This window comes from Plectropomus leopardus, chromosome 3 (assembly GCF_008729295.1).
Source record: "Plectropomus leopardus isolate mb chromosome 3, YSFRI_Pleo_2.0, whole genome shotgun sequence".
NCBI lineage: Eukaryota > Metazoa > Chordata > Actinopteri > Perciformes > Serranidae > Plectropomus > Plectropomus leopardus.
The window spans coordinates 22,550,022-22,621,399 of NC_056465.1; the positions used below are offsets into that span (position 1 = coordinate 22,550,022).

Here is a 71,378-nt window from a genome sequence, read left to right on the forward strand (position 1 = left end):
GATTTCCTCTCCCCCGCATCCGCCCACCTCATTTTGAAGTATAGTAAAAGTATGTATGTATGGAAGCAGATTCAAAACAATACAATACTACAATATATACTGTAAAAATTTGATATTTGTTCCTCATATCTGATAGCCAAATACTGTATCTCAGCCTAGTACAAGATCCTGTCAAATTGTTGCCAGATTTTGCAAGAGTGTGTTGCTGAGACAAAGAAAGGTCTCGAACAAAGTTCATTTTCTCCTGATTTGTCAATCTCAAAAACATCATTTTAGTGTCAGAATGTTCAGGAGGTATGTAGCTTATAAAAATGGGGCCAATATTTACTTCAATGACTTGAAGGATGGCCGCTTTTTTAACTAAAGACGCGAGGCTGGTTGTAAAACTAATGTGAAACGGATACAAGAAATGACTCCAGACTGAATCTTCTCAGTTTATCAATGTTCCTTTTTCACTTTAGTTAAACATCATATGTCATCAAAGGAGGAAAAAGCAAAATGGAAATGCAATATGTCAAAATGCAGGACAAATCAGCAATGACAATCTAATTTTACCTGATTAGCAAGCTACTGATACAGTAGCATACTACTAGCGCTGTTTTGTTATGCGTGTTATAAAGAAAAGTACCATAAAACACTGAAACAACAGAAATATGATGGCGATCATAATTTAAAGTCTTTATTAATGGAGAAACTACATTTGTGGGTTTCTTTTGTTACTTGTGTAGCCGTCATGCCGATGATTGGTCAATACACTCACTAGTTTGGCTGAAAAACCTCTGTTTGGAGGACCATGCAGCCCTTACACTTCGCCCTACCTCTCAACCCCAACAAGAACCAGGACGCCTTTCCCTAAACGTGAACGTGCAAAACAGAAACTTTAGACACTAAATCAATGCAAGACAGATCTGTTTATCTTTTATTTAGCCTTTGCTTTAGGCCCGCGTTGTGTGCAGAGCGACTGTGCTGTTTAAATAAAGTTGAACTTGAGTGAACCATTATTTCAAAGTGAAATTCTGTTTGAAATCCTCATTATATAAAACCCTTTCAACATTAACATACACACACAGATAGATATACATTCAGAGTTAAATCTTTAATGCTAAGCCATCACTGCACAGAAGCAGACGTTGGGTTTGCGCACCAGCATTTCGTGAGGAAAGAGAAGGATTAGTAGTAGCCGCTCTATCACTTCCACCCCTCATTGTTTTTATATCCAGACTAGTGGTCATTACTGGCTGACAGCAGTCTGTCGACATGTAGGCAAAAATCTTCTTAGCCTGCAGATTACACCAAGCCTGTGTCTGTTTCCTCTCCCCCCACGTACCTGTATAGTAGATCATGTCAGTGAATGAAGTCATATTTTAACAGGGCACTACCAGAGGGATAGATTGCTATGCTGACTAACAGAATGACAGATGCTTTGAGCGCCTCACTGCTGAGTGACAGCAAACTGTCAGGGCTTTTGTGTGGCTGTGCTGCCGTCTTTTCATTTCGGATGCTGCCAGAGAGGGAGGGACCCATCCATGCAGCCGCAGTTGAGTAAAAAGGCACCTAGGAGGCATCTCTGGGCTTGTCAGACACAAGAAATCTAATCCAGACAGCCAAGAATGGGAATTTGGAAGAGAAACCCGAAAATAGCAGCTGTCTCTGCATAATTGGAACAAATGGAAGTTGGATATGCGGCAGAAAATAAAACAAGAAAACAACTGGGATGTAACGCGACACTATTTGCTGACAGTTACAATAATCTAGGGGGGAGCCATGCCACAGGCAGGCTGTTATTTGTAGCCGGGCAGCTTATAGTTTCTGTTAAACTGGTGCTGATCTCTGATCTGGGAGGGTCGCAATTATGTGCCCCCCTACTATTCCTCCTCCATCCCTTCCTGCTGTCATCCTCCCCTACTCCTTTAAACCCCCTCTAAGCAGCATTTAATTGTGAAGGGCTGAGCTGGGGAAGGAGTAATCAGATGAGAACAGAGGCAGGGGCAATCACGTGGGTACACACTGGCTAACGGGGGATTAATAACAGTGGCGTCTTGATTGAAGTTCAGCTGCTCTCCCTGGCAAATGGGAGGTGGGGAGAGAGAGAAAGGGGAGTAAAAGAGAGTTGCAAAGACAGAGGACGCAGAGAGTAACAGGGAGACAGAAATGGGGAGAGAAGAGGGAAACAGAGAAAGGGAGTTAGAGCAGTGAGAGGGAGTGGGAGGAAGAAAGAGCGAGGATAGGAGGCAGCGCAGCGCAGTGTGGAGAGAGAGAGAGAGAGAGATGTAGAGACAGGAAGCCTCCACCGCTACTGAGCCAGTGAGACGCAGGCAGGCAGAGAGAGAAGACGGAGAGAGAGAGGCCCTCGGCATCTCCGAGGCCGGCCCAATGAGGGGGTGACGGGCTCAAGAGCAATACAACAGGGAGGACGGTGGGAGGAGAGGAAGAAACAGAGGGGAAAGAAGAAGGGGGTGATAAAATCAGAACCAGCAGGGAAAGGGGAGTGGGTGGGATCTGGGATGAGGAAGGAAAAAAGCAGATAAAAGTTTTGGAGTCGGGGAGAAGAGACTAAAGATAGAGCAGACCGGGTCTAATGGCAAAGGTAGGAGGGGATTCATGGAAAAAGAGGAGGAAGCTCAGTGTCTCAGGAGTCTTCCTCTTCCTCTTCTGCTTCTTCTTCCTCCTGTGAGGTGGCTGGACATCATCCATCACCATGTTCTCTGACAGCAGAGCTCCAGCGCCTGGGGAGCAGAAAGGCTTCAAGCCCCACACCCCTCACTTCATCCCCTGGCTGCGCAGTAGTCTGAAGCCCCACCACAGCAGTGACCTGGGACTCAACGGACCGTACAAATCCAGCTCCGAGGCCCACAATAATCTGGAGAAAGCCAAAGGGATAGGCTTCTTCTCCATCAAGGACCGGGCAAAGAAAGGGGAAGTTCGGTGTAATGGGATGGCGAGGATGCTGCCAGTGGTGCTGCGGGGGCACCACATCCTGCCAGGGAGTCTGGGGAAACAGAGGGAGGACAGTCCTGCCAGGTGGAACCAGTCTCCAGAGGTGGATCCCAATACGCAGAACAGTGCAGGGGACCGGCCGCAGGATCAGAGCGCCACATCGGCCCAGGACAACCACACCTTTGTTAGCAGCCACCTTCAGAGTGACGGGACCTCGGTCAGGAAGTACGGGCCGCTTGTGAGACCCCCTCCTGTTCCGACGCTGCTCAATGAGGAGCCAAACTGTAAGGTGCCTATTGTGGTAGAGCACAGGAAGGGGAAGGTGTGGGACTACGCCAGCAGCACCACCTACCGCAAAAGGGACCTCCATTCATCCAGCTGGGTGAGCTCAGACACTCAGGGACTAATAGAAAGACAGCATGCCTTCACCTCCAGCGTCAGCTACATCAAACAGCAGAGCAGGAGCCAGAGAGACCTGAGGGAGCCACCTGTGGATTTCAACGGGCCCCTCAATGGAGTCATCTTCTCCACCGAGGTTCCTCAGAGAGGCCTGGGCTGCACCACAACACTACGAGGACCCAGGAAAAGTAGACCGAGCTTGGAGCGAATCGCATCTCTGGGCCAGAACCAGACGTGGGTCCAATATGAAGGGAAGTCACAGAGGAGGGATTCAGGCTGCAGCAGGAAGGTGGTTCGAAACCAGATTAAACGGGTCGTGAACAACCTGGAGCAGGTTCTTACAGCGCTGAGGGATGTTCACCAGGAAATGAAGGAGGTAACGTGTTGTTTTTGATGATTCTGTGTAACATTTCACCTACACAATCATCCCTGCACTCACAAGGAAAACAAATGAGAAGCAGAAAAAGTTATTGCATCCTATCACAGGGGCCTTTGAAACCTGGATCAGTTTTCTTGTGCTGCGTTTAGACACCTTTCACAAGCTGTTTGACCGTTTTGAAACCAAGGCAAATAGGTTTGATTCTCTTGAAAACAATGGGAAAAAGTAATCACCAACTTGGCAAGACATGCCCCACAAATGATAAGAAATTAGTAAAATGACAAAAATTACCTTAAAATTGTTTGAAAATTATTATTTAAAAAAAAAGGGAATCGGTCCAGAAAATCCTTCTTATGATTACAATAACTTAATATTTAAATTTAGTCACAGAAAATAAATAAATAATAATTCAGCACTTTTTTTTGTCATTTTCTTGTTTATTTATTAATTTATTGTTCATTTTCAGGTAATTTTCTCGTTTTTTTTACTATATTTTTTTTGCTTTTTTTTTTAGCCACGTCTTAAGTTGGTATTGCCTTCACCCCATGTTTTTAGGAAATAACAAACTAGTTTGCTCAGGTTTTAAATGGTTAATCTCATGCAGAAAATGTTCATGCTTATGCTATAAAACCTGGAGGGCTCGTACAGATAACAATGCAGCCTCCAAATGCACATCCTCAGCAGAATTTAACATGCATTAAAAAGTCAGCAGCAGGGTTGGATGAATCCACCACAGTCTGCAAACTGTTTCTGCAACTCTTCCCTGTCATCTGTCTGCAAACATGCACACCCCTCGTGCTCAATTCATGCGTACGTTTTTATAGAGGTGAATGAGACAATAGTTATGCTCCATTTGCATGATGCATTCAGAGACTGCTGAGATGTGACATCAGGCAGAGCAGTCGCCTTCCTCTCTGCATCTCCCGCTCTGTCTTTCCTCTTCTAACATCCCCTCTCATCTCTTCCACCACTCTCCCTCCTCATGGACAGATGCTGCTCCAGGCACAGCTGGATAGCATTTTATAATCCATTTATGTCTGAGTATCTCTGCCTCGTATTCCTCATCCAGTAAAAGTGACACGTAAATCTCGCCTCTTGGCATTTGATCTGCATCTGCGAGGTCGCGGCTAAACCCGAGGTACTAACCTCATCATCCTAGCTGTGAGGTTTTAGTGTGACAGTATTAATATAACACTGATGAAAGAGCATATACACTATGCACGAAAAGGAGTGGAAAGGAGAAGAGGGTGAGAAAGAAGACTGTGATAGAAAAATCCCAAATTTTCACAACAGAGACGACAGATCAAAGGAAGATAAGGCACCAGAGAAGACTTTGGTCGCATATTTATTTCAAAGCCCTGTTTTATCATTCTGTTGCATGAGAAGCAACCCTCAGATTTATTTAATAATCGATGCTGCTATAAAAAGGAACTGGAGTGAGCCTTTAAAGCATTTTAGACACAAATATTAAAGCAACAATAAAGACCTTTGTCTCAGAGAAAAAAAACATCACTAAAGCAAGCTGACGCATGAATAAGGCAGTGATCTTCTGCTGAGGCGTTTTGACAGATCAAAAACTGAACCGTGACTCAGGACTTGGAGCAAACCAATAGTAGAGTTTAACTGAAAGAGTTTAATGCAACTTACACGACTGATCTCTACAACAAATGTCTCTCGGCACCATATGTGAGAACCTGAGAGGTCAAAAACACTGTTTTTAATAAACACTCTTGGGAGGAGCAGATGAGAACCAGGGTCCTCCTCGGCTCTTTTATCTCCTCTGATTTCTGACATTAACAAGCAGCACCTGCCCACAGTCACTTGATGTGCATATACACTTCAAAGTAATATGAGGTTTTGCCTCACCCAAAAAGCTTCAGCATTAAAAAAAAGACAAACCAGGTCATCTTTTGACATCAGCAAGGATGTTGTTGAATACAGAGAACAAAACAATAATTCATCTGTTCCAGCAGGGGCCGAGGATTTATCCGTGCACATAGAGCAGGTGGAGAGATAGGTCAAACATTTTCCCCAGTGTAATTTTCTACAATCTCTCCTGTCTCCATCACTGTACGTGTGTGTGTGTGTCTTTGCGTTAAGCATTTCTGTGTACATGTTTGTCGTGCATACACTCGCGTGCTTCCATCTCTGCACGCATTTAAATATATGCATGTATTCCTGTGTATAATATACTGCACAGTGTGCTTTTCACTCCAAGTATTACATGTAGAAGGGAAACCCACCTAATTTTAGCTTACACATCTCCCATAATATAACCATTTCTGGGCCAAGGTAAACCTTTTTTTGCAGTAGGTTGTAGCTCGTGTGACATACTTACAGATTAGAGCTGTACACCTGGTGAGAGTCCACTTCTGTATGAGTCAAAAATGCTCCAAAACTATAGATGCAGACATGCAAATGCAGGAAAAAAAAAGAGTTACACTGACTTTTAATATTGCAATTACTATACGCAGGTTACAGTGTAAGGTTGGTTTTGTATGTTATCATTTTATTAGAAGTGACCAGTGGTAGAGGAGGTACTCATATCAATTACTTAAACAAGCATCACACTGTAAAAATACTCCATTACAAGTAAAAGATTGGAAATATTACTTGAGTAGTAGGTATAATTGTAAAATTATACTTAAAGTATTAAAACTACTCATGAAGACGCCCACTTCAACTGTTGTGCCATTATATTTTAGATATTAGATTATTGTTACTTGTGCATTAATGTAAAAGCAGGGTGTTAGTCCCTAGTTGTTAGTTGTAGATTAATATGTTGATTATTTCCTCCATTTATTGACTGTTTAGTTTATATAAATTTAGGGAAAAAATGTCACAAAAGCCATCACAATTACCCAGAGCCCAATGTCTGTTGTCTGTCCAAACCTCAAAATTATAAAAAAAAAAAAATTAGCAAGGGAACTATAAAATGATTAAAACAGGTGCCAGTTAATTTTTTTCATTCATTTTCTGTGAATAAACTAAATACTACAGCTGTACTAAACTGTTGGTTAGTTTAATTTATAACAAAGCATCAGATTTTATAAACTCTACATGTGCTTTGTATGTAAAAGCTGTAAAGTAACTGAAGCTGTCAGACAAAATTGTGCTTTCTTAAATTCCACCCCTAAGGAAAAGTCTTTATTTAATTTATTTTTTTTAAATTGATTTTTCTCTAATTCTATTTATTTATTTATCTATTTTTTTTATAATGCTTAGCTCTGATCCAGCAATTTGATTGGTCGAGAGGCATTCCACAAGCGCTTTGAACCTTTTATTATCCATGTATCACTCCGCCTCGCAGGTGGTCTGAACCCTTAATGACGTTAACCCCAAATTAGCCTACATTTAACGGTCGTCGTGACGCGCTTTACCCCGCAAAGAGGAACATATTTTCACAAATAATTTGAGTTAAATTATAAATGGTCGTCATTATGGTCGCTGGAAAAGGACGAAGAGAAGGTCTGAAGCCCGGACACATCACCGCAAATCTCTAGGTATGCTCATATGACACTGGAAGACGAGGCAAAGTAGGTTAACGTTACCCGTTACTAATTAAGGGGTTAACTCGTCGGCATCGCTTGTAGGCTGCCAATGCGACTATCAACAGACTTTTACTTTACTGGTCAAACAATAATGGAGACACACAAATAAATGTGCATGAATGTATCCCAGCTGGCCTGCAGCAACACGTAGACCTAGCTTACACATAATAGCTAGCTAGTGTGCTTGTTTAGCTTGGCGAGGGTCCAGTTCATAGACATAGACTTATAGATAAAGTAGAGCCGCATTGACTGCGTTTGCATGTGGCAGATGCTTTTTGTTTTATTTTACACAGCTTTATTTTACAAAAATATGACAAAATATGTCAGGTAAGCAAGAACACAAACATACATGAGAGCACAAATAACTTACACTCTACACAGGACATAATAAATAATCATAATATCAATACATAAATCAATACAAATCTTTTAAAAAAGAATGGACACAGAAACAGAATTTTCCTCTTGGCTGATTTTATTTTTTGTTTTGAAATATTTGATGAATATGTCTGTTATTACATTTCTTGTCAAATGCAAGTAGACGTAAAACCTGTGGGTTTTCTGAATAAAAAGTACTAACATTTACAATTATCTGATTTTGATTAATCGTTTTTATACTCAATTATTTAAATTCATTTAAGTACTAATAAAGACAATCATTGAGACAAAAAAGTACAGGTATAATTAATACTAAACACACAAGACTGATTCAAGATTCAAGATTACTTTATTTGTCCCTATTAAGTGGACAAAGAGAGACATACACAACATTTGTTGCATATAGGTAGAAAGCTCTGCTAATGGTAATAAGTCCAAATTAGACTGATATGGCTCTTTAACAACATGCAATTTACCAGAAAATAACGTTGGTAGTAGATAAGTTATCTATTAGATTATTACAAAAGTCTTAAAGTATTCTGTATGTACTGTGCTATTTAGTTACCTGCTTTTAGTCACCATAGCCTCCTGTGTTTGCATCTTGTTTCTGCTGCATTTTAATATATTACTATTGTTTTAATGTATTTATGTCATATGTTGCTGCTATGACAATGCAGTGTCCCTTCGGGGATTAATATCCTGATAAATGGAGCCCAGGTTCAAATCTGACTGGTATCTTCATGGCATGTTGGATCCCTTCTCTCCTCTCATTTCCTGTCACCTCTGTGCTGCAATATCAAAAATGGCCAAAAAATACTTGAAATGTTGAAATGATTGCTATATTGAGTAATAAAAACATTTGCAAATATTCTGTAGTTGCAGCTTTTCAGTTGTAAATTAATAAGTAACACAAATTTTCGTCAAATTATCAATTATCAAATTTAATTTAATTTGCAATCATGTAAGAGGGAGAAAAGTGGCAGGTCTTCTTAATTTGTGCACTTAGTGACCTCACTCAAGGAAATGTGTATATTTAATATGTTTTAGAGCTTTGGAAGGACAAAAGAAAGCAATTTCCAGATATCACCTTGAGCTCAATGAAAATGTGACCAACGTTTTTCACTAGTTTCTAACACTTTATTTCATATAAGGATTAATGGGATGTAAAATCAGCAGATTAAACAATGAAAATAATCATAGGTGTCTGGTTTTCATTACAACAGCAATTAAGTACTGCACTTTGCAGCAGAGGTAAAGATATCCAGACTTTTAGTACCAAAAACACTGGATCCCACATTTCCCATAATGCATCTCAGTATGGTATTTTGTGTTGGTCATCGTCTGATGTTCATCAGACCTTCCCTGCCTGATAACCATCTCCATCTTTCAAACTGCACACATCAAGTTTCTAGCACAGGCTTTCTGTTACAAGTCTCGGGCCCTTAGCTAAAACAGTCTTGATGCCATCACTATGACATCATCTAGGCTATTTCCTTAAACTGGAGAGCTTCATTTATAGCACCCAGAGACATTATGCAACTGTTTACACAAAGCAAAAGTACTCCCCTTGAAAAGTTTACAGATCGTCATGTGTAAAGTCAGTGTGCCCCTTTTCCAGTTACTTCTATTCTCTTTATTCTTAACTGTCCTGGTGATTTGTCCTCAAACACAGAAAACCAAATACAAAATCAAACGGCCACTCAGTCACCTACAGAACATATCCTATGCAGGCAGAATAAGTGTATTGTCTGTAGGCAAGCATGGTGTTTTGTACAGTTTATTTGATTGTTTAAGCAAGCAAAGTAAAGAATGACATTTGCAGGGAGGTAAAAGTTTTTTGTTCACCTGCCACTGCAGCCTGTGGATTTCAAAATCTACCATTCACTGATAGATTACCATTGTTTTTTGTCTGGCAAGTAAAGCAAATCTGGCACCCACTTGCATATTTTACTTGCATTTGGCTGGTGGCCTGTACTTATTTCTATCCCTGGTCTGCAGCCTCTCTTGCCCTGGTAAAAAATCATGAACCTGTCTTGGTGCTGCCCAGGACCTTAAAAACAAAAGCATCAAGTACTCACATAAACTAAAATTATGATACTAATATTGCAAACATAAAGAATGTAGCTGTATTCTTAAATCTAAGCAGAAACCCCCATCACCAAAACTAAGACATAATTTATCATAGCCATAAATTGAAAAAACAGAAATTATTGTTGGATTTTCAATTTTGTGACAGCCTGTGGAAATTATGTGTAATGAACACTTTCATCAAAAAAAAAACCCATAACCAAATCTAAACTAAAGATAGTGACATTAGAGGGAGGGTCATGCATTTTCACTCAGTCACTCAGAGAGGCTCGAGGAAAAATAATTGTTGCCTCGGGAAGGGTAAAAAAATAAAAAAAAGACATTACACAACAGATACCCCCCTTCTCTGATAAATCAAGTACAGTCCCTAATTGTCAAATATTACAAAACAATGATTGGCTCCAGTAATCACCACAATGTATGTATTTATCCATCATAGGTGGTACAGCAGATCGACTATCTAACCTCAACCATTGATCTGAATGCGGAGGAGCAGCAGAGAACTGAAAGAGGCAACAGCAGCTCCAGTTCAGGTTCGAGTTCCAGCGACGTGACGGTGGGCAGCACCCATCGGAGGCCCTCAGAGCCTGCAGACCAACGAGGGGCCACGGACTCATCTGGCAGCCTCAGGAGAGATCACCACGGCAGGAGTCAGTCTCCACCAAATGTGCTGCTGTGCCCGGTGACATCTGGGAGTCGAACTCTTCGGTTCACCAGCAGTCTGGGGTCTTCTCCCCGACAAAGTGGGCTGTTGCAGTGCAATAATCTCCCTTTACCCAGTCCCTCTCAAAATCTAACCTCCCATGACGTTACTCTATCTCCCCAAAGAAGCCTACCTGTGCGACCTCCCACTCCAGGTGTCTCCCCTCTAACAGTAAACCTCCATCACCCCAGCAGCCCTGGTTCTCAACCTCACTCCCCTGGGCCCTCCTCCTCCATCAGCCCTGTCTCCCCTCTGTCTCCAAAGCCTCCCCCAACTCTTAGCCCTTCTGTCATCATAGAGACCAAAGTTGCATCTTATCAGACCCCACAGAGTGACCACCCATCTGCTGGTCTGCCCTCTCCATCATCGACCCAGCCTCCGTCTGCCGGCTGCCCACCCACCAAATCCGAAACTCAAACTGCGTCCAACACCGACAAAGAGAGGCGAGCATCCTCAGCAGGACCTTCACAGGTGTGCTCTGCCCCTGCAGCCACAGCTAAACCACCAACAGCACAAGGCCGCAGAGGTCGCAAGCCTCCTCCGTACCCGCACCACAGAACCTCCGAGCACACAAAGAAAGTGAAGGAGCCCCGCAAAGCTCCTCCGTACCCCGAGAAAAGAAGGCTGCTCTCGACCACTGTGTGAGACAATGCAGCAGGAGGGGGAGGCCGATCAAAACAGAGCCACATTCACAGCACCAGCCGCGAGAGTGGAGAGCCATTTAAGGCTCGCCAAGTTGAGCTGAGACCAAGTTTCCAAGGTGACGGGACGCAAATGCAACTTGGGGTGAGTATGTCAGGCATAACAGCTTGGCTCTGCGGACGTCCTTTTCCCGTCACTTCTCCTACACCATTCTCATGAGTATATACGCTGAACATACACAGGGCATCATAACATCTGTCTGGGTTACAGCTTTGGTAACAAGAGCCTCTGTACAGATGCTCAGTTTGCACCCCGGCTCTCAGACTCCCACAGATTGCACAGTTAAAGGGCAAAGGAGAAGGCCTAATTAGATAGAAATATGAAGGAAATTGTAATTACTGCAAGATGGCAAGACAAAGTAAGAACTGATTGCTTTAGTGCACTTCAACCCAAGCAGCCAGACACATCCACTCACATGTATCAGCATTGTCTGGGTTAGATAATTGCTGTCAAGAGTCGTGATGGTATAACGAGAGCTCAGCGCTGCTCGGGGTACTTTGGCTCAGCGGTGTGAAAAGCACACGCTGGGGAAGAGAGGCTGGAAATCTGTGATATATATGGAGGCTGAAAAGGTCTCATGATATGAGGAACTTAGCGGGGGCAGATAAGGAGTGAACAGGCCGAGAAGCTCGGAGCTGACTGGGTCAGCGGCCCAGCGCCTGGGTGCGCATCAGGGGGAGACAGGGGGCAGCTGGCCATTCGTTGTACCCTTCACCGGGCCCCTGGTGTTACAAAAATCCCATCTCCTTTGCTGCCTCTGGCTTGACCGACCCAGCCACAATCTCCATCTGTTCCCCTCCAAATGTCAGGAGAAGCAAAGGGAGAGAAATAGGGGGCAGGTGTGTGTGAGAGGAAATGGAGAAAAACAGACACTGGAATGTCTGCTGGACGCAGCAAATCGATGGGTTATTCATTTAGGTCATCTGAGGCTGTCCTCTGAAACTATTTCAATGCCTTCTTGTGGCTCTTTTTTAAAGACTAAACTGGTGTTTTTTCGTATTTCTCTTATCGTCAACAAATCAAATCAAAAGACCAAACCGTCAGTGCTTTGGTCCATCTCTCCTTTATCTGTCTGTGGCACTCATCACCAAGCCCATCTGAAGAAGTAAATCTTAAAAAAGATGCACCAATATGTAGCTGCATCAGGGCTCAGTAATTTCCTAAAATAGCTGGGCACTGTAGTTATTTAGCAAACGTTACTCAAACAGGAGCCGAGGATTATCACACATTTGGCGCTCTAGTGAGTACTTACAGCAGCAGGACGGTGTTTGTGGGACTGGCTCAAAATAAACTACAGTGCCCACATTCATGCTAATGAAGGAAAATGTCACTCTGTGCAGCGGTGTGCCTCACTGATGTGTTTTTGATAGTTTTTTGGTCTGTGGTACAGAGGAATAAGTGGGTTGTGTTTAGATGGTAACCCCAATTTGCAAAAACTCCAGCAAGATTTCATGTTCCACGTTTCAAGCGATCATTTTACCCCAAACCATTATCTTCCCTATCAAAGTGCCTTTTCTGTCTAAACAGACCTTCACCACAGTATTGTGACACCATAAAACAGCAAAACAAGAATACTTTGAAGTGAGTTGTCAGACCTTCACAAATCTACAAATACCACCTAGCCTTGACCAAATAAGTGATATCAGGCTTTAGATACACAGGAAATAGTAGTAGGACAAATTCATTATTGGTTTTGGTCTTGTCATGGGTTCTGTTCACAGAAAAATACAGAATCTTAGCAGACTTATAATTAACAAGACTAGTCTACAACCACGTTAGCAGCTCAGTGAGGCTATAATTAGGTGCTTTCAGCTAAATGCTAACAGCAGCATGGTACTCCCCTCTCTATATTTAGAACATGTGCATTTTTCATGTGAGCTTCTGACCAAGTTGTTGACTAACGCCATAAATCGATGCAGAAAAAATACAAATTGCTGCAAAAAAAATCACCAAACCAGACCATTCACCAGACTGCAGAAAAAAGAAAAGAAGTGTTTGTTGCTCAAAATTCTTTTGGCAGAGGACACCCAAAGTCCCTGTTTCATGTGCTAGCATGCTAGCAACGTATTAGCACAAAACACAAATTACACCTGAGTCTGGTGTGAAAGTCATTAGTTTTGCATGTATTTGGTCAAAAAACAAAGTATTGGACAAACTGTAAGTCTTACCTAACGATGCTACCGCAGTGGTTACCAAACTGAAGGTCAGGACCCCCCCCAAAGGGATTGCAAGATTAATTTATGGGTTTGTAAGATGAACAGAAAAGAAAGGCAGAGGACAAGATTTTGTTGTTGCACAAAGCTGTGCTTATTTTGCAGACTTCAAACTTAGCTCTCCCATTGCAAATGACCTTTTCAGGACTTTTACCAAAAAAAAGTCTTTGAATAACTGGTAGGCTAAATATTAATGAGGGGTTTTCGAGTAGACATGGCCTTTTTCTAAGGGTCACAAACCAAAAGAATTCAGGAACCACTGCAGTTAATAACATTCATTTTGAGGAGAACATGAATTTCTGTACCACATTTTATGGCTATCCATGCAACAGTTTTACCACAAAAAATGTGATTGATTTGCTGGTGGCGCTTGTTGTAAAACCCAGGGGGGACACCAGAGTCAGTAAGATTCATCCTCTGGAGGCCATGAATGTTTATATAATATTTCATTGCAATCCATTAAGTAGTATTTAAGATATTTTAATCTAGATTAAAATCTTGGGCTGACCAACCCCTGGAGCCACTTTGCTTGCGTGGCTGAAAATGTTTCTGATTTCTCTTTAATGCACGCCATCATACTCAAGGACAGTTCTTGGCAGCATCAAGTGTATACATTTTGCTGATGGTCGTACTGTAGGAGGGGAGAAGTTGAAAATAAACATCTCTGCTGGTACCAGATGGTAAACAGTAGTGAGATGTGTTTAGGGTTTAGATGACAGCATAGCTGTAACTCTGAGTCTCAGAGACACAGTGAACTGGCAGTAAACAAACACATATTGTGCGACAGAGACTTATTATTCAGTGAAACGGCCATCTTGAGAACAAAGTATCATTTATTTATTTATTTTTTTATCCAGGGCCACGAAACTGGAAATCAGAATCTGCAATGGTCACGTCTTTGCTATAAGATGCTTTAATTACAAGTAGGAGACTCTGTGGGAGTTTCTTGGCAAAGTGCTACAACACTATATACTTGAGTTCATGAACTTCAGATGTCTCAGTAACAGTAACAGTCATAGTTAGATTTTACATTGAAGCAGTGGCAAACTGCACAGCTGCAGTTTAAATTCTTGTATCACAGGATTCAAACTCACTGATGCCAATTTGAGTACAATCAAGATGACTGATTTTCTCTTGGCTTAACATAAAATGAATAAATCCCTCCTGACTCGATATCTCTATAAGCCCACAAAGATCAACGTTCTATACTTTCCCATATGTGCCTCTGGATTTAGTAGATCCGTCCTGCAAAGCCGTTCTCCCCAGAAATTAAGAAGAAACAATGGAAAGCTCTTTATCTTGTGGAAACATTTATCCGAGGACAATATATGTTAATTGAGCATGCTTACAGAATACATTTTTCATAATGCTTAGTTTAATATAAAGTTTCATATTAAGTCTAATTTGTATGCTGAAAAACCTGGCTGTTTTCTGCAGCACACAAACTGAGTTTAAATTAGGAATACATTAGTGCTGGTACTAAAATTACCGTTATTTTAGATGGATACGACGGGGGCATAAAAACGCTGTCTGCCACGTTCACGGTGGCCCGGCTCTGACAGCGCTCAGAATATTTAATGCCTCTACGCTGGCACTCAAATTTCTCCTCTCTTTTCATGTTTACCCTATAACGAGGCTGTGGGAGGTTCAATCAGATCATGACTGACATAACAAGACAAAAAACATTGAATTATCTCCAGAGCAGTGACAACATGTCTTTATTCAAACATCCATCACATTTCATCATAAATCAGAACAATCAAGGAGTAGAAAAAAGAAAACATGTACAAAATAAGTAACATCTTGTGTGGTTTTTTTTCTCAGCATCTGGTTACTTCCTGTTGTGACCCCAGAGGGAGCCTTGATGGTGACACACAAACGTCCCCCAGCTGTTTCCTCAACTCCGGAGGATCCAGATGAGAGGATCCAAACAAGGTAAGGATCTTAGTTAGTAATCCGACCACAGAGTCAAATCAGCACAATCCTTCAATCTGAAATCAATCCTTTAGAACTCATCTTGTGGACTCTTGTGTGGATCTAAGAAGATTGGATCAATGTGAGGAAGATAAAGGCAATCCGACTCACTACATAAGGGAGCATGTACTTCTGAAACCTGCACAATACTCTCGCTGATCCACACATGTGCCACTGAAGGATGAAAGCCAAAGGTTCAAGAGGGGCTCAGGCATGTGAAGGCATCTCTTTGCCATATATACTATGATCCATGTCTGTGCACACATTATATTTGAGTATTTTGGGTTCAATCTCAAACTGTACTTGACAAGTCACCAGAATATAGAGAAATGGTTGCAGGCGTTTAATAAAAATTATCAAGAGTAAGTTCAAATAAAAACTATCAGAATTCATAAACTGTGTGCAAGATTTAGGGGATTTTGTGGCTTTTCGCAGTGAAAATTGCAGATCACAACTAGCGATCTAACTAAACTAAACTAAAATTCACTCAGTCAGAATTTCTCCAGTGTACATTGCTTAGTGGGTTTTTACTCTGAGCCAAATTATTTGTTAATGTCTCTTCCTTTCAAAACAAATGGACCAAGTGATTTAAACTAGTAAAAACACTGATCAATGCAGTTTTAGATATAAACAGCTCTATCTAAGGTCACAAACACGAATCCAATCTTATTTTCAGGGGATTTTATACTAAAGAAAACATATCTGCCAGTATATCTCCCTAAATCCTACACAGTAAACCTGTAATACTAATAACATATTTTCAAAACAATGAATTCACACTGACACTGTTCAAGATTTATAAAAAAAAATGCACTGATCTCAGTCTATTCTGTATATCTTTATCCTTCTATCATTTAATGATGCTGCTATCTGCTCCATTACAAGTATCCCTTCTGGCCAAAAACAAACAAAAATAGCAAAAACTGATCACAAGAGGTACTGATGGGTGATTTAGGGGATAAAATGTGTGCTCACAGTTATCTACAACAGATGAATATAAACAGACCAAGCAGGGAGCTCAGCTCAGAAACAGAGCAAGAAAGAGGAAAATGTAATTGTTTATGTGTGTGTGATGACGCTGCTGGAGATTATTCACTTTCCTCTCAGGATTACACCAGATGGATAAATCCCTCTCTACTCTAAATGTGTTATCTATACTCTACAAGCCCCCAGACACCAATCCTCTATACATTCACATACAGCCCCACTGGATCAGAACAGATTTGCTCTCTGTAAATCTTATAGCCTCAGAAACTAAGAAACAACTATGGAAGCACTTTATCTCATAGCAGAATTTTAACTGGGACATTATGTAGTAAGAAAAAATATGAATACTTAACTAACACCTCGCTGTATTTTTCTTTATCTCAAGCAGCATTTTCAAATTCTTTCTTTAAACGCATCAGGTAATTAATGTACTGACAGTATCAGCATAATCCCTCTTCAATTTTTGCTAGTTACCCCACTAATCCATCGTTCATTGACTACTGAGCTGAAACACTGAGGCCCGACTCAGAGTTCAAAACATGACCGAAGCTGAGTCATGCTTCTGACCATTTACAGCTCATCATGTCGTGTCCGTCCAATGGCGGTCAGTTTGGAGAGTTGAGCGCTGAACTTTCCATCTCTGTGGGTCACTGGAGGTAAAAGAGGAGAGCAAATTACTGTCACAGACAATATTAAAGCAACAACAAGGACACAGGGTCATTAATGCAAAACCTGAAACCAGCCAGTATCATCTAACTGCAGAGGCAGCAGTTTGAGAGCTGCAGGTCCAGTCCAACCTGCACTGCCTGTTGGCAAAGAAAGTACCAGCAACAGCATTAGATCTGCAGATGTAGATGTGCGCCATCTACAAGTAATGCAAGAAATAGCTGCTGTAATTCAGACACTAGCGCCACCTGCAGGCAATGAGTGTTACAACTGCAATTTCGTTTTCCTTTGAACTGTAGCTGCTGCGTGTGGCTTTACATTTGATGCATCAAACCTACAAAAATGTACGTTTTTTTTCACGTGAGCATAGCTTCTGCTTCCTGCTAACAGTGATCTACTGTCTTTCAGAGTGCTCTAGTGGACAGGGATGGTCCATTGTTTATTGCTCATAATCAACACTAAACTTGTCTAGCGATAGCTCTGCATAGACAGGTACTCTATGCCTGTTTATTTTTGTAAACTGAAAACCACTTCCCTTAGTGGAATTGAAGCTTTGATATATTTTTATTTCACAGATAATTAACAATAAATATCTGGGTTCATATAAGTGGAAGAAAACGCTGCTACCTCCTAAGCTAATTTATGTATTGTAAAATGTCACAGGCTTATGCTAATAATGTTAGGATGTTGTATTTGTAAGGAAAATGTGTCTAGCAGAAGACAAGTGTTTTGGCTACAGTGCAGGCTCTGTGTAGAGCTATAAATCATAACCTTTAGTGCGCAGTTGAATTGAATTGAATTCCATTCTTGCAACCAAAGATGCTAATCGGACAATAAATGATAAAAACAATAACTGTTTCACAGAAGAACTCTTGGCCCCAGAAATCCATTATCTGGAAGTCCACTGGCTACACTGAAACTCCCAAAACATTGGCTGCTGTACCTAGTGGCAAAATCATTGTCAGACTGATCAGAGATCAGTGTTCATAGGCCATGGTTTCTTTGCAAAAAAATTCCAGATAATTAAATTTAAAAAACTGACAGCCCCAAGCTGAATTGTAATTTATTTAATAATAAAAATACATAATTTTATTTTTTATTTGTTATTGGAGTAAGTAGCAAAATCCTTATAACACATACATGATAAAAACTTTGACCAGATCTATAAGCAGCTCATTGCCTGTGGGTGGCACAAATGTTAAATTTGTGAAAACTATCATTATTTGGCCTGTAGGTGGTAACATCCACAGATGTCTGCAGGGACTTTTCTCTGCTGCAGGTGGAGCAGGTTGGCATGTGAGGAACTGGTCTGATAATGACTGAAAGATTCCTCCTTGTGGAGAGTCTTCAGTCTGCTCAGTGTGAACAATAAATAACAGTGAACTGGCCTGTAATTCACTCAAAATATTATTTTGCATCTAAAACGGTAATTTACCTCCCGCACTTCTGTTAAGGATTTTATCCCCTTGAATCATGACTGGAAGTGTTTCCCAGAGGTCTCACCGGGACGGGATTATCCTAAAGTCTGTGATAGTTGCTGGAAATTGAGTCTATAAGCCTCTGTACTGTCGTGTCTAATCTGCTGTTACAGTAAATTGCTGTGTGACTTGTCAAATCCTGCTAATCACAGTCCGGAACTGGAGCCACAGTGGGGATTTGTGCAGAAAATGAATAACAACAAATAATGCAACAGGGACAAATGGCAACCCACTCACAGCTGGAGCATATGCTTCTGAGGGAAACCAGCAGGGAACTCGCAACGTGACGGAGAGGAGGGAGAGAGCGAGAGATTGACGTGACAAGCTGAGGGAGTTGATTGAACACTTGGAAATACAATCAATTTCTCACCTGTTGAGTCTCCTATAATAAATTCCTCCGGCTTCAAAGGCACGTCACTCTGTCCTGCAGGCGACGTCTGAGACTGGAGACACATACAGAAGCAGTGATGAAGAGGAGGAGGAGGGAAAGAAAGGAGGAGGAAAAGAGAAAAATAAACAAAAACAGGATGAGAGGCGGCACAAGAGACAATTTTTGTTGCAACAGACGGGCCGGGAGAGTAGGAGGATGTGGCGACAAGGTCAAGGAGATTCTGTGTGGGGGTGGCAGGTGTGTTTGTTTGTGTATGTGAGGTTATTTTCATCCCATCATTTAGTGAAGTTTTTTTCTCTCTCTCTCTCTCTGTGTGTGTGTGTGTGTGTGTGTGTGTGTGTGTGTGTGTGTGCGCGCGTCTTCTGCTTGCAGGGCACGGAGCCAGAGCAGGAGGAGGAAACATGTGCTCTCACTAATGACAGTGTGTCAGGACTGCCCTTGCTGGGGGAAGGAGGCGTGTCAAGGTGTGTGCTTCACTTCGCCAATGACCACATCAGACACGGCAGACCTCGGCTAAGTGACTGAGCTCTGTAAGAGTCCAGACATTAACCTTCCATGAGACATTATGTGCAAAGACACGTCGGCGAATTTGACTTCCACGGGAAATAAAGCTTTTCTGTTACTTTGACCGTCTCCGCCTGTGTTCGTTTGTCAAAGTCGGTACAAGCTGGAATGTAGCTCGAACCATCATTAGAGGACAATGGATCTAAAAATGTGCAGGTGCTTGTGAAGCATATGATGGGTTTCCACGGATACACATGCATTAGTAGAGGGGATGTGCAGTAAAGCTACAGTCAGGTCCAAAGAGCAAGTGGCAGCATGTTCATTTGGCAATGCTCTGACTCTCACATGACACTAGGTGACATTTAATCTTGTGTAGCCAGACCTTTTCATCCAATAGAGGTCTGAAGAAAACCTCGCTAAAGACAGACACTGCAGGTGAAGAGGGTTGAAATTTTAACAAACAGATATCACCTCGAAACTTCTAATATTGATTATTACATTAAGACAATTATTTTTTGTATTACAAGTTTTCAGAAATGTTACTTTAGGTATGAAAATGATGCATCATCTAATTTAATATGCACTAATTTGCAGACATTTCCAGAACTAAGCGGCGCGAAAAGGAGATAAGTGGCTTATAGAAACATCACCTCTGGTTGATTTTTGGTAAGTGAAAATAAGCTGTCCTTAGCATTTATTTTGTTGATTTAAAATGTTAGAACAGCAAACTGTCACTGATTTTTTTTCTTATTGTCTATTGCATATGCTGCTTTTCCTCTGCATTAAATCAATATAAATTGAATATTTTTGGGCGCTGGACTGTCGGTCAGACAAAACAAGCAATTTAAGACCCCAGCTTTGGCTCTGGGAAGCTAATGGACATTTTTGCAACTTTTGGTGATTTTATAAACATAACAAATAATATGTGATGCTGATCTTCTCACAGAAGATCAAAGTACAGGTGTTGACAGCTACTGGCTTTGTGGTCAAGCAAACTAAAACTAAAAAACTGCAAGACAGAAAAATCCTGCCTGATTCTCATCCCTGAGCCTGACAAATGCATTGCTGTGTTGCTGGTGCAAAGGTTGATGGTTTGTTATTTGCAGGCTACGCAAAAATGTTCATCAGCTGTGTTTTGCCTTGATTTTCTGATATTTGTGCAGACACTGTAAATTCAACACTCTAAACTTGTTTTGGGGCGAAGGAGAGAGACGCTTTAATCTCAGCCCTGACAGGGCGCATTAAAAATGTGCAGTAACATCAAGGAAAAACTTTTTACTACAGTTTGTCTTTGTTAGGCAGTAAAGTCCTGAGAGCTTCTTGCTGCCCAACATAAGCTCCACAACATATTACTCAGTGGGGGGAAAAGCTGAAGAGCTGAAACTGAAGAGGTGTTGCACCTACAGCATTGTAACCACACTGCAATGTGGCTCCAAACAAATTACAACACTGAGGACAAGGAGTGCAAAAATCATTTTTTAAGATAAAATATGTTACATTTGTGGTTTACTAAAGATGCTAATGTAAGTTTGTGGACCTACATTGAAATTAAGGTTTTTAGTATGAGGCAGCACAACTTTGAGTTCCTTTAGTTAGAAAAGGAGTCAAACACGAATGAAAAACAAACAGGGATGTCATGGGTAACCGCTTAAATCGATTAACCTCCGAGAATCTTTTTGACCTGTTACGCATGCTGGTCTAGAGGTTAATTTTGGTGGTCTTCAGTTAACTGTGTTGCACACCACCTGGGTCTGGAGGGTTCTGGCAAGCAGAGCTGCTCAGCTGGTGATTACAGGTACTAACACTGTCTTTGTTTTTGTCATTTACATTTTTTTTATTGATTTTCTTTAATCAGACATTCTACACAAAAAGACATATGACTACAGAAAACTGAACAAAACAAATAACAACAAAAAAGACAGTCTGTAACTACACTTCATACCTGCATCCATATACACCCAAGCGGCTAAGTTTTAACTCCCTTTAGCATCATTAATTATTTGAAAATACTAGCTGGCTCTCACCAAAGCCTACAGAAAATAAAATAAAAGTTAACATCACTTTTATCTCATTTACATCACAGATAGGGCTTTGAAATGTGGTGTTAAAGCTCACTGAGTTAATGGAACGCCAGACTAAAAGTTAACACCTCTTGTATTTCTCGTCTTTTTGTTGTTGTTTTTTTACCGGATAATGGGGTGTTGGGCTATCAAAAGCAAAATTAATCAAAACTGACAATGTTGCACAAATATCAAGATTTAACTGACTGATATACGAGCCATGCTGTATGTGGTCAACTTAACTCGTATATCAGATGGCTGAATGTCAAAAGTATTACATTAAACTCCACGGTAATTAAAAGTATTAAGCTGCTGAATAGAGAGCTGTCTGTCCCTGGTAAGGACCAGTGTACAACATCAAAAACAAGTTCATGAACAGGACAGCCACAGTTAAATTTGCATCTACCAGTTGAGGGAATTGTGCTCCTTTTATACTTACATATGCATTGGCATATTCAATTTTGGTTCCCTTTAGTTCAGCTTTGAACTGAGTGAAAAACAGGTACGACTTCCCCTGGGGCCTGGCAGGAATGAAAAACAAATATTTGTCACCAACATTAAGTCATTTGCATACATTCAGTCGCTTATTAAGTCAGAGCTGGACATGAATACATCAAAAGCGCGAGGTTAGAAACTCTGTTGTATTGTTTCTCCTCTCTGCTGGGGCTGTCACGATTAACTACAATCAAAGAGTGACTCTGTGGAAACAGACACAGACGAGACAAATTCTCACTGAGGACACACTGAACATCAGGGTCACTGAGCCAGTGTGTGTGTGTGTGTGTGTGTGTGTGTGTGTGTGTGTGTGTGTGTGTGTGTGTGTGTGTGTGTGTGTGTGTGTGTGTGTGTGTGTGTGTGTGTGTGTGTGTCTCACCTCCACACGGAGCAGGAAAACAGTCTGTCGTCGTCACTCAGACCCACGCTCATCATCCATTGCTGTTTGGCACAAAACCAAGAGTATTTATCCATAAAACTGCTGTAACTTCAAATCAAAAATCAACAGTATGATGTTGGAGACTGACAGCAAGAGATAAGACACTCACCTCATTGGTTCCCCCTTGTGAAGCATAAGTGAAAGAGCATTCATAATCCCTCTAGAACAAGAGAGTTGTGTGTCATTAAATCTGCATATTTTCATTACTGAGCTTTCAATTAGCTCAACATGCTATTAATTAACACTTTCCACGAGTCTGCTTATTACAGTCAAACATGCATTTCCAACAGGAGCAAAATTATCAAATTGCTGCTCAGTTTTAACACTGTGTGCACCAATGTTAAATAAATTCAGTCTGTATCGAGCAAACATACAAAAACATTCATCCCCGCAGCCTCACAGAGGCAAAGATTAGCTTGCTTGTCGATGCTTCCTATCATTATAAATTCAAAGGTCTGTCCTGGCTGCTGTTGTGATAACAATGTTTTGTAGACATCAATTCATTCCTCTGGTGAAGACGTTTCTCTCAGCAGATGGTTTGACATGTTAAACACGAAAATGTTGCACCTGATGTGCTTGAGGAGTCAATATTTAAGCGAAAGCAGAGCAATAATTCACTGCTATTGCATCTTGTCTTTCAGCAAAATCACAACACAATTGAAACATTTCTACCAGCCAAAGCACTGACATTTACAAAAGTGTTATTAGAAATTTAATTAAGTAGTTAACGACTACACATATAATTAGTTTAGCCAGTTAACGCTTTGAACCCTGGATCGACATCACTGTTGTTGTGCTGCATTCAGACACCTTTCACAAGTATTTAATACTGTGAAGCCTGAGCAAATCGATTTGATATCTCTCAAAAACATGGGGAAAAAAGGCAAAGAGCAACCTGGCAAGAAATATCAACAAACAGCAAGTAAGTAGATTTGGAAAATTATTTGTCAAACAAAAAAAAATAAAAATAAAAATGTAGAGAAAGCTGGATTTATAATTGTAATAACATGTTTTAAATTATTTTATTATTATGATTTAACACAGTTTTTAAGGTCATTTCCTTGTGTGTGTGTGTGTGTGTGTGTGTGTGTGTGTGTGTGTTTTTACAGTATGACTCTGGGTTGTGGGTTTAGCCCAGTTGGAGCTCATTGGATGGACAAATGTGTTGTAGGCTATGTTGATACAATGATTGTGCCGAAGCAATATTTATTTGATATATTTATAGAATTACAATATGGTAACAGTCTTTAGACTGTGCACACCAAAAAGTGGCAGCCCATTTTAAAAAATCAAATAAGGAGAAACAATTTTGACACAATTGTATACATTTGAATATGTGCCAAGGCTTCAAGAAGCCAAAGCATACACAAAGAATATTTTTCCAGCAGTGTTTTTAATATATCACACCGGTTTTTAGCTGTGTGTATCATTTTGGTGGGAACAATCCGTTTTAGGTGGAGTTTGAGTGCTAGTGTTACATTTTGCAAGCAGTCTTTTGACAAGGAAAGAGCTGTAGTTTCAGGAAATGCGTATAAGAGACTGGTGGAAAGACTGTAGTAAAACCTGCCTTTCCTGCTATGTCAGGTCAAAATATGTGCTATTAAAAAAAGTCCACTGTGGTGGGAATTTGTTATTATTTTAGCCGTTTATATGGACAAATAATTAAGACAATAAGTAAATAAATAATAATAATAATTGGCGATATAAAGGCAATTAATCGCAGTATTTATGTTCACACATTATATTAAAACTTTACTTTCAAAGGACATAAAGAAATTGTCCGTATTGATTAAAACTGTCAGCCAATCAAAGGAGCCATTGTGTCGCCGAGGCAGCGACGTGTCAGCCTCTCACAGGCTGTGTCGTCATCACGCCGCGACTGTAGTTTTTTTTAGTTATGTCCTTATAAACACCAAATAAATCGTCTGTGACACATTTTAATGAAATACTTACACAGATTTAACATGTGATATAAATCCTAATATGCTTTATTTTGTAATTATTCCTCCGAATACTTAAAAATCAATAACAACGGAGCTACGATAAACTACACGGTGATTTAGCATAACGTTACAGCCAAACTTGCACGTTTAGATTAATCCTCACCGCAGCTCTGTGTCCCGGTAACGTTACTGTTTATAACCGTCAGCTGAGTGTTTAAAATAAAGACAATAACGGCCATACGGTCACTTACAACCGCCTCAGAGAAAGTGTGCACCACTCCTCCCGGTTTAACGTTGAACTCCACCGTCTTCGTCCGGTCAGGAGACGCATCCACGGGGACAAATGCCGCGATCAACACGCATACAAGCAGAAAAGCCAAGTTAACAGCACAGAAGTTATTTTGGGTGGCCATCTCTTCCTCCTCCTCAGTGTGGTGGTGTGTCGCTGTAAGTGGCTCCCCGGGTCGCCCGGTATCCCGTCCACTGTGAATGTCGTCACATCAGACGTCACATATCAAACCAAAGAAACAAAATATAAAAAGACAAACATTTAAAAAACGATTAATATTTCAAAAGCACTGTACTTAGGAATTCGCTCTTTATTGATGTACTTTGTGGATTAATTTATTTTAATAATGACAAATTAAAGAAGTGGTGTTGAATTTATTGTCGCGCGGCCATGCATGACCACACGATGTCGCCCTCGTTCAAACATTTATTTTTAACGCAGGCAGCGTAGCTTCAATAAAATGTCACTTTGGATTAGTATGACCGCATTTAATCACAGTCTGTGGTGTATTTTATTTGCACTTTAGTTAATTCTCTAAAGTCTTCACCAGGTAAAAAGTAATTCATTTTTTTTTCAATAAATTTAAAAATCAAATGATAGCTCTTGACAAACCTTTTCTATTACCAAAAGGTTACTTGTGAATTCTCAACCAATCCAAAGTTACTTATCAAAAACCAAAAGTTAACACTTCACACTGAAGTATAAAGCATTAAAAATGGCATAAGCGCAATTAGACGCACTCATTAAAGATATTTTTCAATAAATGTCAAATTATTATACATTAATTACATTATCATCCACATGTTTATGACATTGTAGTATTAAAGATTAATACAATACACAACATCAAGACAAAGTATGGTCATTTTTTGTTCTGGTTGGCTGGTTTGTTCTGGCTGTATAAAATTGGTCACATGTCACCAAGGCCCCTCTGGTTCTCACCCCACATTAGTTACAGTACGCATAAAGTAGCATAAAATAGGAGATCAAAATAATTTCTACTTCAGGTCAGTTGAGCTCAAATTAACTCATCAATTACCATGACAACTGAAGAAAACTCATCCACTCATGATAACATTATGACAGTGAACCTTGAGTTGGGATTATCTGGACAAACTAAGTCAGAGTAGTAGCTATACAAACTAGAGGTATCATCATCTGACATCAAAACTGTTGCTTTTTTGTACGCACAAGAGGGAAAACTCTCTCAAACCCAATCACACCTCTGTGTGGTTGTCCATACATACTGTATGTCTCTTTTTTTACTGCCTGGCTGCAGCCCAGGATGTGGTACGCAGGTGTGAAGGAGAGAGTGCAGAGTGCACATCTCGTTTTTACAAATTGATGAGATGCATTAACATGTCGCTGAAGTTTCTTGTCTTATTATAAGGGCTCATTTCTTTTTATCTTAATTAATGTTTCTTCATTGCATCTACACATGGTTTACATGGAAACATAAAAACTACTCAATGTCCTTGATGTCTGTCTACAAAGTATTACATTTTTCTGTCTGTACGTAACTATTGTCTGATTTTAATGATTCAATGAGCTATTTATTTATTTATAATCACAGCTGTTAGACTGTCAAACAAGCTGCCTGGGCACAAGATATACTGGGACAGGAAGTGATAGTGTGGTAGAGAAAATAATAGATGATAACTGTTTTCTTTAGTTTTTTTTTTCAAGTTTCATGTAATCTTAGTGAAACTTTACCAGAATCACAAACAACTTTATTGGCGATGCATGTTGAGAACTGACTACAGAGTATTAATATATAACTACAACAAGAAAATAATGCTATACAAATATATGCAGGAAAAAAATGTAACTATCACATAAAGGTGGGTTGGTGTGAAATAAAAATATGAATGTGCATTATAACAATTGGACACAAACATTCACCCTGTATATACAGGTAAAAATGTTACTAAAAATCATATATGGGATAAAGGTTTGTGGCCTACTGTGCTGTTCCAGTTGTAGAAGAGTGCATTGCAATAACGGAATATGATGTGAATGCCATTAAACAATAAGTATAGTAGGCTATGCATGCCAAGCGAGATGATTTTATTGCTCACATGCTGATTCTAAACTACTATAATTCGGTAAAATAATTTCAGTGGGTTTAGTGAAATTGTCCAATGCTTGTGTTTTGTTTTTAATAATATTTTGGAAGAAATAAACAATTAAACACCTCAACAACTGAGACAAAAACATCTTTGGCAATACATTTGAAGCACTTGTAATGTCTTTAACTGCACTTAACACTAGCGCTATGAAAGTATTATGCTTTGCATCATCTGATCCATCAAATAATCCTGTGATAAATACTAATGAATACTTGCCCCTTGTAGTCAGTTCTGCTGCACAAAATATAATAAATTGCGAGTATGAGTGTCTTTTTCTCACAAGATATCTGCAAAAAGTAAACAGCAAGGGGTCAAAACACCAAGTCTCTCAATACTGCACATTCCTCTCTTTTTCACAGTAGAACATTTCATGTTACAGGAGACAGAAACAGTCTCACGTCTGCTCCTACATGTCTGCATGCATATGTGTGTTTTTATATGTATGTCTCTGGAGCCGTAAGACGTCCTCCTCCTGAGAGATGAACAGATGTTTGGTACGAGAGGAGACACGTTGACGTCTGACACTCATGTGTAAAACCTCTAAAACAATACGAGCATTTAGAGAGCAAATTCAGGCCAAAAATAAGTGGAGGGTTTCAGCTGAATAACCTGTCCGCCCTCTTCACCCTTCTCCTCACCCTCCTCTCCTCCTCCTCCTCCTCTGTTTGCAGTTCCATCCGGGTCGACAGTCCCACTTCTCAGTCCAAAAATAATACAATAACAGGATTAATCACAGCGTGTGTTCACTCAGACAGCCTGTTGAGTGTTTGGATATTTACACAGCGGCTCCGGGAGGAAAAGTACAGGGGTCATTAGGCACATTCTTCTGTTTCAAAGCTGTTAAATCTGTAATGATGTGTAAATGGTCAGAGTCAGGGAGTCCTCGTCCTGCCCAGGTAAACATTGTTTCCGTCCTTCAGGATGTCAGACACACGGCGGTGTAACACCAGGAGGAGACTCATTTCCACTGTGCTCACACAAACAGCTTCTAGTCTTTGCTATAAACAAACAATAGTCAACAAAGGTAAACATACTGACCACGGATCCAGACAGAGAAACATGACATTAGTACAGAGCTGGCGTCAAGTTATTTCTCTAATGATGGAAGCTCATTCTGCAGACTTTACACACACAGCAGGGGGAGTTAAAACCAACACTTCAGTGTGTCAGTGGTTTTGTGTATGAGCAGATTTATAGTTCATTTAGCACTTTTAATAGTTTTTAAGCAGCTAAAGGCCCAACTAGAAATTTTGGTTCTAAAAACTTGAAAATGGTACAGTGAAACCAATGCAGTGTTTTGGTAATGTTTTCAGCGGCAAGTTTTCTTGTAGTTCGTTCTTCTTAAAGTTCAAGACAACATTCTTCATAAACAACAAAAAATGTTAGAAATGTTTTTTTATTGTTAACATATCACGTTACATTTTCATTAAAAAAAAGTTCTGTAATCTCAGTCTTCAATAACATTTCTGAATGTTGCTTTGAAAATGTTATGTCTTTGTTCTCATGTAACATTGTGGGAACATTTTACAAAAAGAACATTATATGATCTGTAACCTCTCAACATCACCAAAACAAAACAACACATTTAACCTTAAAGATACATTATTTGAAAAGACAAACTTCCTTAAAAAAATCTTTGAACATTAGATTAAAATGTTTTCTTTAAAACATTATTACAGCTTGCAGGTAACGTTAGTCAATGTTGTGGGGACATTTCCTGCTAGCTGGGGAGCTGAATCAGATCTGTTCATTACCACCATAAACAGATCACTGAATGATCAGCAGAGGGAGGACCAAGTCATTGTTTTGCAAGTCACAAGAAAGTCTTAAATCCTTGTGCTCAAATCCCAAGTCAAGACTGAAATATAATGCATCATAGTAGACGCTAAATATATTTAATTTACAAAAATCATGATTTTTTAAAAATGTATATTTATTTGTTGAAACATGTTTGTTGGAAGCTGCTGTGTCTCTGTTATTTTTAAGCCATTTTACTGCAATTCATTTAAATTCATTTTTTGTTGACTTCCACACAACCTGTTTCTTTCCTCGAACAAAATGATCTTTGGTATCATCCTTTTTCAAATGGTGCTTAGTAATGTAATGTTAATGTTAATATGTTAATGTTTGTCTCTTCTGAAACTTGATTGGATGTTGGCTTGGTTCAAACAAAGTGGAGTTAAATGTCAACTTGCTGGGAAAAAATAATGTTAATGTTAGCTGATTTAGGGAATGACTGGAAATTCATTGATTTGTGGCACAATTTTTTAAATAAAATTCTTCTCAATCTTCAGGTATCGGGGAAGTTATCAAGTCAAAAGGCTCAAGTTCAAGTCATTGGTGTTGAAGTCCAAGATGAGTTGCCAGTCTTTTTTTATTTTGTCATGTCAAGTCATCAAATCTGTGACTAAAGTCTGCCTCAAGTCATTCAGGTGACTTGGTGACATTCCTGTTACTTGTTGCATGTATTATTTTTTGTCTTCTCACCGAGTTGATGTGTGAGACCGTAATTGTCTCAGTGTGTTAAGTGAATTATAAGTGGATGCTGATTTATATGAACACTGACATCATGGTGTTGATTGTTCGAGTTGTCAGAGTTTAGAGTGATGTATCCCACAGACTCTTCAGCAGCTCTGTCATAATGAACTCATGCTGTGTGTGCAAGCTTTGTTTAAACCCACAGACGTTTATTTTGAGGTCTTGTCACCAAGTTTACAAATGCATGACTCAAAAGACATTGTCAGTTGACTGAATGCTATAAAATAAACCTACAGATTTGAAAGTTTAACTTAAATCTGCAACAAAGAAATACAGAAAAATCAGAAGCATAAAGGTTGATGAGGTCAGTATTTTGCAGTTTGTGTCTGTAAGGAACAAACTGCCTGCCATCCAGTGTCACTGCAGTCTCGCCTGTTGGCTCGGACACTTGTTGACCGGCAGTCTCAGACAGTCCGGCCTCTGGGCACGACCTCACAGACCTGCAGCCCGTGATAAGAATGGTTTAGCCGTGGTGCTGCTGATGCCAGCAGTTTGCACTCAGGTTTTCCTGGCCGTCTGCGGATCTGTGGAATTTCTCTCCTCCTCGCCATCTCCAGCGGGGGCAGGCAGGGGCGACCGGCAGCTCTGCTCATCCTGCACGCCCTGCAGGCTTAGCACGTCGGCCTGCCCTGAGCAAACAGCACCTGGTGCGGCAGAGGAGGCTCTGCCCTGACCCTCTGTCACACTCAAATTCACATCAGCGGATCACCTCCACCGCTCTCTGACCAAAGATGGTGTCGGCTCCACATGGACGCCAAGTTTGGGTAAGAGGATGAGTGAAATCTGGGGTTATAAAATCGGAACAAGCCCAGTGAGGTGGATATAAGCGGCAAGATTTTCCTCATCTCTGATACTTTCCCATCTTTTGCATCTTTCATCATTACAGCAGTGGAGAGTCATCAAGCACAGTAACTTAAGTGCTGAAGGCTACTTAAGTAGTTCCAACTGATATACAACATTATAACTGGTTACTTTTCAGATTAATATTTTACCAACAAAAAAAGCCGCATTATAAACTTAAAAAAGAGATTAAACTAGTTGTTTCTAAACTTTTTGGCTTGTGGCCCCTTAAGCAGTAGATGGTTGGGACCTCTTGTCACAACCTCTTACCCTCTAAACTTCTGACGGTTTAATTTAAATACCTATTTGTGGGAGTAAAATCATCTGATAAACGACAGAGAATCTCCAACAAATCAATATAAATACTTTGCAGCAGAACTTTATTTTGCAGTTTTCTTTCATTATCAATCAACTCATGACCCCTCAGATGTATCTTGTGACTCTTTGGAGGGGCTAGCCCCCAAGGTTTGGAACCACTGGGCTAAACCACTACTGTAGGATATATAAAACAGTTACATTTGCTCCACCTCAAACAGCTACAACAGTAAAAGGCATCTCATAGTGTTTATCACTCAGTATTATTATCTAATATTAATAATTCAAAAATGTTATAAATGATATCAGTCACAGGCAGAGACTCAGACCAGACCAGTTCATGTCCCGCAATACATGAAAACACTGAAGATAAAATGCTGAACATGCAAACCACAGTCCCAATTGATCTAAATGTTCTAAATTCCCATTCAGAAACACCCACTGACAAAGAAAAGTGGTTACAACACTGGTCACAGGAACCATTATTCTGCAGAATCACTAGTACTTTTACAGTTTTTTGTTTTTTTTTACTGATAATTCTTCTATACTTTGACGTAGGATGTAGGATGACGTAGGATTTTGAATGCAGGACTTTTACTTGTAGTGGAGAATTCTTATATTATTGCATTAGTACTTTTACTCAAGTAACAGATCAGAATGTATTTAACCACTGTATTACTGTGTTACAGTGATGAATGCACAGTAATGTTAATGCAGAGTGAACATCCCATCAAAATTACTCTAATTCTCTCCTCTGGTTTTATTGTGCCTTCATAACTTGAGGGTGGAGATCATTAACACAGCAAATGCAGATGTACCTACACTGCATCTGAGAAAGCCACAGCGCTCATTTCCATGAGAGGAGGTGGAGGTGATGGTGACCCGCTGCGGCCCTGATGCTGCCATAAGACAGACTGTGCAAGTGAGTCAGTGAGGGAGCTGCTGTAACAGATGCTGCAGAGAAAATACACTCCATGACCTCAGCTCACAGCTGCCTGCAAATTCATCTCATAAACATCCTGAAACAGTTTCCTCCTTTCATCAAGGCTTTGCGTGAAAGTTGCTAAAATCTTCCCCTCTACAAGAACCTCAAGCTCAACATTCTCTCACGTAAATTTAGTTTGTGTACAGATGAAGTGGAGAATTTTCTGTTCAGAGCATATTGTACACCACTTTATACACTTGCGGTCAAAGTACAGAAAAGGCAACTTTACAGAAGTTGCACGTATAATAATGCCATGACAATATTACTCAAGAGACCTAGATAGTGAAGTGCAAGTGAAATATTTGTGGCTGCAAGAGTCAATACCCTCCAAGCTGTTTTAAGGAATCTCATGTATAAATTTATCTGCCTTATCTGGCTTAATGACTCTGAGAAGGAAATAATACTTGTTCTATCCAATGTAAGATATAACACTAATCCCAGTGGTGGAGACACTTGTATTTTACACCATGATTTTGCTCTGTGTTTGTGTATTTCTCTAGTGTATTTGATGTTTTGTCTCTTGACCATGAGTCTGGAATAACTGATTGATTGACTGACCACACAAAGGGTTCCTTCAAGGCATAAATCGCTCCATTCATTATGTTTTCACCATACATTGTTGTGGTGCTAAAACAAATCAGACTGAATTCACCCAAAATCTAAAAAAAAATGTTCACTTTCGTGCCCTATATTTAACATCATAAGACTATGACGTAGTATTTTTGCTGGACAGCAAAGAGCAAAAAGAATGAATAGTGTTACAGAAATATTTGTGGTGAATATTTATACATTTCCACGTCAGAGTGTTCTTAATAAATCTGGTGACAAAGTGTAAACAGAGCGTTCCCAGACACCTGGGGTTAATGCCAGGTGAATAAATGTTTTCCCAATCACTCATCTGTAACACAGCATGACAAACACGCAACAACAGGCAGGTGCTGTGAGGCTATGACTTGTGCTGCCATTTCCGAAAGACATAAACGTGCTCAGTGGAATTATTTTAGGTATTTCTCTGAGGTGTGTTATTCCAGAAGCATTTAAGAAATGCACCACTCCTCATGCTAATGAACCTCAGCTTGTGTTCACTGCTGTTAATGGTAAATGAGAAGTGGAATGACTTCATGTTGTTAAATATTTGTTCAAATTATCCCGTCAGTAGTGACCATTTAGTTTTTTTGAGTTAGGTGTCAGTCCTCAATGGTAACAAACTTTATTATAAAATATACAAAAAAATCAGGACACCTTTCAAACAATCAAATACCCTTCAGACTAGATTGTAAAAGCACAGACTTTTCATTTCATACATGACATACTGCTTGAAATGCACGCATGCAAGTCTTATATTTTAACAGCACTTTACATAGTAGTATGTGTTTAATAGTACACAGAGGGTCTTTTATTGCTGAGGGGCAAACCGCACCGTTGTTTACATTAAAATAAGCACCAATTCAGTTAAACAGTATGACTGAATTAAGCTTCCTATAGGAATATTTCACCCCACAAATGATCATTTGTATACCAATTATTCACCCTGTGTTACAATGAATTTGTAAAGAAAACTTTCTTTTTCCTAGTGACTCCATGGTGAACAAAAAATCCCAAAATTTAGAAAAGTCATAAGGGGCCACATTTAACAACAGCAAAACTATATTAAAATGTCAATTTTCAAACTCTCAGACAATCTCCTGCACGGTTAAACATAATCTCCTAGGACAGCGTCGTCCTTCATGTTTTGGATCTCTGCCTGCTCTAACAGCTGATTCAAATGATCATCTCATTGTGAACTCCTGAAGCTGCGTGATTAAGAGCTGATCGTTTAGAGAGAGATCTAAAACATGCAGGAGAAGTGTCAGTCAATAAGAAGTTTGGGAAATTCTGCCCTTTGACCTCAATTCATTACGAATTTTCTGGTTTTGGATTGTTTACTGCGGAGACGTGTAAGAAAAAGAAAGATTTTCTGTCTGAATTTAACACAACATTGGGAGAGTAATTGGAGGCTGTTCTCATGCACTGTTTATATGTGTACTCAAGTTATGCAAAAACATTTGTATATATACCATGTAATCACGGGCCAGTAATTCATGTATATATTTTGGAAGGCTGCGATCACGTGATCAGTGTGCTGATGGCCGTAAAGTAGAGACCAGTCCCTGAAGGAGGCAGGTTGAAGTGGTGCATGCATAAACATTCCCCAGGAGACGTGTTAAACCAAGTGAACTCTGAATCATTTTAAGGTATGTTGTCACCACGTTCCTCAACCTACCTAACATGTGTAACTTTATGTTAAGCACGTATTTTGTCATTTGTGGGGCCCTTTTTTGTTAGATATCACACAAACGTGTAAGTCCTTCAAGAATAGCTTGTTTTCTTTACAATTTTTAATCATGTTGACACACTTTCCTAAAGTTTCCTGCACACACAGCTTACAGTACAGTCTTGCATTGCTTAAACATTTATATTCTTACAAATAACATATGTTAACTTAGCCTGGCTGTATTACTATAAGATATCATAAATAACAACAGATTAGAAAACATTTTAAAGTAAAACAGCTGCACAATAAAGTTGCAACTGTACATTAAGAGCAACAAAAAGGTAATAAGTATACATTTCTCTTCAGCCAGGTCAGCTTCTGTTGGACAAAGAGTAAACATCAGTGTTTATCAGTTTTTACTTCTGATCTCAGCGACAAGCAGTAAGAACTTACTGACTTACACAGTGATCCTGCAGTTTCTCGCCTGGACGTAGCTTCCTGTGTACCTGATGTCACAGCGAACCTCGTTGTTGGAGAAATCTGACTCCTGAACCATCTGTGAGGGGTTCACTGTCACCTGAGGACCGACAGAAACATAAATAGTTATACTGATTTCTCCTTATTTGAAAACATACGTGAATTCTGCTCGAGTTAGTGATTAATTTGGTCACAATTTATCTTGCATATTTTGTGAAATCAGTTCTACACTCCCACCTTGAGTATGTAGTTTCCAGGTGGTACATCAGTGATGTCGATCCACTGGCAGTCGATGTTGGCGTGATAGGTGTCATAGCAACCAGGACCGAGCCCCTGAGAAAAATCCAGACCTCAATAAATAAAATAACAGATGCTTCACTGTAGAAAAAAGCAGTCATAAAGCAGGAAGACAAACCTGTGTGTGAGCAGTGCAGGCGAAGCGTCGTCGTACCCCTGGGTCACAAGACGTGTCCTCGAGACAAAAACTGGCTTTGTGTCCCTCAGCAACCTTCTGTCCAGTGGAGACATCCAGCAAGTCATAGTTACTAAAGGCCTCCATACTGTGGTAATGCCTGCAGACACACAGAGACACACAGATCCAAATGAGAGCTTTACTGCGAATTTTAATAAAAATGATCATTTCCGCTGTTGTCGGCTCATATTGATGGTACACAGCTACTCACATAGTAAGTTATTGCATTTTGTGCATAACAACGTTCTATTCCTAAAAAAAAAATTACTCACATTTAATATATTTGATCAAACACATATTAGCACAGAGAAAGGAATCGAACAAAGTGTAACTGGCACAAAATAGAGCTGCTTGTGCAGCTCTTAGATGATCAAACAGAGCATCATTTCAGCAGGAGCTATTTGGGATTCTGTGTATTGCCCAAGGACATGTAGACAGGAGGAGTTGTGACTGTGATTGTATCAGTGAAGCTGCAGTCTTAATAGATGCTGCCTTTTCCTTTTAGAAACACTGAAGGCTACATCTCAGTATGTTGGCAGCCAGAATAATGAAGACAAGCATAGGACTATGTGAAATTTAATATACATTTTGTGTAATTTTTCTATTACTAAATGGTAACTTCAGCATTTCTCAATGTACCCTAATAAAAAAAAACTATTTTTGTATGTTTTTGTGTCTAAGTGAGTCATGGGAGCAACAATTTTTGAAATTAGTATTGAGTGAGAGGGCTGTAGCTGGCAGGGGCAAAACAGGCTGCAATGCAATCACTCAGGGCAATGGCGCACCATCAGTTGACCACTAAAAGTGCGTTTTTTTGCCACTGACAGGCTCATATTGTTAATTCAAGTGTCAGACAATTTCTGGAAAGGAACCCTACGGAAGCAGACATTTTTGTCTAAGAGAAAGAGTAAGAGAAAGATCCATTTTGTTTCAACAGAAACATCCACGAATTTCCCATCATTGAACCCACCTGACTCCATTTAAGAGTTAAAGAGTAACTAAACCCCACACCTTTGACTTGAGGTTCCCCAGCACAAACATAATAGTGTGTTGGTGAGAGGCCGGGGACGGGGGGCTCGGTTGGTGATGAAAGCCAATAGCAAAATTCAACAGTCAGTATGCATATTTATATGTAATATGTAGAATTTTAACACTCAAATGTCAAGATTTGGACCTGAATCAATCAACAACACCACTAAATACTTCTACTAAATCCTATATATTGCTTTTCGACTAAAAAAAAGAGTTTTGGGGGTGTAGTTATTATTTAAAAATGAACAGTAATTTTACTGTGTAAACATTTCACATTTAAGTGGGTGAATCATGAAGTTTATTTCAACCAAACCAGTGTGGGTGATGGTTGTAATAGTGGATAGATGAACTAAGATGATTTTTGTGAGTTTTATTTTTTTCCTCTTGACTTTGAATGAAATTTGTTTTGTGATGATAAAATTGTTTTTTATTTAAATGGAGTACGGTGAAATTCGCAACAGCAATTTCTTGGCTGTTTTTGGTTAAATGAAAACAATCTCATTCTTTAACAAAATTGTCTATCTCTCAGTTCAGTTCAGTTCAGAGCTTTTATTTCCCTCACAGGGAAATTTGATCTGCAGTTGGCAGTACAAAACAATTGAAAAATACAATAAACATTCACATAGAACATCATAGCAGCACAGCAGTAAACTTGATTAAAAGCAATCCTGATCAACAGTAAAATTTTAAAGTAAAAGCATAAATAAAGGTCATCTAAAAGTGTCAATAAAAGGAATAACCTTGGTCGACCATTAGAAAAAGTTATTGAAATATAGAAATGTCAATAAAAGGAGTGATCAAAGTCAGTTCTCTGTAGGGATCGATAATCTGAGCCTGTCAATGATGAAAACAAGCACTTTTAGTGGAAGTACATTGACAGTACATAGTTGCCCTGAGTGGTTACACTGCAGCCTGTTTCTCTGCTTTCTGCTGCAGCCTTCTTGCTCAATACTGGACCAATTTTCCTTTTTAAAATGTGACTCCAATTAGTCACTTAGGCAAAAAGAAAAAACATGGAAAAACAAGGTCTGTGTTGAAAAATACCAACTTTAACCTCTAACTAAAACTATCTCAATTGTATAATTCAGTCAAATCTGTCAGATCAAAGAGACGACATACTGCTGAACATGATTCATGGACTTAATAATCAATCAGTAATAACGCTGAACTCACTGGTGGCAGCTGTGCCATTCCCACTCATGTCTGGGCTTCACTGGGAGGAAGTCTGCCGTTCCCTGGTTCTTCACTCGCTGTGGGAACCGCAGCAGGACTCTGTAGTCGAGGTCCCTCACACTCGGGTGATATGCAGACCTGAAGGGAAAGGAAATAGTAAGAGAATAAGCCAAATTTACCTTTTGTATCTACAAGCAGACATGACAGTAAGAAGACCTAATTTGCTGAGAAAGTGAGAGAACACAGCTGAGGTTGACTTGTATCACCTTTTTGTTTGTGGTATCTCTACATCACATTATTCTCTACACACACTTCACTGCACACTGAACTCCGTCTCCTCTTCACTGGCCGGTTTACATAACGGTGCAGTGCTGTGTAAGCGACAGGGTGGTTTCTGGTCTTGCCTCAGTAGGTTTTTCATTCACCTCAGGAATCCTCTGCCTTTCACTTCAGAGCTCCTTTTACTTGGCAAAGTGGCTGCTCAGATCAGAGGGGAGAATCTCGTGCAGCTGCCAGGTTTATGTCCAGCCACTCTGTCATTCAGCTACGGCTTCCAAATGGGACAGAGGCCAACACACATCCTAATCTGGAAACCTCAAAGGAACCTTAAACGATTATCATTATTTCTTTATAGGTGTATACCTATTGATTTTTGTGCTTAAAGATATCATTTTTTATCACTCAGTGGATAACATGCAACAAAATGTCAGTTAAGGACAAAGGGTGACACATCAGGCTGACTCTAAATCTAATGGGCTTATTTAATTGCTCTTGACTTGACTGACAGGTTAATGTGGTGTGATGTCAAATAAATAAGTGCACCTGGAAAGACAGTTTTCTTCAGCAGCACAGCGAAGTGCATACATCTGCACTCTCTGGATGTAAGAGGCAGCTTGGATGTAGTAAGGGTCCGGCACCAAATCCGGGAGGCCTGCAGAAAGAAAATGAAAACACAACTTTAAATATATGCATTTATTTGGGCAGAAAATGTGTTTACTTTTTGTCAAGACCTTTGAAAAGTAGGAGTTTCAACCTAAGTCTGTCTTCTGGAAATGAGGCAGAAACTTTATTCACAAAGGAAGTTTGGAAAGTAAATGATGATATATCACAATCAACAGAAATATGTGTGGGGATTTGAATAAGCATGCACGCATCATCAGAACATTTACTGAAGTTTCTCAAGTGTATACAAGAAAAATAAAACCTCTACTCAAGTTAAAAAATAGGAAATTGAACAAATCTTGATGTTATCCCTTCAAAACCTAGATTGAAATCGCTTAACCCTTTGAAGCCTGAGCAGATTTGAAATTATTTTACTGAATTAACAGAATTCTTAAACACTTTCCCCAGGGTTTTTTCTACTTTCTTTGTCTTTTTCTTTCCTTTCCTTTTTTAAAATTAATTTTCTTGGACTTTTTACTAATTTCTTAACATTTTTGGGGGACACTTCTTTTGTTGTTCATTGTCTTCTTCCCATGTTTTTGAAAGAAATCAGCCAATTTGCTCAGGTTTCAAAGGGTTAAAAAAGTCATTTTACTCTTTCTACCTGAGTAAATGTGATACTGCATACGCTAATAAAACACTTCAGCAGAATACTGAATGGAGAACTTTAAATACTTCAAACTTTATGCACCACTTCTGGCCAACTTCTGTACTAATGACTCAGTCTCAGTCTATCAATCAGCCATTTAATTTCAATTTTGCTCAGAGCCTCTCATGCAGGAGACATTAATTTTGCTATAAGGGGACATTATGTCTCACTCTCATTAAAATGCATTATTAAAAAAGGGGATTTAAATTTTGATCATGAATATGGGGCACGTGTTTCACCGGAAAATGTGCTGTAACTGCCAGGGCTCATTGATTATTCAGACTTTGATTCCAGGGTGTTATTCATCAATACTTTTTTAACGTTCAAACAGCGTCTGTCAGGAAACTTTTTATGCAGTTTGTCTCCCGCCCGCCTCACCGTTGTGGAAGAACCTGGTGCCATATCCCGGTCCTGGTGCAGGGCGCACTGCTGAGATCCTGTTCCTGCGGTCTGGAGGGTAAACATTATAGAAAACCGAGTTCCTGTGATGAATACTGTGTGGGTCCCGTGGGTCACCCGTGTCTGCAGCCCCTGCTGTATCCGACCTCGTGCGGGGGAAGTGTATTTCTACGGAGTTACTGGAGAGCGCGGTGGGGGGAACATTTGGCTCCGGTGTGATTCTGGTCAGTGAGTGCGCTCTTTGCGCGCTGCGAGCGTCTCCTAAAGGCGTTTGCTGCTGAATGCGACGTGTATCCCCGCTATCCTCAGCCATGGTGACCCAACCAGCTGTGCCAGGTGACCCGGCAGGTGATTCTAAGTTTATCCTGCCGCCTCGGCTGTGCGTAAAGTCCGGGGATCTTACTGGTGACACAGTGGCCCGTTGTGTGCCGTCCCCAGGTGTACTCCGGCCTCCTCGAGGGACTCCACTGCCGGAGAACTCCTGGGCGGAGGTGAAAGCTGCGGCGCTGCCGTTAACTGGTGCACGTTGTGACCGGTATCCCACACCCTCATCAGAGGTTGCGAGGCGCGGTGGAGACTGACTGCGTGCCCCGGGTCGTCCCGAGGGGAGTAAATACTGCCCCGCATCAACACCAAGAACCGACGCATCCGTTTGACTCTGTTCGTTTGTGTTGAGAGTGAACCCGGGGTGCGTCCTGGAGCTCTCCTGATCTGGTTCTGGTGGACCTACTAAGCGCAACAGGAGGGGGGTGTCGGTTAAAACTGTTTTTAGTTGTCAATAAGAGCTGAGTGCGTCCTTCTGCTCTGCGCAGGTGAGCGATATTGAGTTCCCGTGCTCAGTAAACTGTACACCTGACCGTTATTCTCCCACTGCATCCGGTGTCTCCACGGTCCGACACCCGCGCTCAAATGGTGCTGACCGGTACCAAAACACACCAGGACATCCAGCAGGCAAACTAATACGAGCACAAACTTCTCCATAGCTCGGCGTGATGGTGTCTCTGTGTGAAGAGCTCCAACACTGAGGCTTTAACGACGGACATTTGCTGGGTGTGTTTTGAATACACTCCACTCCGTCACACAGTTGCGCACAGCATCACCAGAGAGGGAGATAGAGAGTTTGGGTTGAGACGTCTTCAAATGTTTATAAAGTGAGTTAATCTCGGAAAAATGCAGGTTCAGCTTTATAATGCTTGTCCATGCGCGCTTGAAACTTAGAGCTAAATCACTTTTCCTGTACTACTTTCAAATCCTTTCACAAGTATTTCACCTCTGAACCTTCATCAAAAATTGGTGCACAACTTGGTGAGACATGTTGCAAGAAATTAGTGAATTTACGGCGGGGGGTGTTATCATTATTGTATATTTTGAATTATTTTACTCATTCATTATAATTCTAAGTAAAATTTTAAAATCTTTCTTCGTCTCTGTTTATTCATTTATTTATTTTTAATGTATTTTTCAGGTAATCTTCTGCTTTTTCCCCCCGTGGTTTTTTGATAGAAAGCCAATTTCCTCAGGTTTCAAAGGGCTAGGATTTAATTTCTGCTACATCACATTGTGCATTCAGTATATAATGTTGGTATGGGAGCGTCTATTTTGAAGTGCTCTGTCTGGGCTGCATTTAACTAACTCGACCTCTTCACCACATGGTGGCAGTGGAGGTGCACTCAACTTAGCTAGAAATATGATTTGAATTTGTATTCATACTTTTTTATTTATTTATTCTATAATGCACATGTGAGAGACTGTTTATATGTATTGTGTATATTTATATATATTTTATATTTTATATGTATATTTATGGAAGTTCATGAGAGACCCATGGGTAAGGGGCAGGTTAGGGTTAAAGAACATTTTGTTACCTCTCTGTATCTGTTACTTTCTCTGCCATGATAGTAGGGCTGTATCACGTGATGCATAAATGTATTATTTATTTATTTTTAAGAAAATGTAAAATATGTTTTTCCATTTGTTATCTTGTCCAATGTTATTTTTTTGTCTTGACCATATATATATATATATATAATATATATATATATATATATATATATATATATATATATATATAATGCTGGGACAGCCCACCTGATTAGGGGTTACACGGCTCCTATGTAAATAGTCTACCTGTATAAGGCAGGTGAAGTAGGTGGTACCGGCCGCTGTCACTTCCCCCCACAGCTTCAAGTGGATCAGTCCATCATGTAATGTCAAAGGTCAAGCAGGAAGTAAATAAAGTATAATGGTATAAGCAAACAGAATAATACACCCATGAAATAGAGTGGCAAATGAGATGGGAAAAGGAGCCCAAAAACGAGAAGTTGGAGCAGAGCAGGTTCGAGAAAAAAAAAATACTCGAGGTTGATGTTGCAGGACGCTTAAAAAGTTCAGACATATTTAAAAATAACGTTAGCGTCGAAAATCTTTATCGTTAGCAGCGGTAGCCTAATGACAACACTCAGATACCAGCGGAGAAACGTGACAGACCAGGAGCAAGAAGAGGAGCAGGAGGAGAAAGAGGAGGAGGACATGACAACATGTCAACAGGTGAGTCCACTGGTGCTAACAGGGATAGCCAGTTAGCAGCAGTACTGCCATTACCAATGCTGCACCATTCAGGCATTTATTCATATTTGGTTATTTGCTCATTTCAGCGTGTTATTTCCATACAATAACAAAATGATACACCAGGCTGCCTCTCAAAATAGTTACACACATTATATGACAAACAGAAAGAAGACTCATTGAGATTTAAAATCTCTTTACCAAGAGTAACCTGGCCAAGAGGGCAGCATAAACCACTGTTACAACAATAAATGCAAGCAGACAAATACAACTATCACACATTACAAAGAGCGAGCACAACAAACACAGAACAGACAAACAGATTCATGTGTGCAATTTTCAGTTTCAGTGAGAATTAGAGTATGGCGGTGTATTTAAAAGCTTTTTTGTTTGTTTGTTTGTTTGTTTGTTTTGCCAAGTTCTGTGTGAACCTTAGGGACCAGCATCAAGAGAGTACTGATACTGTGATGCAGGACCTCTCTGTGAATCATCCTTTGGGGTTCATCATCTCCTGGTTATTGTGCGGTTGGCTTTGAGTGTTTCTGTGCTGTAAACCCTGTTGAGATGCAGGTGAATATCCGTGCTGTGTTAGCGTTGATTTAGTGTATCTGTCCTGCGTTGTAAACCCTGTGTTGATGAGATACAGGGGATTTTTGTCTGCTTAATGTGCTGTTGGTTTGCAGGTGAATGTACAGTATGTCTCTGTTGATATTCTGTGCTGGTGTTAATTTAGTGTACCTGGGTCCTGTATTGATGAGATACAGGTGAATTTAACTTAACCTACTATGCTGTAAGTTTTGAGTTGTGTAAATCCCATTTAGATGCCGGTGAATGTACTGCAAAATCATCATGCTGCAGCATGGGTCATTTGAAAATGACAAGAGTCTGGTCTATACTGTAGTTTAAGTATATAAAAAAGCAACACGTCTTTCAAGGTTGCAGTTGTGGGGATTTAAAGACATAAAATTAATATATTGTGATGCCCCAAGAGCTATTGTCATAGAGGGGAGATACATTTCCTCCCAGTGGATGCAATAAGGACTGCAAACCATCATGGCCTCCATTTATCAACTACAAGACCCACACCGCAGCTGAGCTATGTAAGCTGATTTTCCTGTAGAGGGAGCTAAAAGGAAGAGAAACAGTATGTAAAAGAGAGACAACAACTGAGGTGAACAGAAGAGAACATATCTTTAGTCATGTTACCAAAAGGACAGCGGATAAGAATGTTTTATGTTTTTATATTTCTGCCAATATTAACTTTCAATCTACTGCATTTCCTGAATAAAATGTATACTTTTACTCCACTGCATTTGGCCAAAGCATCTTAGTTACTTATTACAAACTAAAGGAGGGCATTAAGGAAGGAGGGAGGAAGAGATGGTGGGACAAATTAAGTAATGGGAGAAAAGGAAAAACAGTTTTGTTCTTTAACTCCTTTAAACTCTGAAAAACACAACAACTTAATAATACAACAAATAATTACATATTTCTTAAAATTCTGTCCGCTTGCTTTTTTAAATTACCAGTATTTACTTGTACTTTTTGTTTATAACAATAATTTGATACTTATTTACATTTAATATAAAAAAATTACTTTTGCCAGTAAACACGGATACTTTAGGACTTTTACTTGAATAATATTTTAAAAGATGACTTGAAGTTCAACCACAGTCATTTTTTATTAAGATATCAGTACTTTTAAGTAAAGTATGGCTTTAAGGTACTTTACCCATCACTTTAGTACTAACTTTAGTAAGTAAGTAAATGTTATTTATATAGCACTTCTCACAGAGAGGACTCACAAAGTGCTTTACACAGGATAAAAGAAATACAGAATACAATAGAATATAAAATACAATCAATAAAAATAACAATTTAAACACAAAAAACAGGACTGCAGTTAACTTTACTGTAATGCAGCCTTTAAAACCAGGAAACAAGAGCACTTACAATATTACGATATCCAAAATCTAAGACCATATTTACTCTCATATCACAAGGTCGATGTAACAGCAAAATATTGCTCAGTCATAGGTTGTAGACTGGCAGGAAGTAGGTGAGAGGACGTCACCTTTGCCTTTATTTTGTCTCATTCGTGTTCTGGCACAGTCACTCTGGCTGCTTGAACGTGCGCACAGACTGGTAGCCAGTAGCGTGGTGCCAGTCCCGAGTGCATGGTGACGGATGCAGCCAGCACATTTGGGATTAGAGGAGGGGTGACAGGGTGTATATAACCTCCTGTATCTGCTCCTGTACTAACAGCACAGTAACCCCCCTCTAAATATACACACACACCCTGACAAGCACTCAGAGCCTTTCAGCAATCTGTGCGTGAGTATAAAGCCATGAGTGAGTGTGAGAAACAGGAGCAGGGCCGTGTGTGTGTGTGTGTGCGCGCGCGCGTGTGTGTGTGTGTGTGTGTGTGTGTGTATCTGATCAGGTTTCGTTGGCTCAGGCAGGCTGTAACTGGATGGATTTCATACCTCCAGCATGTCGGGTGGTCTCTTTCACAGTGTAAGGACATGAGATCTCTCAGCCAGTGACACTCCTCCGTCTATAACTCGATGACACAAACATGATATAAACCTCCAGCTTCCCTGGTGTCGATGTCCAACATCCGACACCATCAATGAAAACTGGCTTAAGTTTCTATCAAAGTTGCTTTGGAGGTTAAATATGCAGGACTTTTACTAGAGGAGTTTTTTGTGTAAATCATTCAGATATCACCAAATTATTGGTCCTATGCATAAGCATTCTCTCTTTTTTTGTAAAATCAAACTGCTCTCTTTCTGTCTCTTCTTTTTAGGAACCAGATTTCCCTTTCTCGGGAAAGTGTACGTTGGTGCTCCAGCAGCGTAAGCAGTCTCTCACTGCTTACACACTTCTGCTTACACAGGAAATATTGAACTTTGTATCACTTTATTTTTTTTCTGTGGATGCGTTGCTGCGTCTTTGAGTCCTCGAGTGCTTTTAAAGGCGGCTATTAATGAAAGAAAAGATTAAGAAGGAGAACTATGGCATGACACAAACACGTGGATGGCCCTGTCTAGAATCAATGTGTGGTTTGTCCGTTCTGGAAGATTTTTAATCTCAATGGGACAAACCTGGTTGAATAAAGGTTCAATAAATAAAAAAATACTGTAGCACCAACACTGTGGACCCCAGCAAGAATGACTCGCTCTGTATGTAAATGTAAAGGGCTTATTTTAAGATAACAAAAACACTATTCTAACTTTTAGGTGATTACGCAATAATGAAAAAACTAGATGTCCTTTAATCCTACACACTGGAATCTTAAAGTAAAATGATCAGTACAACAATGTAAAAAATATTCTGTTACAAGTAAAAATCCTGCATTCAAACTCATTGAAAGTAGAAGTACAGTACAGGTCAGTATTTGTATTTAAGGGCACTATGTTCCTCCACCGATCTGAATGTGAACATGTCAATAGTAAACCTTGAGCCAACATGTTAAAACACTGAGTGAGAGTTTTTCCACTTAAGTAATAAACCTCAGTGTCCTATGACGCACAAGAAGGTTGTGAATCAAAACAAAGGCCATATTTACTCCTATATCTGTCCTGTATTCCCAAGAGACATTTAAGAGATATAAAAGCAAGAATGGAACGACTCGTCTACACATGTACTTATACTGCAATGTCCTGTATGTGCGTACATATGCAAACACTCTGAGGATCAGCTAAGAACTGACATAACAATAGAAATGATTTACATCCTCGGTGTAACACTCTGATATTACTGACCTTAAACAGGCTGCTGATGGATCAGTCACATGATTCAAGCAGTGAGAAATGAGGTCAGTTTTGTCCAGGAAAAAGTCTAGACTGGATTTGTTTTTACTGTAAAGTAGCTTTGGATAATGTAACCACTGTTTCACACTCACCTTTCTGTGGTGGGAAAAAATTGCATTTTACATGTGCATGTGCACATATACGCCCTGCAGCTGGCCCTCATAATGACGTAAACCTTCTGAGTATTAGTATATACTGTATACGTGTGTGTCTTTGTGGAAAATAATACAAAACACATATTATCTTGTTTTCTCTGGTTACTTTATTTCCCGTTTGTCCTTGACCTGATCCACCTGTGTGCGTGCTTTACCAGCCGTCACACATACTGCTGTCATTTTTAGCACCGGGAGTTCAGGCCACTGTGGTTTACTCCACGTCCGCCTGCTACAGCGTCACAACAATCACCTTGTCCCTCCATTTCCACAAGACACACACGTGAGAGATATCGTGTACTAACAGCTGATGTCATCAGGAACTAAGCGGTTGTTATTGTAGGTTGTTGATCTGAGAGTAGTGCGCTGCACACTCTGGCTCCATATGAAATTGTCATTTTTATGACGTTTCGTCCCTAAGGCCCTCTTCAAGATCAAGATTGTAGGTGTTTCATATCCCCAGGCATTATTGCATGTACTGTAGATCCAATGGGATAGGGAAGTTTAACCAACTGCTGGCAGCCATTTAGAAAAATGGTTCCCATGGCAACCTGGGTCAGAGTTTGTGATGGCCCTGATATCCAGATTTGCTTCTAATGTATCCATAATCATGTCTGCCAAATTTGGTGCTTTTATCACAAATTGAACGATTGTTATGCTGCCCCTATATGGGAAGTAGAGGCTTTTCGGCGCTCTTTTAACCCGGGTGCTGATGTGAGATGGCCAAAATAGCCTCTGAGTGATAATAATTCTAAGGATCCTATTGAGCGTGCCTCCTTCTTTCTAAAATAAATGACCAGCTCCTTGGTTTTGCTGATGTTGAGCGAAAGTTTGCTCTCGGTAACTGTGCAAGATTGTTGATTTCCTCTCGTGTGAGCCATAGACTGTATTTAAAGATGGATGGAGCGCACCCATTTACCCCCGCTAGGCTTGAGTGAGGTTAAAATATCAGAGATATGGGCGTTGCCATATTGCACTGGTGAAGTCATTGACAGACAGATTCTGTGCAGTAGTGATACCCGTGGTTGGGGAGTTCCCATGAAAACACCCGTCCGACCAATCGCAAGCAGCACCATTGAATGCGAGTGCACGGATTGGCTGTCACAGCTGTCAATCATGGCAGAAAATCCCCTTTTTGTTTAATAACTCATTAAAATCAAATTTATCATTTAAAAAAACATTTAAAAAACCCAACTCTTAAACTAACATTGGGATGATAAGATCTGCCTTCAGAAGTCAGAAACCATCTTCGGGAAAAATTTATTTGGCATGTACTTTTTCTTTTGTACTTTACTCTTCGTTTGGCCCATGACCATTCACTAACAAGGAGGGGCGGGCTTTATGACCTAAACTGCAGACAGACACAAGGGGCCATTCCCTAATTACTGCTAATGATTAATAAGAAATCTGGGGTGGGAGCATGAACTTTTTTTGGACTCTGAAGGGGGCATGAAAGAAAAATATAGAGAACATCTGCTTTAATGAAACAGCCGTTGATTGTCCATGTCCTTCGGCAATTAGTAGCCTCTGAATACGTGCACTTACATGACCTTTTCTTTATTTAGCCGTGGTATCATGAGTTGTTCGCACTCACTCCTCTGTGGCAGGATAAGGCTCTCCCCTCAGGGGAAATGAGAAATTATTCTGGCCTATTTTTACGTGTGGGTACATAGGTGATGTCGGCACGTGCCTTGGACCTCGTGTGCTGCAAATCTTGTGCTAATAGCCTAAATCTTGTCGGCAGTCTGTGACCTACTCCGGCACACTTTCAGAGCAGTGTTGGAAAAACCTCAGTAGGACAAATACAGGTGTCCAGCAGAGGCTTTCTTGTTTCTAAAATAGATATGAGCAAAACTGGCTCAACCTGGATGTAGTTACATGGACTGTTTATATAATATAATCCAGGTATTCAGATAATGACATCAAAGTTATTAAACGCCTTGCCAGTTGGATCATGTTCACTATGTCCAGCTGAAACTGAGCCATGTGAAATCCAGAGTGGCCCAGTTTCTTGATCTTTAAGTCCTTGACAGAGAGAGGCTCTGTTCACCCTCCTCATCATAGGTTTACCACATTTTTTGCCCACTGTCCCTCTTTAAAGGTTGAATATGGTTATGACTTGCAAACAGTCCAAGCTGAAGATTTTAGGGAAGAGAAGATATTAAATTATAAAGGTAAAAAGGACATGTCACTCTTGTGACATATGCATTTAAGATGGCATGCATATTTAGGGTGGCATCTCGCAGTGTAATTCTTGTCTGATGAAGAGAGGTTTTGCTTGAAATGTCACTTTGATGGATTAAATAAGTGAGAACTTGAGCCCTGCAGTTTGCAAGCCGTTTTTATTTTTTATTTCCTTTTTTACTTTTCACTTATGTTTGGTTCAGCACCTGTTCCGAGTTTGGATTGGATGTGCATGCATACTTCTGCTTCGAGAAGTAAAATTATACAGTATTTTTGAGTAAAATGCTCAACAGAGCAAGAGACCTTGTCTCACCAATTCTTACAATGTAAGAGGTTGCAAATTTTTTGGTGTCACTTGATTTTCTTGCCGAGGCGTTTAACAAGGAGTTCTCCCTTTCCTCTCTAACTGTACTTTATGGGGTGGTTGAACCAGGCCTCTATCCACTCTACCAGCCAGAAATTTACTATTACAATTGTGGAAATCTGAGAAGCCCCCAACATTTGACATGTGGCTGCAGGAACTGTTTCTGAAAATCTGGCAACCTGTCATTAATCTGAAAGTTAAGACGGGCTAACCATGTCTTAATGTCATGTGTTGATAACCTACAGATCATTTCGTTGTAACCTCTTTGTTGTTTTGTGTCACCGCCAATATTTATTTATTTTTTGTTTACTTTCTTTTTGCCTTTTTTGTCATTTGTATATCCATGTGGTTGTCCAATAAAAAATGTTTTTTTAATTATACAGTATTTTGACTAACAAGGGCTAAGATTTTTTTTGGTGTATTTGAGGTTTGATGGTACTTCTTAAAGGTAAACTTAATATATATGATACCTTGAGCTCCTTAGTCTTAAAACACGCATACTTTAGAGTCTGTAGATGTGCCCCGGGCAAAAATGGTGAACATAAGTCTTTACCTTTAAGCAACTTTATTTTACAAAAAATCTATCCATTGTATTTAATCAGGGTTCCCACACATTTTATAGACAACATTTCCAAACTTTTCAAGGGTCTATACATATTTTTTCACTTTCCTGGTGTTTTCAAACATATCAGATTCAAACTCTCTTCAATCATTTCAGCTCACTAGCACACAGGAAGGGAGAGACAAAACCACTGAGAAAACGACGACACACGTGATGGTAAACGAACCATCACACATATTAAAGCTACATTAACACAATAACTACAGATAATTAATTTGCCGTTATGTTACATTATGTGGAGGATTATGCACAGAACGTTACTGTAACAATTTCATTATATACAACAAAATCTCATGACTTTTCCATCATTATTTTTGATAACTCCATTCCTTCTTCAGACCTGGAAAATGTGACTGATATTCCAATACTTTTCCAGGTTTTCCATGACAGTGGGAACCCTGTTTAATATTTGCTAAATTAGGCTTTCAGATGTTTTTTTCTGCCATCTTGCCTATCTTGTTAATTATCTTGCAGCAACTTTGGGAGGCATGGATGTGTCCAAATGAACATCCCGATCTTGTCACCAAAATTATGTTAATATAAGTATACAAGTATACTGAAATTAAACTGTAAGCCTTGTTCAGAATGATACATCAATAAATTAAAGTTCATACTGCTTAGGACAAGTTGGATAAAATACTTTTTAATGCAACTTGGAATAAAAGAGACCAGTTTCACAGTAGCCAATATTGACGGGGAAAAAAAAAAAAAACATACATTGCCATCATTTACCTAGGTTAGAGAGAATTTATTTTTTAAAATAAATATTGAAAAATAAAACATTACTTTTTGGTGATATTACTGCAAGAGACATTTGGAAAATTCTATTTATCTTTCCAGAAAAAGTTAAGTTTCCAGAAAAAAATCATAAAAATCCTACTTCCCATGTCTGAGCATTTTTAAAGACTCTTGAAACATTGATTCAAGACATTTTAATGCCAATAAAGGCCTTATATTTAGATTAATGGTTCCAGTGCCTTTAAGACTTTTTAAAGATCTGTGGGAACCCTGTAAATATGCACTAAATATCAGCTGACTTCATCTGCCCTCTAACATAATCAATTTAGGGTCTCAAAATCCTGACGAATTGACAATAACAGTCAGAGGAGGCGTAGAGTGCCTCATTTCCTCCAAATTGGAGAAGGCCGAGTAAAGATGTTAAAATTATTTGTATTCTCAACACTAGAATCAACACCTGCAACAAGATGAAACCATATTAAGGGAGAGGAAGGACAGTGTTATAAAGTCAGGTTATAGGTATTAAAAGCCTCGGTTAGTTCAGTAAGACCACACAACTGTGGCAGTATCACTCATATTTATCTGTATTTACAATTATAAAAGGGAATATTTAGTAACTAGAATTCTAGGGTGAGAAATTAATTTAGATAGATAAACTACAACATTTAATAATGTGATGACAAGAACACACAGATTCTTGAGTTGATGTACTGTATATTAACAGCAACTAACGCATTTATTTGTATGAAAATGCGACAAATGGTCCAGTACAAGTCAGTGGTTTAACATAACAGTAACGCAGTAATGCTCTGGTTCAATCATTTTTCAAGGGAAAAACAAAAACATGGATCATCTGAAGATGATAAAAAAAACACTGATAAATTAACATTGCTATGTTTCATTTACAAATAAAGAATAAAGTTAGAAAAACTTCATAAAAAAGAATCCTTGGGTCTATTTACAACTTCTGTACAGGGATGGAGAGGACTCTTCCTGCTGCAAGAAAGACAGGAATAATATTGTTAGATGAGCTTGTACACTAAAACATAATTTCACTCTTGAAATACCAACAGTGCACCTATACATTTTTATTTATGTAAAAAAGCACTTTAATGCTTAATTAAATGCTATGTTTATAAAGCAGATTTTTTTTCCTGCAGAAAAGAAAATTAACACTGGCCATAAAGTGCAGCAGATTTTTCAGTCAAATTGGAAACACTGAAACTTTTCGGCCTTCTCACCTATAAACGATTGAGCAGGTTGTTCTGAATGTCCTCATACACCTGGTTGTAGATCTCCTCTTTAGACTTCAAACCATCCAGGGACTCTGCAAAGCATAAACAAGCTGACTGATTAATCAGATGTTTGAAAATTGTCCTTTTACAATACACTCAAGAAAAACAGGAATTTAAGAATACACTACAAACTACACGTAATATTCCCAAAGAAATATTAAAAACATACAGTCTGCAACATACTGATATTTAAGCCGCTGTTTTCCATCTCTCTCCTGTGCTTCAGGTACATCGGCCACACGTGGCCATCAAACAAGCCGGGAGGGTCGGGGACGGTGTATTGTCTTGTACTAAAGATAATAACAAATTGTTAGAAAACGGCAATGACTACTGAAAGGTAAGTGAGAACATAATTAAAGTAAACATTAAAGTAAACACCAACAATGCAAATTTTATTCACACTCACCTTCTCCTTCTTTTGCACTCCTCATAGGGAATTGTTATGTAATAGCTCTTGTCGAAAACATCCAGCAGAGGCCTAGAGAGGAGACGAACGACATTTATGATAACACGTAACCTCAGTCTAGAAAAGGAGCACAGTACATACAGTCTTTTATCTGCACCCCTGTGGCATGCTTGTCATCCACCTCAAGCATGCTGACTCAGAGAGCCTCTTTCTGCTGAAAGTCTTATCTTAAACTGCCTGCTTGGTGGGGTCCCGTGTACGTGCACCAATATCAAGCACGCAAAAGCATCATGTGACATTACAGAAATATCTCGGTACATCCAGTCTTTGTTGACATGAATTTCTCAGAATTCATGAGAAACAACATTGCTTTTTGAAACTGAAACTCCTGTGGTGTGAATGCTGATTACATGAGACGTTATTCATTTTACAGCAAGATTTAAAACACACAACAAAAATAAATTACAAATTGTGCAAACAGACATAAAATCTAACTTTATTCATTTGAAACAACTAACCACATTTCCTTTTGATTAAACCAGATTATGTGTTAATCAGCATTACAAACCAGTTGTTCAGGGCGGTGCAACCAAGATTGACACTTCCATCTGAGCACTTCCACAAAAGAGGCACACACAGTAAGATAAACCTAGTTAATGAAGAGCAACTTACAGGTAGTTGTAGAGCAGAAAGCCCTCCACAATCAGGATGTGGATCTGCTCATCTGGGTTGGCCACATCAGATGCAGGAGAAAGAGTGACGCCATGGGAACGGGCAAACTTCACTGGGTTCTCGATCCAGCCTTTTACCGTGTTGGTCATGGCCTCCATGTCCAAAGCTGTGATCACTGCAGAGCAAGAATGATAGAAAAGGAAGACGGTGGAGGGTATAGATAGTAAATTAGATTAGACACAAGCCAAGTACATAAAAAAAATGGATATGTGTTTCTCCGTTTTGCTCCAAGTTACTGGAGGCCGTTATCAGTTCAATGTTGTGCATAAATGGTTATATGTGATGTTGGAAGGTGGGGCTATATGACATTGAGGATTACACAATGAGTCATTGGCAGTCTTCAGTGAAGTCTTACCATCCCATTGTCTAAAGCCGTCCTCCCCGACTTCTATCTGATCAGGTTTCTGAAATAACAGTCACCAATAAAACATTGCTGCAACCTCACAGCTCTGAACACTTGCAGATCCCACTCACATGCCAGAGTACTGAGGCTACACAAGTGCACACACACAGGAAAATAGAAAAGGCAAACAGCAAAGGGGCATGCATAGATTATAGCAATTAATTTATTTAAAAAGTACATAGCTTTAAATGAAACTAAGGAAAAGAGAAGAAAAAACATGCATCTGATTGTTAAAAAATGTTGAGAAATTCTGAGTTAAGTAATGCAAAGTTGATTAAGGTTTGTTATGTGGCTATTGCAGGAATCTGTACATTAGGATTCAAATTTTTTTTTTTTTTACAGCATACAGTGGAGGTAAACTATGGCGGAAGTTGTAAAAAAAAACAAAAACAGGCTAAAGAAACTATGCTGCATAGACATCCGTGTGGGGCAGAGGTTACTTGTGGTAGCACCCACTGCTTTGCTTACATGCAATGCTCATGCAGAATTTATAAAGGGAAGAGTACGCAAATAACACAGATAAAACCTTATCCACTATGCTAAAACTCACCTTGAAAAAGTCATCTTGGTGCACAACGCAGCAGTTAGGCAACGTCTTGATCAATTTATTTGTCAGGGTGGTTTTGCCACCATTAGTGACTCTGTAAACAAAAAACAAAAAGTGATAAAATACACATTCATACTGTGTTGCCAGATACAGCCACGGTTTAAAGTACATTGTTTCGATTAGGTTTAAACAGCCATGCGAGTTATCGGCCAGAGGACACGTGGCGTCCTTTGTTTACATTTTACAGTAGAAAAGTGCAGTTAATTTGGCACACAGGACAAAAAGCCACATTTTCCTAAACATTATTAAGTATAATAAAGGCTGTGTTTGTGTTGTGTGTTAATAAAAGGTGCACTTCTTTAGTAAACACATGTTGCTGAACGAATATTACATGCTCTATTTAATTTTTCTTTAAATGTGACATTACAAGCAATTAAATGATCATTTGATCGTGTCATTTCCTGCGTTAACAGTGCACATATAAATAGTGATCACATCAAAAACTGTTTTTGGTTTGGGACGATTGTAAAGTTAATCTCCCTCCACTTTTGAACGGAGTCTGGCGGTGAATTTTCAAATGTCCCGCTCGATTTATGACAACAAACCAGTCACACCGGACGTGACTAAAACCGGTTTAACTGCAGCACTTTCTGGCGGGCAGCTGATAAAACATGTGGGCCAAACGGATACTGTCTATCAACCATAAGTTAATGCAAGTCATCATTTTAAAATAAATACCTTAAGCTAAACCACCACCTTAATTTAAGGCATTTCCACGGACAATAACATAACACACAAGATTATTTAAGTCAACGGTTAACTGCTTAACTCCACTTAACTATCAATTTAGTTAAGATGACATTACAATATTTGAGACGGAAGTAGATGTGATTTTACCAGCAAAATGGCACCAAACAACGAGCCCTTTTGATGAAATAAAACAACTTACCCGCCAATTCCTATAATGTATTTCATCCTTTCGTGTCTTCTTGACAGTCCTGCTCAGCGTCAGATAAAAAAATACCCTGAGAGTACTCTGTTTTTAAAGTCGAAGATAAAAATCCAACAAATTACAAGCGTCAAAAAGCTTTAAATTCAACTTGTAGTTCTGGCAACTTCTCTCTACTGCTCCATTGACTGTGGAGGCGGGGGGCACTGCGATTTATACCCACTTTACGTCGTGTTGCGTCACCACTCACGCAGGCACGGGGCGCTCTCGTGGTAGGACGTGCTCGTGCTCTTTTTAACTCCTGCTACGTGCCTCTCCGCGGGGGCCAATCAGAGCTCACGGAACTCCTGCCGCGGGCCAATCACAGCCCGCGGACTCTCACATCTTAACATATACCCCGGCACCTGCTGCTCCTGTCCGTCACAGCTGTGATCAGAAGCTCGTGCTCTTTCGTTCATCTATTAATCCACCTGATGATGTCACCGTGGAAAACTACCATCGATGGTGTCTTATTGAGACGTTATTGTATCAGCTGCTTGTACGGCTGTTTGCCAGTAAACGCGTGATTACATCTCTGTTAACATATCCGAATAATCAACTGGGAATACATGAATATAATTGTTACTGATGGATATTTTTAAAGGCAACCGTCTATGAATTAAGTTATTAAAGTCAGTAAACCTTCATTTTAGACTATTATTTGCTTAATAATGGAATGCGACCGGCTCATATTTGGGACAGGTGTCAATATGGGACGGATTTTTAGTTACTTTTACAAAAAAAAACCAAAAAAAACTGTTGCTGAGCAAATATGGGACATACAATCAAAGTATTCATTTAACATATGTCACCTGGGCAAATTGGATTTATTTTATTAACAAACATGGAAAGAAGGTAATGAGCAACAAAATAAGAAATGATCCAGAGGTTACCAGGAAATCTGTGAAAAGTACAAGAAAATTACATGATAGTTTCACCCTCTCTGCACTGCTGGGGTGGTGCCCTTGAGCAAGGCAGTGAACCTCTATCTGATTAGACTGGCTTAAAAAGGTAAAAAAAAAAAAACAACTAAAAAACCCAACAACTATACTATACAGGAAATACTATAAACTAAATTTATTTTTTAAATTCTTTTACAGAATGATTATTATTTTTTAGCATTTTATTTATATATGTCTGTTATTTTTAATTTTTTTTTGTTTTTCTTTTACGGTTTTTGATTCTTTTTTCTAATTTTCAGGTTATTTTCTTTTACTTTTTTACTTTTTTTCCTAATTTTTGGGTTATTTCTTCTGATGTTGCTCATTGTCCTTTACCTAAGCTTTTGAAAGACACCAAACCAATTTTCTCTGGCCTCAAAGGGCTGGCTCTATCACACTAGCACTTGTGGTTTTAACAAGATCATATTTTTGTCCTAAATATATCAAGTCAATACTCTGTTACAACGTCACACTGATAAGCATAAATATACTCACATCCCAGAAAAAGTTTCATGTCTTACTTTAAGTGTGTCACGAGTGTGAGAGCAGTGTAAGCCAGCAGGTGGGAGCCTAAATTTAAAGGGAAACGGTCTAACTAGGGGATTAGGCAAGAGTTACAGAGCAATGTACAGCAAATGTGTAACAAAGTATTAATTTTGGGATTATATAATATGAGTTATTTATGGCACTGCCTCGAGGTAAATCACCCTCTAAAGTGTGTGTGGCATTCATGTCTATTCGTGTGTGTATGTGTCCCTGTGTAATGTGACGCCTGCCACAGCCACCAGGGGTCAGAGGTTAACAGTCAGGGTCTCTCTCTGTCAGTATTGCTGTGTAAGGGAGAAGGATGTGAAGGGAGACTCGTGATCGTCTTATGGTCACTGTGACATCACAGGGCTCCTTCCGTCCAAGAAAAGACAGAGACATTTCTTAGGAGGCCAAAATCAAACCCGATCACGGCCCCGACCTGATATGTGGGTCATCCCCCCTAAAGATGTGACATCTTACTAAAAAGGCTGCACTGAAAAGTAAGGTGTCTTTTTGGGACGTCATCACAGTGGCACCCTCAGGTCAGGGTCGGGGGTCATGGCTACCTTTATACAGTTAATGTCTCTCCCCACTGACCTCCTCTGGTGAAAATGATTGGAGGCTGAGATTATGGTTTTTGATAGCCTGTAGCACGCTAACTTTTTAAGATAGCACAAAGGTAATGGTATATTGTGAAACTAGACAACCTAAGACGTCCAGTCCAATGTTGACATGGCCATTTTCAAAGGGGTACTTTGAACTCTCATCTCATGATATCTGAACGAAAATAGGTTCTATGGGCACCAGCGAGTCTCCCCAAAAATTGGGAGGGCTTGTTCCCTGCAGATATTTTGTTCCTTACAACCAATGTAGTCCTTCAAAATAAAACTATTTCTTTGTCTTTTGTTTTTTTAATTATTTTTTGTGTGGCTTTTGGCTTTATTATAGATAGGACAGTTTAGGCATGAAGTGGGGGAGGGAGAGGGGGTGACATGCAGCAAAGGGCCAAGGTTGGATTTGAGCCTGTGTCTGTTGTGGCGAGGACACAGTCTCCGTACATGGGGCTCCCGCTTTAGCAACTGACCTCCTGGGCACTCCAGTTCATTTGTCTTTTAAAGGAAAAACTATTTGAATAACAATCAATCGCCTATTATGCCTATAGATACATAACATATTAAAACAAGATTGTTGTGAAACAAATGTTAACTGTCCTAATAATTCATAATTTTAACCATAAAGAGGGAAGACAAAGTATATCAGTATGTGCTTCTTTAACTCTCCATATTGACATCATTTTCAACTGGACTTTGTATTTTAACACCATAATTGCAAGATTAAATTTTCCATTATAATTCAGTTGTGGCTTCGGTTGATTTTCAACTGCCCCATCTGGTCACCAGAATAAATAATTCTGGGGACCCCGCTGCACTCATCAAGCAGAAAGAGTGTCATTTTTGAAAAGTCATTCATGTAAAACGAGTTCAGCAAGTTGCTTATGCATGCGTTTATATAGAGAAATTAGACATAATTCTGGCACCCTGTAAAGAGATTCAATTTGATCTGCTCATATAGTTCAGAGCAGCTGTATACGTTCAGATGTATGTGGAAGAGCAACGCTTTTTATTTGATTACAGGCACAAATGACTGCACATTAGTGGTTCCCTTTTTTCTACAATGCCCCACATAACAGGTAAATTGATTTCATTCTTATCAACAGGTTACAACAATGGGAACACTTGTAAGAAAATGTGCCTAGTAGAGTTGTAATGAAACATCATGATCAAGACAACATACTGGATGTTTCTTTCAATGCATTATGTTTTGTTATGCACAGTTTTTACAGACAAAACACACAGGATGCTACTACTGCCATACTGTCCATGAACTCAAAGCCCTAATTGCTACTAAAACTTGCAATAACTGCTTTTGTTGCCCTTTAGGGTGCAGTGAAACCAAGCTGTAAACACAACACTGACATAAAAACACCTTTTGACAAACTTGTTACCCTCGCCATATAAACTTTTATCTTACGTAAAGTGGTCCGCATGGACAACACTCATCTTAATCATCAAGTATTTCAGGCCAAACTTTGTATCTGAAGGCTCCCCTGTGACAGAACAAATAAAGTATGAGAACATTAAACAAATCAGATTTTGGAGGAACAGTTTATTCAGTTATATTTACAAGGCAGAACCGATCATGGCGATCTAAAGAACTCCAGAACCATAAATGATGGATCATCTTTCCCATTTAAATCTGAGCAAACACTTTACAACAGACAAATGGAAGGCAAGTAATTTGTAATATTATAAATGTTGTGCTTTTATCATCAAAATGAACATTTTGGTCAGGGTCATGTCAGCCATTGCTATGCAAACCTTGCTTTTAATATTGGGTGGGACTTGATTAAGTAAACCTATAAACAACAATGGCTACAAATGGAAAGGATACTTTTTACATTCCTTCACTTATTCCTGGATTTCTTTTAATCATTTGGTTAAACAAAATAGGCACTCAGTTCAGCAAACAAACCGTGAAGTCGAACCCTTTTTTTTTTAACATTCCTGCAAGAAAGGCAAAAGAACAGAACTGAGATGGCACTTTAGAAACAGACATTTCATGAGTCCTACTTTCTGTTCAAAGGAAACATAAACACGTTCATGCCGTACTAACAGCTACACGACTGCATGACCTCAGTAATGCTACTTAACAACAACACAAAACACACTTGAGGAGAACTTTTCTCCTCTTAAAAATTATAAAATAGTGCAAAAGAAGAAAAGAAAAAAGAAAATAGGTAGGCAGGCAATACAATTCTGCATTTCTTTACAAAAATAAAAATTCTTACTCCTCTGCCTTCATGCTACAATAAGTTGAAGAGATGGAAGACAAGAAAGAGAGAAACTCAGAGTTACCCCATGAATCCATAATGCAATTAGGATGTTTGAGAAATGTTTGAACTTCTGTTAAATATGACATTTGTCCTAAATGTTCATCACGTACAACATCACTAAAAAGGACGAGGGGATGTCACTTGGCTTAAATGAACACAGCTTTTGAAATCACAAACTAAATCTTCACATAAGTCACATTTCCTTTCAGAAGGCGCTGTATACTTCATCAAGTTAGTGGTCTAAGCAAGTCTTCACAATCTGAGCAAATGTTCCCATATGAAACAGATCAATAAGAGTTATAGATCATTTATAAAATTATTAAGCAATCATATGTATCAATGTTTGTGTATTTTGTCTTGATTTTGGCCACTTTGATACAAATGTCATACAAAACTATTGCAAATGTTTTCCATATGTTGGATTCGTATTATATTTATATTATACATGACTTACAGTATATAATGTGCAGAATACATAGTATGAGTATTAATTTAAAGCATATTTGTTTATTGTTGCATGCATGGATGGATTACTGAGCAGGCTACTGGGCACAAGTCCAGGAGCCCAAATTGTCAAAGGCCCACACCTGTAAAATGTTACTCAAAGAGACACATACTGACCAGAAAGAGACTCAAAATGATGACAAAAAGACGCAAAGCAACTATAAAGACGTACAAAATAACTACAAAGAGGGGCAAAACAACTGCAACGAGACACAAAATCAAAACAAAGAGACACAAAATTACCAAAACAATACACAACAGAAACACAAAGAGACCACAGACGACCACAAAAAGGGGCATAACATTCACAGAGACACAGAATTATCTCAAATAAACATAAAATGACCTAAAAGTGACACAAAACACCAAAAAGGAGAGGCAAAACAGCCAAATGAAAGAAGAAAAACCATTTAGTCTGTGTGTCTTGTTGTGGGCTGGTGGTAAGGTCATATCTGTACCCAGAAGCCCATCGTTTCATAATCCGCACATGGTTGTATGACATCTATTCAAGTCGCCAAAATCACATTATACAAAATAAACAGGCATCGTATTTTACAACATATAAATGATTCTTTAAGATCTTCTCATATGGGTTTTCCAGACCGCAAATATTGTTCATGTTCCTGTATTTTCAATGCACAAGACGACTGAGGCACGTTATACACACAGGGTACAGTACAGATGTTAGTACATTTAGACATTTTAAAAATGTCAGTACAGCAAAAGAGAGTTTAAGAAGGCCTTATAATACAGCAGGTATGAGGCAAACAAATAATAATAATAAAGATGAAGGCATCTGATGCATTGTAATTTACATTGAACACACATTTATATTCACACGAACCAGCATGAATATTAATGTGTGCTTGGTCTGGTGGTCACGCACTGACCTCTGCTACATCAAAAATGTTGCCGTCAGGCATCTCTGGTCAAGTGTTAACTCTTCCATAACATATTTACACATTACTAGCATCAGGTAAAGGAGCTTATATCTCCAATTGTTGTATGTTCTGAATTGTTGATGCAAAACTCTGCCTTTTTTATGTTAATTTAGTATATTTATTATAACTAAAATTAGAAGAATAATTTCTTAAAGCCGTAATCCTTTAAATGAAGTTACAACACAGTCATCTTTAACTGCAGTTACAAATTTTTCTCCCAAAGTTAATTGTCTTTCTTCAGTGTTCCAGTTAATTTTGTGTTGCATTATAAGTTTCTGTCATTGTCCTTGGTCTTCCAGAGCCTCGTGATGATGTAATAATACAATATGACCAATATAATGGGTCCGACCACACAGCAGGTTAATGAATTGATGAACCCAAAAACAGTTTCCATTTGTAGAAAGAGTGCAAACTTCCTGTGGTCATTCATTAAGTTGACCCTCCGTCAGAGAGGGAGAAGGGGTTCCACATAGAGGGTTAATGAGACGGAGCGTTCACCGTCTTGACAGCACTAATCTTCAGCTGGATGTTGGTTAAACAAGGAAGCACATGTAGACTCGTTGACCAACTGCTTCATACGGGTATAAAACGAAGGGTTCATGCTCCATATGTTTGTTACACTCTGCACAAAGAGAGGAAATGGTTGTGGGTGAGGAAGGATGAGTGGACAATAACAACGTTTTGTTGCTCCTCTATGATGATCGAGTTAAAATGAGCAATCTGGTCCGTTTAGGGGATAAATAATAACTGTTGTGTTGTGTGTTTCAAAAATTATTTAGTCTGTGTATGTAAAAAATCACTTTAAGTTATAAACCCATGAACTCCATAGAATATGTGAGAACCTGCCTGAGCCACCCTGAACATTTAGCCAAAATAAAGCAGATAAAAGACATGTCTACACCTGGTATTAAATGCATTTTGGGTACAAGTAAACAGCTCTAAGAACAGGTGTGAATGCACCAAAATTGTCCTCAATGCATCTTAAGATCTGACCATTCAGACCACATTCAGAGGTGGAGTGTGCCACATAAGGTCACATTATTTCAGCAGTGTGCACACTAATGTGTCCACACACACTGAAGCACCAACTACTCAGCTGATGTTGCTAGATAAAAAACTGATGTCGCCATCTCACAAGCTAGATGCCGCGCAGAGAGACCACCTCTTCAGCCGCTCCTGCCGGTAAAGGATCAGTTCAAAGTGTCCCAGATAAGCACAAACTAACAAAGCAGAGGCAGCAGCCATCACATGATCCCAAAAAACTCACACAAAATGGTTCAAATATGTTGTTAAACCTATTAACTGTTAGGCGACGTTCTCACTAACTGCGGTGCAGAGCTCACACTCCTGCAACAGCAGTTTCCTATGATGGTGAATGAAATGATGCAGCTATGTGTTTATTTGCATTTAGAGCAGGACAGTGAGGTCCGATCACAGGTAATCACTCGAGACATGTGGAGATGCATTTTAATGCCAGGTGTGGTTGTAACCCGTCTCAATCCGCTATTCCTGACGTGAAAAAAAAAGATCTGTTTTCATTTTAAGGTCGCGCCCTCAGTCACAGTTTAAACCTTAAGTAATATGGACACCATTACTCCAAGCAACTTTTTGCTTTTTTTGTCCTGCTTGCTGTTTTAAATCAATTCTTTGTATTTCATCGTTTGGTTTTTCAGCTTCTATGACTTTTATCAGAGAGACAAAACAGCTGCAGCTTACAAATGTATATATCCTCCAGCTAGTTTTAGCTGGATATATACATGCTCATACGCATGTATCTCACTAACATTCTGACTCTAAAGTGTGCGTTAAGTTAAACTTAAATTAAATTCTGTTTCAAGAGACTTTGGTTTGTTGCTAGAATTAGTCTAAGGATGAACCTACACTGAAATGAACAGGACCTTGTAAAACTGAAGAGGAGCAATGACAAGCAGAAAAGGGTAACCAAGAGAAGCGCCTCTAAAAAGCTGAAAAACAAGTCCATGTAACAATCGAGCATCAGTGCTAATGGCAGCACAACAACACAAACTGCAGGCAGATATCCCCCCTGACAAAAGAGGACTGTCAACTGGATGAATGTGAATCTGAATCTGAATGTAAATAAACTCTATGAACCAAGACACCCTGCACAAATAACGACAAATCCTTCAACCCACATTCACGCGTCCTGCTTCTCCTCCAGACAAAAGACAGTCTACATCAGTCGAGTTTTCTCTCCACAGGCCATTATGCTCATGCAAATGGGATGAATCTCTTTGCCACAGATGCACATAATTACCTTTACCTTTAACTGTTGCTAACCGTTTCTTTGTTATTAATTCTACCTCATCTGCATGTCCATGGCATTTGACTCAGCTAAAATCTAAAGAACACTTTAAATATTCTACTTGATTATCTCTCTGAGAAAGAACTGAGTTGAGACAAATTGATCTGCACAAGAAATAGCTCCCGTTATAAGTGTTTTAATGCCGTGTAACTTTGCAAGCACACTCCTCTCTTCTCTCCTCTCTCGTCAGACTTCTGATAAATAATGTAGTTTCCATAATGCCCATACAAGCAAAGAACTGACACAATTACTCATTTTCAAAATGGATGTTTAGGCCTTTGTGATTGCTTAAACACTGCATGTAATGAATGCCATCTAAAATAGTAAATAACTTGAAATAAATTTTGTTTCTTGACAGAAAGTGTGAACAGTACTGCAATATTTGACACTGATATTAATCTGATCTTTTTACTGAAATACAATAACTGAGCTGAACTGTTAGGATGTCTCTGTGGAGATAAGATTGACTTTTTGGTTAATCTATTTCACAGCACAGAGCCACATCTGGACTCCTATAGAGGTGCAAAAGTGATTTATTTTACCGTAACCTGGGAAGCCCCGTCCTTCTCATAATCCTTGGTCTACAATCATCGACTTCGGCCTGAAAATGAGAAAAAAAAAAAAACGTTTAAAAAGTTGGAAGATTGCCAACTTTAATAAATGTCCCATCTAGTGAAATGTCTGATGTGAAAATGTGATTTTAAAATCTAGGATGGACCAGTACCTCTCTGTCTTTTTAATTGGTTCCTGTGGGACTGACTGCTGCTGCTGCTCCTGTTGTCTGTGCTCCTGCTCCATCCTACACACACACACACACACACACACCAACACACACACACACACACACACACACAAGTTATATTAGGCATTTGGGTTGAAGCTAATTTCCTGTGAAATCTAAAGGCAGTCTTTTGTAGCCACTTAATTCAGGTTAAGTGCTTAAATCAAAGCTCATTTCCTGTGTAACTCTGTATGAGTAATATGTATGAGTGAGAAATCTTATCTTAAATGTATTTTACCTTTCCCTCCGTGCTTTAATCCTCTCCTCGTCAAATCTGAAAATGAGTAAGACTGTTATATCCTCCAGTAAATCCAAGTCCTCTTAGAGAACTAGAGTGCTCATCCCGTTTCATTTTTATTCAAATACATTAGGTGCCACATTAGACTTGTTCTCTGCAAGATTTACAAGAATAATAATTTTGAGGAGTATCTGCTCCCTGCAGGTTGGGATCACTGCTACGGCTCATTTTCTCCATCTAGTGTTCAGAGATACTTACTGCACCACACACTCAGGAACATGGACATGCTCCATGGGTACGATCTCTGCCAGCTCATCCAGGCTGTGGACATACTGGATCTTATTCATGAACTTCACGCTGCAAAGAGCAAAAACAAAAAAACAAAAAAAACAGCATCATTACAGTAGCTGCATCACTGATGTCACAAAATTGTCATGATTAAAAGCATGGTCTTATCAGTTCACTGTTCAAAAAGCATTTTAACTTGTGCACCAAGTTAAAACTTTGAAACAAAGTGTCCAGTTGTTGGTGTGTGTGTTTACCTGATAAAGGGCCGGGATATAGCCAGGACGGTTCGTATGAACCAGGTGGGATGAGCGATGACCAAAGACTTCAGATTCTTCCTCAATCTGTCAAAAAAGAAATAACAAGTTCATTCACTTAACACATTTCCAGTGTCTAAAAAACTAAGATTCAAGAAGAGGTTTTCTCTGAACAGTCCTGCTGTAAATTTAGCCTCTGACTCATCCTCAGTTACGTACTGACAGCAAGAGACAACTTCCATTAACCTCCTCTTTGTATCTGTCAGTGTCAATGTCATGCATTTATTTATCCTGATGGTGCTGAGCAGCTACAAGTAGCAGAGTGGACCTAATTCATTATTTCAGTTCAGAAAAATTATTCCTTAAGGGTCCGTATGCGAAATTCAGAGTGTGTGAGTTGTATGGACATGGTTTTCGACATAGAGGTGGATGAGCTGGTGGCTAGCAGCTAACGGTGCTAACTTCATGAAAAGCGCTAAACAGCAAGTGCTGCCAGAGCCAACAGTGTTAACCAGTGGGGAAATTGAGGGTGGGCACTATGCACCCATCTTGACACTGTCCAGGTCTCAGCGGTAACCACTGTATGACCACATTGCAAGGTGGCGCCAATAAGCTAGCCGGTGAGATACACACATGCTCTAATATTAATATGCGGCAGGACCAACTTAATGCAACAAACCACAGAGAAGCTCAGATTACAACACACACAGAGGTAGTGTGATTTTATTCTCTGCTCAGGACACTAGTATTCCACAAAATCTTTACGCCCTACAGCCTTTATACCTTCATCACCTCTAACGACGCCCTACTATGCTCATTTTCAGGTGCATATTTGTATATTGGGGGTCTAGTAGAATAGGTTTACATGCTTTTATATTCAAAAAACACATCATGTGTCTCATACTTCCCTTTGCTGCAGCACCTCTGTCTGAAATAGTCTGTCTGAGCTTATGTCCCGCCTCCTGAGAAGCCCAGTCTGCTCTGATTGGTCAGCTGGCTCTCTCTTTATGCACATTTCATTCTATTTGTTACATTGTGATATCACCACGTTTCAGAAATAACCACTGAAACTCAAACGAGCTGTTTCAGGCAGCTTAGGAGCAGTGCCCTCTGTGGGAGAGAGAGCTCCCTTTTGCTTGAACTTTGGGCTTCATTACTTAGGAGATGTTTTACAATCACAAAAATGCTATACAAAACAATAAAGAAAAGAGAAAAAACCCAAAAAGCATAATAGGTCACCTTTAAAATATCATTCACAATCATAGTCAGTGTGTTGAAGTAGTTTCTCTTGTAGTTTTTCTCACCTTCTGTCAATCATTTGGTAACATTTCTTCAGCCAGCTGATCCCAGGCATCTTACCCCGAGGAGTGGCTCCGTTCATATAGATGATCAGGTAATCTTCAGCAACGAGCATCTCCAGACTGCTCACCACGTACCTGGAGGAGGGGGACCACATCATGCATGGATTATGAAACAACAGGGGCATAGATGCATCAAAAGAACAAACAGACATGACAAAAATGGTTTATTTCTGACTTAAGGCCTGATGCCTGGTATGCACATTATCAAAACCTGCACTGTAAAACTAAAAGTCACTCACAGGAAGAGGTTCTCCATGATGTAGTGGTAGTCTGGACAGCTGCTGTCAGGCAGGTAACAGGCCGAGAAAACAATGATGGCATTCAGGCCCTCGCCATAATAACCTGGTGGGAGAGATATTCAGTTAATAGTGAATAATGCCTCTCTGTATGTGGCTTAAAGGTTCAATTTTATCTTTAATAGATTCAATGGAATAACTTCGTTTCACTGACCTCCGTGTGTGATGACCCGCAGGTACGGCCTGATGACCTGCATGTCAATACGATGCTCCTGTTCTCCGATGATCACTGTCCTCCAGAGGCGTCCGTTGTTGGCGTTGCCCTCGTCGTCCAGGTCTCCTGAACCATCAGCAGGACCTGCTTTGGCAGAGGCCACCGGTGTGTCATCTGGATGGGCACAAAGCCAGATCACATCACATTATCATCACATGTGGCAGCAGGGCTGGTGAGCCGAGTTTCTTTTTCTTTAGTTTGTCCCGTGTATTATTAGTTTAACTGACAACATTATTTATCCTTATTAAAGTGGACATTCATTTAATTTTGACTCAAGTTCAAATTTACATGTTTGCTTCTTTTAGGTTCTCAACCCATGTGTGTTTGCTCCCCCTTTATGTTTAATTGCAATTTCTTGAGTTTTGGAAAATAAACCTTTTGTGTGGAAAAGTAACATTGATGATGCAGTCTGAGCGATGCCCATGACAGTAAACCTCTTCTTCTGAAACTCTTAAACAATTATCTTTCAGCTAGTTTTAAAGATCAGATGTTATGATTTAATAAAAGGGGTTAAAACAGTCATGCATGCGTGTTTTTAACTGCTTACCTTCCCACTCTAGCTCGTTGCCATTGGTGATGAACTCCAGCGAGTCCGTCTCATCAGGCGTGTCAATATCATCAATGTTGATGTCCAGGTCATCCGGTGTATCCAGGAAGTCATCTGACAACAAAGAGCCCTCGCTTTGGTCCAGTGAAAGGTTCATCTCCGGGGCAACCAGCGTGCGGCGTTTGCGGTGGGACGAGGACACACCAACGCCTCCTCCTCCAGGTGGGCTCACATTCAGGGAGTTAGGAGGAGCTGCAGCGAGACAGATCAGCAAATGTAAGTGATGTCATAAAGCTGAGTTATTATGGACTTTTAACCAATCAGTGTTACTTACAGGCTCTGTCGTCTGTGAGACCGCAGGAGGGATCCATGTCTCCGTACTCTGGTAGCGGTCTGGAGGGAAACACACACAGGTGAGCAACCAGTGCCGTGCTTGTTGAGTATAATATACAAGCCAGACATGATTCTGCTGACACCTGACTCAAACCTGGTCTTAACTAATAAAAAAGCAACCTTAACCTTTGGCTCAAAAATAGATTTGACTTAAAAGAGCAGTGTGTAGGATTTAGTGGCGGATTTAGTGTGTTCATTGTTCAGGAGGTTTTTACCGGGGGGTCAAATTATCTGCAGAGGTCTCCTTTCCAAAACAAGCAGACCAGGTGATTCAAACAGGTAAAAACACTGAATAAAGCTGTTTCATGCTCAGCACCTGCTAACGTGTGCTCAACTTTTCCTCTTATAACTTAAGATCCAGATGTTCAGGAGGTTTTAACCAGAAGCTGAATTATCTACAGAGGACTCTTCCTCTCCAAGACACACAGAAGTGGTGAGTTGAACCAGTAAAAACACTTTATAAAGCCTGTTATAAAGATGTTTTAGGTTTAAAAAAAAATCTGTTTTTCCAGCGCCGCCAACTGCAAAGTGGTTGTTAATTACAGCAGCCACAATGCGAATGGTCCTGTCTAGAGCCAGTGTTTGGTTTGTTCGTTCTGGGCTACTGCAGAAACATGCCAGTGCAACATGGTGGACTCTGGGGACGTGGACCTGCCATCTATGTTGATAAAAATGGCTCATTCTTAGGTAACGAAAATGTGACTCTTCTTATTTTCTGCTGTGGCTGAGGGTGTAGAGCGGGTAGTCCTCTAATCAGAAGGCTGCCGTATTGATCTTTGGCTCCTTCAGTCAACATTTAAAGTATCCTTGGGCAAAATGCTGAACCCCAAATTGCTCCTAATGGCTGTGTCATCGGTGTGTGAATGTGTATGAATGATTAAATACTGAGAAGCAGGTGCCACCTTGTATGATAGCCTTGTCCACCAGTGTGTGAATGTATTATTGTGTTATTGTGAATGGATGAATGTGACTCATAGAGTGAAAGCACTTTGAGTGGTTGAACAACTAGAAAAGCACAATACAAGCGCAGGTCCAATTACCATTTACTGTGTATTTTCAAGTGATTATACATTAAAGAAAACATACTTATTGTATTCAATTTCTGCCAATGTATCACTCTAAATCCTACAAACAAACCTTTAAACTGGCTGTTTTTCTGATCTCTGTTCTCCATGCAGTTGTCTCTAAATCGCCACAGTATAACTTGTAACACTCTGATTAGGATTTTGTGTTCAATGGACCAGTCGAGGCGTGGGTGTTGTCACTGATCTGGCTGAGAACTAAAAAGAGGAGCAAGCAGAAGAGGATAGAGATGGTAATTAACTTCTCTCTGGGGAGAGATGAAGATTACAGGGCTGCCAGGCAAGGCATGAGGGGGAGGAGAAAGGGAGGAGAGGGGAGAAATAGAGGAGAAAGGGGAGGAATTTAAGATAGAGAGTGTGTCTCTGCATACACACAAAGTTGTGCAGCTCTCTTCCCCTGTTTATTGTTGACACCCTGCACAGAAGGAGGAGCGGACAGGAGGACAAAATGCTCTACATATGTTTGTGCAGCATGTGCCCATCTGTGTGTTTATTTGAGAGTAGGCAAAACTATGCATATTAGGGCAGAAGCGTTTTTTGCATATCAGCAACAACACCCAGTGCAACCAGAGGACTAGAAACTACAACTAAATGGTTCAAATGTAAGAGATGCAGAGAGCTACAGCGCAGTGTCGGATCAGCAGAGGGGGGGATTTTCGCTGCATTGTGAAAGCCAACTGCTTCATCCTCCCATCTTAAGGAGGACGGCGTGTGTGCTCCTCCTGAGCCAAAAACACTGACTTTAACGCAGAGAAACACGATGAATGGTTTGAGCCTGCTCCCCCGGGGACCCCTGCAGTGATTACCAGTCCAACGCTTCCTTTGTCAGAAATGAAGCCGAGTCTATAAGCAGATTTCCTCTTTTAACAATAGCAACATGATCTCTTTTGTTCCTGTTTATGTCTGCATTGTCCTTCAGCTACAATCAACAATATCAGGAGGAATCGATGATGCTTACCTTCTAGAAACAGAGCAGGGCTGCTGTAGTCAGAGCTGATTCAGATGAGCTTTTCAACCTCACGCACCTCTTTATTTGGTTTGCTCACTCATTCCCTGTCCCCTCAGCTGAACCAGAGCATCCCTCACAGGCTGCCTCAATAGTCTATATGCTGATGACTCCGTCTCCGTCTGTCTCTAACCAAAACCTGCCACCATTTTCCTGGCAATGCTGTGTTGTTGATCAGTGACTGCTGTTGCGTCACATGACGTAGCCTGAGACCATTTACAGACAGAGCTGCACCTGCTCCCTGGCTTCCTGCCTCCCAGTCTGACAGAAGAGGAGGAGGGAGGAAGGAGGAGGGAGGAGGGAGACCAGCAGTGACTGTCATCACACTTCTCCCCAGCTCTTTTTCTGCTCATCATGATCTGCAACAACCTCTGAACATTAAATCCTCACACTCTCTAAATCCTTCTGTAGCCATCTCGATGAATAACTTTTTCCTTCATTTATCTCACTGCTTCTCTTTTTTTCTGTGAACATGAAATTTCATGTCACACTGTCCTAAAACCTCACTGCACATTTCACACCAAACAAATAATCATTAAAACCTTTAGTTTCAATAGTGTATAAATGACTCCACTGTTTACACAGTAGAACAGAAACAAGGCTGTCATTGCTATTAGTATGTTTTTTATAAAATAAAAAGTGTTAATATTGCAAAAATACAGATTAACATAGACAGCACTGCTTCTGAATCCACTTGACACTGGAAGTGATAAATAAAGAAACCCTATTTGGCTATTAATCCATAATTAACTGCACAATTAGTCCTAAATAATGAGCCACTCATCCATAAATTAAAATGAGCTGCACACACATACACTAGAAAACTCCATTTAGCTTAAGGCACACACACAGCTTTAAGATACTGTTTCCAAACCTGCGGTTCCCAACCTCCACTAGGGGTTGCCAAAGCCTCATGAGAGGTGATGAAGCTTTTTTGATTTAGTGCAAGAAAACATTTTTATAAATATATGATAATCCTATATCTCAGTATTTTATTCATTTCTATGAAGAAAAGAAAATTGTTGTTTCAAAGTTTAGATGATTATTTAAGTTGTTTGTAAGTGGCTTTTTTCCCTTAAGAAGCCCTTTTCTATCATTGAATAAACTGACAACTTCTGACAAACAGTGAACACAGTCATGCGGGAAGTTTGTGTAAAACGAGTGATTTGGATGATTTTTTGCACAGATTATTTCTTGTGAATGCTGCATCAGATATGAGTTTTCCTGATATTTATACTTTTACTTCTTATACAATTCTCTTTCTCTAAAAATAAATAAATCATACATACTTAATTGGTGTCTTTGCCACTGTTTTTGGTTGTCTTAACTGTGTACTTTACTAATGCAGGATCAGCGTGTTTAGCAGAGAGTGAAGGCTCTGTGAATATAAATGAGATAATAAAGATTTCTTTTCTTTCAAATTTATATTATAAATAATTTTCTTATTTTTGAAAATAGCAGTTTATTTTAGTTTTCTGAACAGAAATAAACTGTAAAATGCTATTTAAAAAAATGTTTTCCTACAACCCTTAAAATCAAGAAGGCCTCACTACCCTCAGCGAAGCTTTGGTGAACCCTAGTTGGGTTCGGACCCCCAGGCTGGGAGCTGGTGATTCAACATATGAACTTAAAAACAATAAATAAATAAAAAAACTATTCACAGGGCGTTCTGTCTCTGCTAAACAGCCTCATCCTGCATTAGAAAAGTATGCAGTTAAAAAATCCCATAGAACAATGGCCAATGATTGTTACAAATTAAAAAAAAATACAGAATACACAGAAAGAAATGTAGAAAAACTTACTAAAAATATCAGGGAGACTCATCTCTTATGCAATATGCAGAAATAATCTGCACAAAAAACATCCAAATTGTTCATTTTGTACAAACTTCCTGCAGTTATTGCCTGTAGTATATGTGTCAGTTGTACAGTTAATCAGTCCTGTAATTTTTATGCATTATAAATATTCATTAAATTAAAACTAATCACTTAGTCAGTGGTCGCCAGTTTAGTCAATGATAGAAAAGGGGTCCCTTGAGAAAAAAGGTTGGAAACCACTGTACTAAGAGATGCCAAAACTACTTTTTTTCTCAGTTGTCTCATAGTTATCCATTTAACATCACCCAGCTGGCTGTATTTGACATCAACAGGACATTTTAATAGATGATTAGCAGTAGAAAGTCAAAAGGATCCCACCTGGGGAAGTCTTCATCCTGCCACTCGTCTTTCACTTCTAAGTTCTCCATTCGTAGAGTCGCCTCTGTGGTGCCCATCCCTCAGCAGGGAGAGCAGGGGCCTGGATGCGTGAAGAAAAACGTTTCTCTATGAACCCCATTTACATTAAAAAAAGGAATGCTGTCACATCAAATGAGTGTACGAACTAGACAGTGAGCATCATGGCTGCACAGCAGGAACACGTGTTTGACTCATATGACAAAAGAAAAGTCGGCATTGTTGAAGGATTTTATACAAATCATTTTTCATCTTAATTTGGGGGCTGTAACAGATCCTCAGTCACATGGTGTTGATCCCTCTGTCCAGAGGGGCACATGTGAGAGGCATGTGACCGACTCAGGCAGGGCTCACTTTTTTGAACTCGGCTCTCCTCAAAGTCAAATATCGCGAACAAATTTCTTCCTGGGTGGAATTCAAGAGGCCAATGAGGAGGATGACATGCACACTTAATCCTCCCTCACTGCCCCCTAATCCGCCCGCACTGATGTGGCTGCTGCCTGTTTGATCTCTCCTCACACTCGGGCTTTGTGTCACCAACAGAAAAACTTCTCTTCAGATCTAATAATCATTCGTTCATACCTTAGTATAACTTAATGTCTGTAAGTGTCTCTTTCTGTTTCTTTGTTTAACCTTCTAAAACCTGGAGCAACGTCGCTTTTTCTTTCAGACACCTTTCACAAGTATTTAATCCTTTAAACCCATGAAAAAAGGCATAAACAAATTGGTAAGAAATGTTACAAAAATTGCAAGAAATTCATACATTTTAAAAAACATTCTTTTTTAAAAACAAGGGAAAATGTCTAGGGAAAATAGAAGCAACTTGGGGAAAGATATAGTTATAATCATCATATTTACATATATAAAATGATGATACAGAATTGTTATATTTTAAGCACCTTTTCCACATCTTGTTTGCCTTTTTAAATTATGAAAAAAAAAAAAGAAGATTTTCCGGTTGGGTT

General features: G+C 39.6%; 5 protein-coding genes across 7 annotated transcripts in view; 1 reads left to right on the plus strand and 4 right to left on the minus strand.

Moving 5' to 3' along the window:
• Positions 1–2,470: 2,470 nt before the first annotated feature.
• LOC121941196 (mediator of DNA damage checkpoint protein 1) lies at positions 2,471–11,208 on the plus strand. 2 transcript variants are annotated; one of them, XM_042483933.1, is made up of 2 exons: positions 2,471–3,712; positions 10,172–11,208. In XM_042483933.1, the coding sequence occupies exons 1-2, from the start codon at positions 2,699–2,701 to the stop codon at positions 11,078–11,080; spliced, it is 1,923 nt and encodes a 640-aa protein (XP_042339867.1). In that variant the 5' UTR covers positions 2,471–2,698; the 3' UTR covers positions 11,081–11,208. The 2 variants fall into 2 exon arrangements, 1 of the variants encoding a protein (XP_042339867.1); XR_006105728.1 differs by lacking the exon at positions 2,471–3,712 and adding an exon at positions 7,029–7,218 and having other exon boundaries at positions 10,172–10,247.
• A 4,855-nt stretch (positions 11,209–16,063) lies between these two features.
• Positions 16,064–24,755, minus strand: mydgf (myeloid-derived growth factor). Its single transcript, XM_042483947.1, has 6 exons — positions 24,539–24,755; positions 22,454–22,504; positions 22,285–22,346; positions 21,850–21,931; positions 18,826–18,898; positions 16,064–16,961 (listed from the first exon to the last, which is right to left on the minus strand). The coding sequence occupies exons 1-6, from the start codon at positions 24,698–24,700 to the stop codon at positions 16,882–16,884; spliced, it is 510 nt and encodes a 169-aa protein (XP_042339881.1). The 5' UTR covers positions 24,701–24,755; the 3' UTR covers positions 16,064–16,881.
• Positions 24,756–34,094: 9,339 nt separating this feature from the next.
• On the minus strand, positions 34,095–39,762 carry loxl5a (lysyl oxidase-like 5a). Its single transcript, XM_042483928.1, is given in 8 exon segments — positions 34,095–34,214; positions 34,352–34,447; positions 34,530–34,686; positions 36,792–36,929; positions 37,614–37,722; positions 38,761–39,448; positions 39,450–39,575; positions 39,577–39,762. Coding segments are annotated over 8 exon segments (1,620 nt in total).
• A 10,156-nt stretch (positions 39,763–49,918) lies between these two features.
• LOC121941049 (muscle-specific beta 1 integrin binding protein) lies at positions 49,919–53,813 on the minus strand. Of its 2 annotated transcripts, none has more exons than XM_042483759.1 (8): positions 53,554–53,813; positions 52,608–52,698; positions 52,010–52,058; positions 51,595–51,769; positions 50,923–50,994; positions 50,700–50,806; positions 50,463–50,548; positions 49,919–50,214 (listed from the first exon to the last, which is right to left on the minus strand). In XM_042483759.1, exons 1-7 carry the CDS (start codon positions 53,577–53,579, stop codon positions 50,463–50,465), a joined length of 606 nt encoding a protein of 201 aa, XP_042339693.1. In that variant the 5' UTR covers positions 53,580–53,813; the 3' UTR covers positions 49,919–50,214. The 2 variants fall into 2 exon arrangements, with proteins under 2 accessions (XP_042339693.1, XP_042339692.1); XM_042483758.1 differs by having other exon boundaries at positions 49,919–50,217; positions 53,554–53,802.
• Positions 53,814–59,091: 5,278 nt separating this feature from the next.
• atcaya (ATCAY kinesin light chain interacting caytaxin a) overlaps positions 59,092–71,378 on the minus strand; it is a 13,783-nt gene continuing 1,496 nt past the window's right edge. Inside the window, exons 2-13 of the mRNA XM_042480913.1 lie at positions 70,378–70,477; positions 66,036–66,094; positions 65,702–65,953; positions 65,095–65,268; positions 64,884–64,986; positions 64,588–64,719; positions 63,284–63,370; positions 63,000–63,098; positions 62,742–62,777; positions 62,447–62,521; positions 62,265–62,323; positions 59,092–60,021 (exon numbers count right to left, since the gene is read on the minus strand). Coding sequence (XP_042336847.1) covers positions 62,290–62,323; positions 62,447–62,521; positions 62,742–62,777; positions 63,000–63,098; positions 63,284–63,370; positions 64,588–64,719; positions 64,884–64,986; positions 65,095–65,268; positions 65,702–65,953; positions 66,036–66,094; positions 70,378–70,454 — 1,128 coding nt within the window. The 5' untranslated portion in view covers positions 70,455–70,477 and the 3' untranslated portion in view covers positions 59,092–60,021; positions 62,265–62,289. The remainder of the gene's footprint in view (positions 60,022–62,264; positions 62,324–62,446; positions 62,522–62,741; positions 62,778–62,999; positions 63,099–63,283; positions 63,371–64,587; positions 64,720–64,883; positions 64,987–65,094; positions 65,269–65,701; positions 65,954–66,035; positions 66,095–70,377; positions 70,478–71,378) is intronic.

Bases quoted from the DNA above. Each gene is read 5' to 3' on its own strand.
- LOC121941196 (XM_042483933.1), top strand. From the start codon at position 2,699: ATGTTCTCTGACAGCAGAGCTCCAGCGCCTGGGGAGCAGAAAGGCTTC. The intron at 3,713-10,171 runs GTAACGTGTTGT...TATCCATCATAG, and splicing joins TTCACCAGGAAATGAAGGAG to GTGGTACAGCAGATCGACTA.
- mydgf (XM_042483947.1), bottom strand. From the start codon at position 24,700: ATGGCCACCCAAAATAACTTCTGTGCTGTTAACTTGGCTTTTCTGCTT. The intron at 22,505-24,538 runs GTAAGTGACCGT...CTCTTGTTCTAG, and splicing joins ACACTTTCTCTGAGGCGGTT to AGGGATTATGAATGCTCTTT. The intron at 21,932-22,284 runs GTGAGACACACA...CATTCCTGCCAG, and splicing joins TTTTCCTGCTCCGTGTGGAG to GCCCCAGGGGAAGTCGTACC.
- LOC121941049 (XM_042483759.1), bottom strand. From the start codon at position 53,579: ATGAAATACATTATAGGAATTGGCGG. The intron at 50,995-51,594 runs GTAAGTTGCTCT...TCTCCTCTCTAG, and splicing joins TTTCTGCTCTACAACTACCT to GCCTCTGCTGGATGTTTTCG. The intron at 50,807-50,922 runs GTGAGTGTGAAT...TATTATCTTTAG, and splicing joins GAGTGCAAAAGAAGGAGAAG to TACAAGACAATACACCGTCC.